This window comes from Felis catus, chromosome D4 (assembly GCF_018350175.1).
Source record: "Felis catus isolate Fca126 chromosome D4, F.catus_Fca126_mat1.0, whole genome shotgun sequence".
NCBI classification, from domain to species: domain Eukaryota; kingdom Metazoa; phylum Chordata; class Mammalia; order Carnivora; family Felidae; genus Felis; species Felis catus.
This window is the reverse complement of record NC_058380.1, coordinates 31381453-31453541: the sequence shown is the minus strand read 5'-3', so window position 1 is coordinate 31453541 and position 72089 is coordinate 31381453. Positions and strand designations below refer to the sequence as shown.

Here is a 72089-nt window from a genome sequence, read left to right as displayed (position 1 = left end):
CTTCTCCTTAAACAAGGTCTTACTTCAAGGAAATTATTCTACCATAACCTAACATAAGAGAATTTTACGAAAGACTGACAAACCTGGCAAAGGAAACTCTCAAGTCCATCTCTCTTTAGATTTTGACAAAGAGGAAGGAAAATGCATAATTTAGGCCCATGAAAAGAATAAAACCTAATTATAGGACTACACCAGTCTTGCTTACTCTCCTCCCATACATTACCACCACATCAGTAGAACTCCTGGGTTATAGCTGAAAGAATTGAAAGCCTCAGACCTTATTATGGGGTCTATGGATAACTAAAGACAATATGGGAGACAAAAACAAGGACAGTAGAGGAAATTTTAGCCTCTAACATCACAGCTAGAGCAAATAGTAAACACAGTCTAACTTTTAGCCAGACAAACATAAAAGCTTACATTAAAGACCAATCTACTTCAGTGCCTTTCAACTAATATTAATATATATATCACACACACACACACACACACACACACACACATATAACTGTTAAAGAAAATTACAATGCACACTAAAAGGCAAAACGGTCTGAAGAAACAAAGTAAGCATTAGAACTAGACTCAGAATTGGCAGAAATTTTGGAATTATCAGACTTTGAGTTTAAAATAACTATGATAAATATGCTGATGTATTTAATGGAAGAAATGGATAACATGAAAGAACAGATGGGTAATGTAAGCAGAGACATGAGAACTCTAAAAAAGAATCAAGAGAAAATGTTAGAAAACAAAAATACTATAATAGAAATGAAGAATGTATTGATGAACTCAACAGACTAGACAGAATCACTAAATTTGAAGATATGTCAATGGAAACTTCCAAAAGTTAAATGCAAAGAATAAAAGAATAAAAACAATGGGATAGAATATCCAAGAACTGTGAAATAATTACAAAAAGGTCTAAGATATACATAATGGGGTATCAGAAGGAAAGGAGAGAGAACATTAGAAATATTTGAAGTAATAGTGGCCGAGAATTCTCTAATTAACAGACACAAAACTACAGATCTGAGAAGCTCAGAAAAAGTCAACTATGAAAAATACCAGAAAATATACACCTTGGAATGTCATATTCAAACTTCAGAAAATCAAAGGCAAAGAAAACATCCTGAAAGAAGCCAGTGGTAGTTGTGGTGGGTGTAAAACCTTAGATATAGAGAAACAGAACAAAAATTACTTTGGAATTCTCTTCAGAAACCATTCAAGCAAGAATAAAGTGGAGTGAATTATTTGATGTTGAAATAAAAACCACACCAATGTAGACTTTGTATATGATATACAACTACAAATTTTATAACCTACAAATTTTATAACCTAGATAAAATGAACCAATTTCTTAAAAAACACATTCATTAAGAAAGAGACCTGGGAATATGGCAGTGTAGGAAGACGCTGAGCTCACCTCGTCCTGCTGATCACTTAGATTCCATCCACATCTGCCTAACTAAGCCAGAAAACCACCAGAAGACTAGCAGAATGGATTCTCTGGAGCCAAGTGTAGACAAGAAGCCCATGGAAGAGGGTAGGAAGGGTGGAGAGGTGGTGTATGCTACATGGACTGGTGGGAGGGAGCTGGGGTGGTGGAGGAGCAGCCCACCCCGGCAAGGCAGAGCCCCTTGCAAAAGCAGAGGGGCTGGACTCCCTGAGTTCTGACAGCCAGTGGGACGTAACGTTTGGAATGTGAAAAGTCAACAGCTCTGCTCTTGGAGAGTGGGGAGGTCAAGAAGATGCTGGGAGGGAGAGTTGTTGAGCCCAGGAAGACAAAACTTAGCTCAGCAGGGAAACAAAGGTGCTGGGAAGCACCATCTCCTTCTCCCATCTCCCAGCCAAACTTCCAAAGGGAACCAGTTCCCATCACCGAACTTGCTTGCACTGAGCAAACGCCAATGCTGTGCTTCTGTGGCTTCTGTGGATCCATCCCTCTGACAGGTCAGCCTCCCTCCTGGTTCTGCAGGGCCCCTCCTGCAGGGAACCATGGAAGGCAAAGGGAGCTCAGCCTTCCCCTCCCACCCCTGTGCATCTTGCAGATCTACCGGCTAATACACCAGATCCCATCAAAGCAGCACCACAAGCCTGGCAAAGTGCAAATATCCCAGACAGGGGCCACACCACTCCACACCCCTGAGAGAGGGGAAGATAAGGTGCACACCAGTCTGACTGTGCCCCGCCCACCAACACAAGTTACTCCAGACAGCACAGGGGAAGTGCCCTGCAGTCTGGAGCCACGGCAAGGACTACCCAAAATGATGAAACGGAAGAATTCTCCTCAAAAGAAACTCCAGGAAGTAGCAACAGCTAACGAATTGATCAAAAACGATTTAAGCAATATATCCGAACAAGAATTTAGAATAATGAAATTAATCTCTGGGCTTGAAAAAAAGCATAGAGGAGAGCAGAGAATCTATTTCTATTGCTACAGAGATCAAGGGACTAAGAAATAGTAATGAAGAGCTAAAAAATGCTATAAATGAGGTGCAAAATAAAATGGAGGTGGCCATAGCACGGATTGAAGAGGCAGAGGAGAGAATAGGTGAATTAGAAGATAAAATTATGGAAAAAGAGGAAATTTAGAAAAAGATAAAAAAATCCAGGAGTATGAGGGGAGAATTAGAGAACCAAGTGATGCAATCAAATGGAACAATATCCGTATCATAGGAATTCCAGAAGAAGAAGAGTGAGAGAAAGGGACTGAAGGTGGACTTGAACAAATCATAGCTGAGAACTTCCCTGATTTGAGGAAGGAAAAAGGCATTGAAATCCAAGAAGCACAGATAACTCCCTTCAGACGTAACTTGAATTGATCTTCTGCACGACATATCATAGTGAAACTGGCAAGATACAAGGATAAAGAGAAAATTCTGAAAGCATCTGGGATAAACAGGCTCTAACTTACAAACAGACACAGAAGAGTAGTGGCAGACCTATCTACTGAAACTTGGCAGGCCAGAAAGGAATGGCAGGAAATCTTCAGTGTGATGAACAGGAAAAATATGCAGCCAAGAATCCTTTATCCAGCAAGTCTGTCATTCAGAATAGAAGGAAAGATAATGGTCTTCCCAAACAAACAAAAACTGAAGGAATTCATCACCACTAAATCAGCCCTACAAGAGACCCTAAGGGATTCTGTGAGTGAAATGTTGCAAGGACCACAAAGTACCAGAGACACCACTACAAGCATGAAACCTATAGACATCACAATGACTCTAAACCCATATCTTTCAACAATAACACTGAATGTAAATGGATTAAAGCCTCCAACCAAAAGACATAGGATAACAGAATGGATAAAAAAACAAGACCCATCTATTTGCTGTCTACAAGAGACTCATTTTAGACCTGAGGACACCTTCAGATTGAAAGTGAGGGGATGGAGAACTATCTATCATGCTACTGGAAGTCAAAAGAAAGCTGGAGTAGCCATACTTACATCAGACAAACTAGAATTTCAATTAAAGGCTGTAACAAGAGATGAAGAAGGGCATTATATAATAATTACAGAGTCTATCCATCCGGAAGAGCTAACAATTATAAATGTCTATGCACCGAATACAAAAGCCCCCAAACATATAAAACAATTAGTCACAAACATAAGGAACCTTTTGATAAGAATGTGGTGATTGCAGGGGACTTTAATACTCCACTTACAACAATGGATAGAGCATCTAGACACAGGATCAATAAAGAAACAAGGGCCCTGAATGATACTCTGGATCAGATGGTCTTGACAGATATATTTAGAACTCTGCATCCCAAAGCAACAGAATATACTTTCTTCTCGAGCTCACATGGAACTTTCTCCAACATAGATCACATACTAGGTCACAAAACAGCCCTTCATAAGTATACAAGAATTGAGATCATACCATGCACACTTTCAGACCACAATGCTATGAAACTTGAAATCAACCACAGTAAAAAGTCTGGAAAACCTCCAAAACCATGGAGGTTAAAGAACACCCTACTAAAGAATAAATGGGTCAACCAGGCAATTAGAGAAGAAATTTAAAAATATATGGAAACAGATGAAAATGAAAATACAACAATCCAAACGCTTTGGGATGCAGCGAAGGCAGTCCTGAGAGGAAAATATATTGCAATCCAGGCCTATCTCAAGAAACAAGAATACAAAATCTAACAGCACACCTAAAGGAAATAGAAGCAGAACAGCAAAGACACCCCAAACCCAGCAGAAGAAGAGAAATAATAGAGATCAGAGCAGAAATAAACAACATAGAATATTAAAAAAAAAAAAAAAACAGTAGAGCAGATCAATGAAACCAAGAGTTGGATTTGTGAAAAAATCAACCAAATTGCTAAACCTCTAGCCAGGCTTCTCAAAAAAGAAAAAGAAGAGGACCCAAATAGGTAAAATCATGAATGAAAATGGAATTATTACAACCAATCCCTCAGAAATATAAGCAATTATCAGGGAATACTATGAAAATTTATATGCCAACCAACTGGACAACCTGGAAGAAATGGACAAATTCCTAAACACCCACACACTTCCAAAACTCAAACAGGAAGAAATAGAAAATTTAAACAGACCCATAACCAGCGAAGAAGTTGAACCAGTTATCAAAAATCTTCCAACAAATAAGAGTCCAGGACCAAGTGGCTTCCCTGGGGAATTCTACCAGACATTTAAAGCAGAGATAATACCTATCCTTCTCAAGCTGGTCCAAAAAATAGAAAGGGAAGGAAAACGTCCAGACTCATTTTATGAAGCCAGCATTTACTTTGATTCCCAAACCAGACAGAGACCCAGCAAAAAAAGAGAACTACAAGCCAATATCCCTGATGAATATGGATGCAAAAATTCTCAAAAAGATACTAGCAAATCGAATTCAACTGCATATAAAAAGAATTATTCACCATGATGAAGTGGGATTCATTACTGGGTTGCAGGGCTCTTTCAACATTCACAAATCAATCAATGTGATACATCACATTAGTAAAAGAAAAGAAAAGAAAAGAAAAGAAAAGAAAAGAAAAGAAAAGAACCATATGATCCTGTCAATCAATGCAGAAAAAGCATTTGACAAAATTCAGCATCCTTTCTTAATAAAAACCCTCGAGAAAGTTGGGATGGAAGGAACATACTTAAACATCATAAAAGCCATTTATGAAAAGCCCACAGCTAATATCATCCTCAATGGGGAAAAACTGAGAGCTTTCTCCCTGAGATCAGGAACATGACAGGGATGTCCACTCTCACCACTGTTGTTTAACATAGTGTTGGAAGTTCTAGCATCAGCAATCAGACAACAAAAGGAAATCAAAGGCATCAAAATAGGCAAAGGCGAAGTCAAGCTTTCAGCTTGCAGATGACATGATATTATACATGGAAAACCCAGTAGACTCCACCAAAAGTCTGCTAGAACTGAAACATGAATTCAGCAAAGTCGCAGGATACAAAATTAATGTACAGAAATCAGTTGTATTCTTATACACTAATAATGAAGCAACAGAAAGATAAATAAAGAAACTGATCCCATTCACAATTGCACCAAGAAGCATAAAATACCTAGGAATAAATCTAACCAAAGATGTAAAAGATCTGTATGCTGAAAACTATAGAAATCTTATGAAGGAAGTTGAAGAAGGTATAAAGAAATGGAAAAACATTCCACGCTCATGGATTGGAAGAACAAATATTGTTAAAATGTCAGTACTACCCAAAGCTACCTACACATTCGATGCAATCCCAATCAAAATTGCACCAGCATTCTTCTCGAAGCTAGAACAAGCAATCCTAAAATTTGTATGTAACCACAAAAGACCCCGAATAGCCAAAGTAATTTTGAAGAAGAAGACCAAAGCGGGAGGCATCACAATCCCAGACTTTAGCCTCTACTACAAAGCTGTAATCATCAAGACAGCATGGTATTGGCACAAAAACAGACACATAGACCAATGGAATAGAATAGAGACTCCAGAATTAGACCCACAAAAGTATGGCCAACTCATCTTTGACATAGCAGGAAAGAATATCCAATGGAAAAAAAGACAGTCTCTTTAACAAATGGTGCTGGGAGAACTGGACAGCAACCTGCAGAAGAATGCGACTAGAGCACTTTCTTAAGAACACCATTCACAAAAATAAACTCAAAATGGATGAAGGACCTGAATGTGAGACAGGAAACCATCAAAACCCTAGAGGAGAAAGCAGGAAAAATATCTCTGTCCTCAGCCACAGCAATTTCTCACTTGACACATCCCCAAAGGCAAGGGAAGGAATTAAAAGCAAAAATGAACTATTGGGACCTCATGAAGATTAAAAGCTTCTGCACTGCAAAGGAAACAACCAACAAAACTAAAAGGCAACCAACAGAATGGGAAAGATATTTGGAAATGACATATGGAAGAAAGGGCTAGTATCCAAAATCTATAAAGAATTCACCAAACTCCACACCCCAAAAAACAAATAATCCAGTGAAGAAATGGGCAGAAAACATGAATAGACACTTCTCTAAAGAAGATACCCAGATAGCCAACAGGCACATGAAAAGATGCTCAACGTCGCTCCTCATCAGGGAAATACAAATCAAAACCACACTCAGATATCACCTCACACCAGTCAGAGTGGCTAAAATGAACAAATCAGGAGACCATAGATGCTGGCGAGGATGTGGAGAAACGGGAACCCTCTTGCACTGTTGTTGGGATCGCAAACTGGTGCAGCTGCCCTGGAAAACGGTGTGGAGGTTTTTAAAAAAATTAAAAATAGATCTACCTTATGACCTAGCAATAGCACTGCTAGGAATTTACCCAAGGGATACAGGAGTGCTGATGCATAGGGGCACTTGTACCCCAATGTTTATAGCAGCACTTGCAACAATAGCAACAATAGCCAAATTATGGAAAGAGCCTACATGTCCATCAACTGATGAATGGGTAAAGAAATTGTGGTTTATATACACAATGGAATACTACGTGGCAATGAGAAAGAATGAAATATGGCCTTTTGTAGCAACTTGGATGGAACTGGAGAGTGTTATTCTAAGTGAAGAAAGTCATACAGAGAAAGACAGATACCATATGGTTTCATTCTTATGTGGATCCTGAGAAACTTAACAGAAGGCCATGGGGGAGGGGAAGGACAAAAAAAAAAAAGAGAGGCAGGGAGCCAAACCATAAGACACTCTTAAAAACTGAGAATAAACTAAGGGTTGATTGGGGGGGGTGGGAGGGACAGGAGGGTGGGTGATGGGCATTGAGGAGGACACCTGTTGGGATGAGCACTGGGTGTTGTATGGAAACTAATTTGACAATAAATTTCATATTAAAAAACACATTCATTAAAACACACCCAAAATAAATATACAATCTTAATAGGCCAATATATATATATTAAATATTTTGATCAGTAGTTAATAGCCTTTCTAAAAAATACTTCAGGTAATATTGTTTCACTGGTGAATTCTACCCAAAAATTAAGGTTAAAATGTTATCAATTCTATACAATCCCTTTCATAAAATAGAGTGGAGAAAACGATTCCTAACTCATTCTCTGAGGCCAGCATTAGCCAGCTAAAACCAGACAAAGATATTACAATTCAGAAAAAAGTACAGAATACGTGAATGTAAATGTATAACCCCTCAACAAAATTTAGCAAAAACTTAATCCAAAAATGTATAAAAGCAATGATGTACCATAACCAAGTGGGATTTATCCCTGGTATGCAAGGCTGTTTTAACATTGAAAATCAGTTAATGCAATCAATGATATCAACAGAATGAAGAAGAAAAACATACAATCATATGAATAGAAACATAAAATGCATTTGACAAAATTCAGCACCCATTCACGTACACACAAATGTCTCTGGAAACAAGGTGCAGAGGAGACTTCTTCAACTTAATAAAGAACACCTGCAGAAACGGGCAGCTAATTTCATAATTAAATGCTGACAAACTAAATGATTTTTTCCAAGATAGAGAACAGAAGAAAGATGTACCCTTTCATTGCTCCTACTCAACACGGTACTGGAAATCCTAGCTAATGTAGCAGAACAAAATAAATAGATGATAGATACATAGATAAAAGGCATACGGATTGGGAAGAAAGAAATAAAATATCTTTGTTCAGAGATGACATTATTTTCTATGTCAAATAATTTACCAGAAAGAAACATACGTAACTAAAAAGTGAATATAGGAAGATTGCAGGATACAATGTCATTATATAAAACTCAATTGCCTTCCTATAAACCAGCAATGGACAACTGGTATTTGAAATGAAAAACACAATACAATTTACCTTAGCACCAAAACATTAAAATGCTTAGAAATAAATTTAACAAAATATGTACATAATCTATATGAGTAAAACTACAACATTCAGATGAAATAAATCAAAGAAGAACTAGATGGAGGTATTCCATGTTAATGAATAGAATTCTCAATATTTTAACATGTCTTTTCCAACTAACTTGATCGATAGATTCACTCAATCTCAATCAAAATCACAGGAAGTTATTCGTACATACCATCAACTGATTCTAAAATTTGTATGGAAATGCAAATTGTCCAGAAAAGTTAAACCGGTATTGAAGAAGTCAGTCAGAAGACTGACACTACTTAATGCCCAAAACTACTATAATGCTACAATGATCAAATCAGTGTGGTGTTGGAGACAGAATTAACCAAAAATTTAAATGAAACAGCATACAGAGCCCAGAAATAGAGTCATACAAATATTGTCAACTGATGTTTGATCATACAGCAAAGACAAATCAACAAACAAAAGACAGTCCTTTAAAACAATGGTGATAGAACATTTGGACATCCATATGCAAAAAGATAACACAGACCTTACACATTAACTCAAACATTAACTCAAAATGGATCAGAATTCTAAAAATAAAATGCAAAACTATAAAACTTCTAGATTATAACATAAAAGAAAATCTAGGTGACCTTGAGTTTGGCGACCAATATTTAGGTAACATCAAGGCTCAATCCATTAATGAACAAATTGGTCAGTTTAACCTCATTAAAATTGAAATTTCTGCTGTGTGAAAGAATGTCAAGAGAATGAAAAGAGAAGCTACAGACTGAGAGAAAATATTTGCAAGAAAATATCTGGTGAAGGAATTTTATCTAAAATATATAAGAACTCTTAAAATCCAACAATAAGACAATGAACAACCCAATAAAAAGTGGATGAAGGAGTTGAACAGATAACTCACAAAATAAGATATACTTATAGCAATACGCATATGAAAAGCCCAGTGTCACCTGGTATTACAGAATTGCAAATTATGAGATACTACTACACACCTATGAGAATGGCCAAAATCCAGTGCAGTGACAACACCTAAAGCTGGTGAAGATATGGAGCAAGGGAAACTCTCATTCACTGCTAGTGAGAATGCGAAATGACACATCCACTTTTGGCAGACAGTTTACCAGTTTCCTGTAAATTTAAACACAGTCTCTGCTACACAATCCAGCATTGTTTTACTTGCTATTTCCTCATTGCTTTGAAAAGTTACGTCCATGCAAAAGCCTACACACACACACACACACACACACACACACACACACACAAGCCCTTTTATTTTGTGATTGCAAACACTTGAAAGCAACCAAGATGCTTTTCAGTAAGAGAGTGTATAAACAAACTATGCACATCCATATAATGGAATTTATTCAGCATTAAAAAATAAATGAGTTATTAAGCCACAAAAAGGGAGAAAGCCTAAATGCATATTCTAACTGAAAAAAAAAAGCCAGTCTAAAATATTTTAACTATATGACATTCTGGAAAAGGCAAAACTATTGAGATAATGAAAAGAAAAATGGCTGCCAGGAGTTCAAGAGGGAAAAGCCAAAGGGGAGAGGTTGAATAGACACAGAACAGGTTTTCCAGGCCAGTGAAACTGTTCTTTATGTTTTAGGGCAGTGAGACTGTTGTTCTCTATGATAATGTAATAATGGGTATTACAGTAGATGAGATTATTCATGTAGCAAAACCCATAGAACCATACAACACAAAGATTGACTGCCAATGTCAACTATGGATTTTAGGTAGTAATAATATATCACTCATTTTTTTTTAATTTTTATTTTTTATTTTTTTTTTCCAACGTTTATTTATTTTTGGGACAGAGAGAGACAGACCATGAATGGGGGAGGGGCAGAGAGAGAGGGAGACACAGAATCGGAAACAGGCTCCAGGCTCTGAGCCATCAGCCCAGAGCCCGACGCGGGGCTCGAACTCACGGACCGCGAGATCGTGACCTGGCTGAAGTCGGACGCTTAACCAACTGCGCCACCCAGGAGCCCCTATCACTCATTAATTGTAGAAAATGTACCACACTAATGTAAGATGTTAATAATAGAGGACACTATGTGTGGGGTATATGGGAACTCTACTTTCTTCTCAATTATTTTGTAAACCTAAAAATACTCTTTAAAAGTCTACAAATAATTTGTTTTTGTGTCCTTAGGTCTCTAATTTGTTAGAGTCTGATGTGTGCATGCATTAATTTTGAAAGAAAGTTTACTCGTGGAAATGCAAAATTGATAAAATTAATTTTCTTACTGTGGGTTATATATATTTTCATGTATTGTGTAATTTTAAACAGCTAGCTTACCCACCTCCACCCCCCAGATAAATCCTGCCAAAATATGACTCTTTTTTTGTTAATGCTTGCCCTGTTTTCTGGTATTTGTTCTATTGCACAGCAGTATTCATAAGAGATACTTGTGTATACCCTTGAAACTTTATTTTAAAAGATATACTTCTTGGGGCACCTGGGTGGCCGAGTCAGTTAAGCATCTGATTTCGGCTAGGTCACAATCTCATTTTTGGTAGGTTCAAGGCCCATGTAGGGCTCTATACTGACAGTGCAGAGCCTGTGTGAGATTCTCTCTCTCTCCCTCCCTCTCTGCCCCTCCCTAACTTGAGCTTTCTCTCTCTTTCAAAATAAATAAATAGACTTAAAAAAAAAAAAAGATATACTTCTGGAGGGGAAGTAAGCTCTCTTTAACCCTCCTCCCACCACCAACTCATCGTCCCTGCTCCCATTTTTACTGTGTATTAAAAATAAATTCAAACATTCTAGATATAGTAAAATGAGCATCGTATGCACATATTACAGATTTAACAATTCTTAACTTTGCCATATTTTCTTTTCTGTTTTGCTGCATTTTAGAAAGTAAATTATAAATATATGATTTAATAATTGAATTTTTTTTTATGTTTCAAGTTTCTATTTAAATTCCAGTTAGTGAACATTTAGTGCAATACTTTCAGGAGTAGAATATAGTGATTCACCACCCACACACAACACCCAGTGCTCACCACAACAGATGCCTTCCGCAACACTCATCACCCATCCTGCCCATCCTCTGCCCACCTCTCCTCCCAGTACTCCCAGCACCCGCCAGTCCCCACAGTCAAGAGTGTCTCAGGGCCCCTGGGTGGCTCAGTCGATTAAGCATCTATTGATTACGCTCAGGTCATGATCCCAGGGTCATGCTCTCTCCTGCTCTGTCTCAAAATAAGTAAGTAAAACTTAAAAAAAAAAAAAAGTCTCCCATGGTGAACCCCATCGCCCTTCTTATCTTTTCTTCCCCTGTGTACATCTGTTCTGCCCCTCAAACTCCACATTTCTTTAAGTATCTTTAAAAATAAGAACAATTTCCTACATTGTACAAATAATCACACTAACCAAAGTAATGGTAATTTTCCTTTATATTTCTAGTATCTAGGCTATATTCATGTTTCTCCAATTGTAGTCTCTTGTAGCTGTTGTTTTTTTCCAACTAGAATCTGAGAACCATGCTTTGCAATATGTTGTCATGTCATAAAGTTAAAGTCTAATTCACGTATCTGGAGACTTAGGAAAAGTCTTCAAGGGTCAAGTCCAGTTGTCATGTCCCAAGGCGCTAATTGCGGGGGGGGGCGGGGAATGGGGGGGAAGGCTTCTAACATTACTTCCTGCATTTTCCAAGTTTTGTGGGAAATGTAGTCTTTTTTTAATGTTTATTTATTTTTGAGAGAGAGGGAGTGTGTGAGCCTGGGAGAGGCAGAGAGAGGGGGAGGGAGACAGAGGATTTGAAGCTGGCTCTGTGCTAACCGCGGGGGGGGGGGGGGGGGCGCGGTGGCGGGAGGCGTACTGGACCGCAGGAAGGGTGAGATCACGACCTGAGTCAAAGTGGGATACTTAACCTACTGCGTCACCCAGGCCCCCTGGGAAATGTAGTTTTAAACGTCACGGGCCTACCGCGCAGCATTCTGGGAATCCAGCTTGGGGGCTCATTCTGCGCAAGTGCACATCCAGCCCTATCTCTTTCCGCGGGCCTTCTCTGCCTGAAGAGGACAGGATCTCGGCTTCCTTGGGTCTGTGGGGGAATAGAGGCTGCGCGCCGGGGGTGAGAGCACTGGGGACACGGCTTCGCGAAGTGTGGGGCTCTGCCAGGTCGGGTAGGTTTGTGTGCGGCGAAAGCCAGGGGGAAGTTCGAGGAAGCTCCCGGAAGATTCTCCCCTCCTCCAGCCTCTGTGCATGTGCGGGGGGGGGGGGGGGGGGGGGGTTGGTTCCCACCTACTTCTGCGGAGCAGGTGGGGCTGAGTCCCCTGTCTGGAGAAGGTACTTCCTGTGGGCTCTGGGTGCTGGGACTGTGGGCAGTGGAAAGGGAATCCGCCTTTATGATGTTTTCGATGAACACGAGGCTACCAACAGTAGCTTGTGCATTAGTCTGAGAATTAAGTGTGTGAGTTGCTGTCACAAGATGCTTTGTTCCCTTTGGTATTTTATTTAAGCCTCACAATTGCCTTTAACATTCCATGTTAAAAAGTGAAAGGAACTTACTGGGGACGGAATGATATACCTGAGGGCACGGCTGGTAGGTGAGAGAGGCTGGAATAAATACAAGTAGATTTTACTCCCTACTTCTTACTCTTTCCAATATCCGTTCTGCCCCAAACCCAGAGGTGAAACCTCTGGAGCTCTTAGCAGAATCCCCAAATTTTCAGAGGAGATATGATTGTGAAGTGAATATGGACAGAACCTCACAATGTGGTAAATATTTCCTGGGATTTGTGGATTCTTTTTAGAGCCGCTCCTTCAGACAGAGACTCTTGAACCTTCCTGCGCTAACCTATCTCCATCCTCAGAGGCACATTCTGATAATCTAACGCAGTGCTGGCCAGTAGAAAGATAACACAAACCAAACATAATTTAAAATTTTTCAGTAGCGACAGTGAAAAGATTAAAGAGGTGAAATTTGTTTTACTGATGTGTTTAACTCAGTATATCCAAATTACTATTTTGATTTGTGAGTAGGCACACTTCAGGTGCAGTAGTTGCATGCAACTAATGACTACATTACTGGATTTGAAGTGAATTCCAAAGTCACGTTTAGAGTGTTAAATGGAGATTTCAAATGCAGTAAATTTGTTTCTCAGACCTGGATCCAAGCCCCTCTGGAGGAAAGTAGGTCTTAAGATAGGAAAATGAGAGCCCTAGAAACCATTGTCAGCTCTTCTGACAGATCCTTCATTGGAGTTTCAGAACAGAGGCAGAAGGTTCAGGAAAGGCACAGGTCCTGATTTTCTATACCAGAAGCAGTTCTTGATCCCTGTACAGCATGAGTGATGTATATTCAGGAGTATTTTCATGAATTGTGTAATTTTAAACAGCTAGCTTACCCCACCTCCACCGCCCCCCCCCCAATAAATCCTGCCAAAATATGACTCTTGGTAATGTCATCACACCCCTGAAGCCATCACAGACTGGACAGTGGCACTGGACCTCCTTGCAGAAGGTGGTAACTTGAGGTTGAGAGGGGTGGGTTACTGTCATGCTGCACAGGAACAGGCACGTCACTGGATGGCTGGTGAGGACATGATGCCCAGGGACGATATAACCAGTCAGAACTGGTGAAATCTTAAACAGCACCCAGTTTCCTTCATTCTCCCTTCTTTCCAGATTCTGAGCTGCCCTCACTCTATGTCCATCAGCACATATGGCATCTAGTTATGCGATGCTCCCTCTTTCCTGAATGTAGGTAATAATAAAAGGAGAGTAGAAGAAAGGCTTTCTATATTGGACACTTTGGAAGCCCAAAATATTGGGCCTGAAAGAATGATTTTTGTAAAGACACCCAAGGCAGAATCAAGAACTAAGCACAGTACTGTTTACTTAAATAGATAAGTACTATAGGCATCTTATTAAAAAATATGTCTTATAAGTTGCAACCAAGTTAGAACAAAAAGTTAGAAAATATATTTCTTGCATAAAGCATCCCATCTTTATTTTGGAGTTTTCTGGGGAAGTTCTAACTCAAGGTATAAAGACAACACAAACTTGATTAACAATCACATCTAAGTAATTTTTTTAACAGTTTAAATGAAGGTAGAAGGTTTTACCTTTGTATGCCTGAATTTGTTTAACCAATCTCCTTTTGTTTTATTTTGTGTTTTTTGTTGTTGTTCTTAATTAGAAGGGGACATAAATTGTTAATTCATCGACTTTTGAGTTACACAGCAGTGAAAAGACAAGTTTAAGCCGACATAATCATATTGGAGATGCACTTGTTCAGGTACTGCCTCTGTGTGGTCCCTCCTGTTCCTTCTCAAGAATGTCAAAGGGACATTCTTCTATAGGGAAACCTTTTTTTCTAGCTGGTGTTATGGAAATTTTTAGGCAAATGAAAATAGTTGTAAGGCAGACCAGGTGTCTCATAACTCTATTTTTCTTTCCTCTTCCTCAGGAGAACCTTTTCATTTCTTTACATTCTTCATGGAGCAGCAGAAAATGAACATAGCTCAGGTGAGTTCTGTTTTAATAATCTGTTTGTTTTATAGTAGATTTTATAAGGGCTTAGGTATCTATTCACATGGAAAAGTAAAAATAGAAATGGATCAGATGCCTTCATAGGTGGAAATACAGATGAAGAGCAGAGCAAAGGTAGCCTGTGGATATATGTAGATGCTCTTGTATTACAATTTTATCAAATTGGAGCTCTAAATCTATTTTTGAATTTTTGGTAGCCATGTCAGAGTGTTAGACAAACAATGCTTTTAAAGGTCAACACTGATGAGATGATTACGCAAACTGATACCTCATAGAATGTTAAGACATTTGAAGTTCAAAAAAAATCTGTTTTTCTTTTGTTTTTTTTTAATTTTTTTTTAACATTTATTTATTTTTGAGACAGAGAGAGAGCATGAACAGGGGAGGGTCAGAGAAAGAGGGAGACAGAATCTGAAACAGGCTCCAGGCTCTGAGCTGTCAGCATAGAGCCCAACGTGGGGCTCGAACCCACAGACCGCGAGATCATGACCTGAGCCGAAGTCGGACACTTAACCGACTGAGCTACCCAGGCACCTCCCCAAAAATCTGTTTTTCGAGTAGGTGATTTAGTTAACAATTTGTCAGTAATAACTCTAAAATAATATAGAACATTGTCTCTACTTGTTCTTCAGTAAAAGTAGAAGACATAATGCTAAATGTGAACTTGGTCAATTCTGTTTTCCAGAAATTCAAACATAAGAGTTGAATAAGACATTTTTTCTGATGAATCAACTGAATATCCTTAAAATTACTGTCCATAAATATTTTGAGTACCCTTGGTATTTGGATTGCTCAGCAGACAGTTTAAAATTGTGTTCTGTTTCAAATGTTTAAATACTTTCTATTCACACTTGGTTTCTCTCCCACTTGCCTATCATATCCAGTGACCAGAGACTTGACTGTAATCACATCCTTGAGTCTTGTCAAGTCCTTTCTTTACCTGACTTTTCTGAGCACTTGTCTCTGCTTCTCACTCTGCCCTTCTGGAAAATTTCTTTGTTAGTGTCTGTGACACCCTCCGCTGGCTTTTTCCTTCCCCTGCTGCTATCTTTGTGGAGTCATCTACTTTCCCTTGTACTTTCATGTGGCTCATCCCCCATTTTTGTCCTTGGCCTTTAATTTGCTCTATTATCTTGGTATGGTTTTATTCTCTTTATTTTTTTCTGAACTTTATTGAGATTCAGTTCATATACCATGCCATTCACCCATTTTAAGTGTAGAATTCAATGATGTTTTAGTGTAAATGTGCAGATATCACCACACTCAATTTGAAAATACTTTCATCACCTTAAAAAGCACCTCTACATTTTATCCCTTCTCATCTGCTCATTTGCCTCTAAGCCCCAAGCAACCACTAATCTATTTTCTGTCTGTATAGATTTGCTGACTGTATTATTTCTTGTAGGAGGGTTCTGCCTATGACAAATTTTGTTTTTGTTTATCTAGGAGGGTTTTAATTTTTCTATTTTTACTAGTTATATAATTCTTGGTTGACAACTTTTTTTCTTTCAGTATTTGTCATACATCATTTCATTACCTTCTGTCCTCCATGGTTTCTGATTAGTAATCTGTTTTTAATACTGTTGTACATGATGAGTCACTTCTTTCTTGCTACTTTCAGTATTGTCTCTTTGTCTTTGTATTTGACAGTTTGATTTCCATGTGTTTAGGTGTGGATCTCGCACTCTAAATTTATCCTACTTGAAGTTTGTTGAGCTTCTTGGATTTGTAGATTAATGTTTATCATGAAATTTGGAGACTTCTTGGCCATTGTTTCTTCAAATATTCTTTCAGACTTTCTGTTTGGGACTCATGCATATGTTGGTAAGCTTAATGCTATCCCATATTTCATTTTCTGTCATTATTTTTTCTTTGTTTCTCACACTACATAATTTCAGTGGGCATATTGTCCACTTTTTTCTTTCTTTCACCTGCTCAAATCTGCTGTTGAACCCCTCCGGTGAAATTTTGATTTAGTTCTTATATTTTTCAACTCTTGAGTTTCTATATAATTTGTATTTGTTATATTTCTATCTCTTTATTGATATTCTTTATTTAGTGAAATTTTTTTTATATTGTCCTTTAGTCCTTGGACATTGTTTTCTCTAGGTATTTGACCATATTTAAAATAGCTGATGTAAAGTTATTGCCTAGTAAGTCTAATGTCTGCTTCCTTAGGAGTAGTTTCTATTAATTATACCTTTTCTGCATATATGTCTTTCTTTCTTTTCTTGTTTACTAATATTTTTGTTGCAAATTGGACATTTTAAATAAAATAATGTGACAACTCTAGAATTTCTCCTCTCCATAGGGGTCATTGTCAAAATTTATTTTGTTCAGTGACTTTTTAAAAAATTCTGTAGAGCCTGTGTTTCTTGTCATCTGAGGCAGCTAAAGTTGTCTACAGAAATTTCTTTAAATGCCTAGAACCAGTAAATTTTCCAGTCTTTGCTAAGGAGATCTGTGCATGTTTGGGAATTCCTTCTACAGTCAGACAGGCAGTTAATAACTTTGCATTAGCCTACACTTCCTTCTAATGCCAAACTCAGAGTCACCTAGAATTGACAGCTTAGACCCTTCTCACATCTTTCCTGAGCATACTCACAGCCTTGGGTGTATGCACAGCTCTGTGCAAGTATATGACCTCCTAGATTTCAGGAATATATCAGAGCTTTTCAAAACATTTATGGACATCTCATTATCCAGCTTTTCCTTTCAAGCTTCTTAGTTAAGCCATTAATTGCCCCAGCTGTTATCTACCACCTCAGATAGCCATTAAGTTAAACAAATGCCTTTAGTTGTTGTTGTATTTAATGTTTATTTATCTTGAGAGAGAGAAAGCATGTGCATGTGGGAGGAGCAGGGAGAGAGGTAAAGAGAGAATTCCAAGCAGGCACCATGCTGTTCGCACAGAGCCATTACAGAGCTCAATCCCACAAACTGTGAGATCATGACCTGAGCCAATACCAAGAGTCGGACACTTAACCGACTGAGCCACCCAGGTGCCCTGCCTTTAGTTGTTTTTGACAAATGCCTGTGAAAATAAGGCTTTTCATGCTCTGAGCTAGCTCAAATAAAGGCATCCTGATAACCAGGGTCTTTTAGGAAACCACCAAACAGGTCAAATAATGACAGTTTTCTGTGAATGAGGCTTTGATGGATCTCCAACCCAGTTCTGCTGTTGTTGTGGTTGCCAGGCTTCTGGTTGCAGACCATTGGTTCTCAAACTACTGCAGAGTTGGGAGAGAGAGGGATGGGAACAGGGTAAGTTAAAAGGATATGGATCACCATCCTTACTATGATTCCGCTGGTTTTTTTTAATGTTTTGAAGATAGCCTTTGTTAATTTCTATAATTTTGCCAGTTTTTTCATTGTTATTTATGGGCAAGAGAAATTTCTTAGATCCTTACTTCAACATTTATATTTACGTCACTTGTCAGCTTATTTTTTTTTAATCCAAGGGATTTCATTAAGTCAGATAGTAAAGAGATTGGCAAAATGAAAGCAATGCCACTTTTCTCACTAATTTTTTTAGTTTTGGAGGATATAATTAAAAATTTTTTTAGATTAAATTTTATGAGGGGTATTCCTGTTCTTTTGTTTGTTTTAGTTACCAGCTACTGAGTTTCACACACAGGAGGTACTCACTTAGTAATACCGAAGACATGAATGAACAAATAATTGGATACATAACACTGGGGGGAAAAACTTGCTTCTATCCTATTATTTCTTAGTCTTTTTCTTTTTCTTTCCTATTTATAATTGTGATAAGAACACTTACATGAGATCTACTCTCTTAGCACATTTTTTATGTGTATAGTACAATACTGTTAATATAGGTGAGCTACACAGCAGATCTCTAGAACTTAATGATTTTGCATAACTGAAACTTTTTACCAGTTGAACAGCAACTCCCCAATTTCCCCTCCTCCCAGCCCCTTTGAAGTGCTTTGTTGTGGAAATTTTCCCTTTTCTCATTTTCTAAGATTCTACCCTTTCCTGACTCTTACTACTTTTCAGAAAACTTTTTATTTAGCTTTGTGGCCTATACTTTATTTGCCACCCTCTTTAATATTCAGGCTTCCTCAAATACTGTTTGGTATTTTTCTTTCCTCGGTCCCATATGGGATACATAGCAAGCATATAGCTCAAATTGTTGTCTGTTTGCCTCTTAAAATTTTAGGTACAACCCAAATTGCTAATAATTCCTAACTTCTTGCCGTCATTTTAGACCTCGCTTCTGTGTTCTAAAACCATGTGTATACTAGTTTAAGAGATAGGTCCAGTTTTATGTTCACAGACCCTTCAAGAACATGAACAGATCTGTTCACTAAAACTTCTAACATTTATTTTCCTTTTGTTTTCTAAATGTCAGTGTTTAGCATCAACATTCCAGAAGCTGCTCGTACAGTTAGACTAGGTGTTTGCACAAGAAGGTAGTTATCAAATTGGTTGTTGCTGCTGCCCTGTGATTATATCCCTATCATTATATTCATTGTTGTTACTTCAGTTAAAATAATGTTCTCTTATATTGCTCTCTATGGTTCCAACTCCCTGGTAAGTTGTTCTTTGCTCTTCATGAGCTCTAGATTTATGTTATCTTTATGTATTTATTTATACCTAAGTTTGATTGTGTAAAATATTTTCACAGCTTACATGTTATCTCTTCTTTGTCTCTCATTATTTACAATGATCATGCCTGAAGAGGGAATGAACATCTTAGAATTCTCTAAATACCCACGGTAATCACTTGGGATGTAGGGGAAGAATTGTAGGAAGCCTCTATACATTGAATTTTTTTGTCTTAAAAAAATCTATGGTTTATAAACAGATATAAATGAATTATAGTAAGTTAAAAATCTTGATAACTGAATAACTCCACAAAGACAAAATTAGGTCAGAAATAGATGCCTTTTAAACCATTTGTTTTAAAGCTTAAAAGTAAACAGGAAAAATAGTAATTCTCAAAGATACTTTCTTTTCACTTAATTCTGAATCCATGAATAAAATGTATTGTCACAGGGGTCTGTGTCATTCGAAGACGTGGTGGTCGAATTTACCCAGGACGAATGGCAGTACATGAGCCCTGCTCAGAGGACACTGTACAGAGATGTGATGCTGGAGAACTATAGCCACCTCATCTCAGTGGGTAAGCATACCTTAGTATGTGACTTCCTCTAGGTTACATTTACTTTTTTTAAAAGTTAACAAAACACATGGACTCTTTGTAGAGATTAATGTTGTACAGGCTTTTGAGTAAGAGGTCCAAGATAACTGAAGCCTTTAAGGAAACAGAAACAATGTTTATGTTACTACTTTCCATGGAAAACTTCAATTGAGCACATTATTTTGCTTCTCTTGCTGCTGTTAACTTTCTACACCTTTGGAAACCAAAAAGCCAATGGATCTGGTCTATATATACCCTCAATTGTCATGTTTACAGGGTATTGCTTGACCAAACCCAAGATGATCTTCAGGTTGGAGCAAGAAGAAGAGCCCTGGTCCTTAGAGGAAGAATTCCTAAACCAGAGGTACCCAGGTGGGTGAGCACTGACAAAAGGAAACACTTGGGGTAGTTCAACTTAGGGGAATACCTTGGAAAGTTTGTTTTATCCTTGTAAACAGCTCTATTGAGATAGTTTACATATTGGACAATCCACCCATTTAAAGAGTACAATTCGGTGGCTGTTCATATATTCACAGATATGTGTAAACATAACCACATTCCCATTTTCATCACCTCAAAAAGAAACCTTATACCCTTTAGCTATTGTCTCCCTTCCTCCTGTCCCCTACAGCCTTAGCAATCACTGATCTACTTTCTGTCTCTATAGATATGCCTATTACATTTCATGTAAATGGAATCACACATTATGTGGTCTTTTATGATTGGTTTCTTTCACATAGGATTACAAGATTCATGTGTATCAATATTTCATCCTTTGATTGACAAAATAAGGTCTCATTGTTTGTTCATTCTTCAGTCATTAGATGTTTGGGATTCTACCTTTTGGCTATTATTGAATAATGCTAATAGAAACATTCATTTACAAGTTTTTGCATGGATTTATGCTTTTTTTTTGACATGTGTTTTTATTTATTGAGTTATACTTAAGAATGGAATCACTGGGTTTTATGGTAACTATTTCAGGAACCTCCAGACTATTTTTCACAGTGCCTGCACCATTTTTCATTCCTAATGACAGCATATGAGGGTTCTGATTTTTCCACATCTTCACCAATAATTGTTATTATCTGACTTGTAGCCATCCTAGTAAAAGAGAAGTGATGTATTAGTGAAGTTTTGATTTGCATTTCTATATTAGTCATCTGGCCTGGCATAATAAAATACCATAGTCTGGGTGGTTTAAACAACAGAAATTTTTCATAGTTCTGGAGGCTGGAAGTCCAACATCAAGGTGCCAGCATAGTTAATTTCAGTGAGGCATCTTCCTGGCTTGCAGATGACTGACTTTTGACTATGCCTTCATATGGCCTTTCCCGTGTACTTGCATGGAGAGAAAGAGAGCTGTGATGTCTCTTCCTATTCTTCTAAGGACACCAACCCTATAAGAGTTGGAGCTCTACAATTATGACTTCATTTAGCCTTAATTATTTCTCCAAAGGCCTTATCACCAAATTACATTGAGGGTGAGGGCTTCAACATATGAATTGCAATTCAGTCTATGACAATTTACCTGTTCACTAGTGATGTCAAGCATTTTTTCATGTGCTTGTTAGTATTTGTGCAAACTAATAAACAATTTCAAGAATTTCAAAAATTATAGTTTCAATATAACTCTTAGAGCAAAAAGGTAAAATCATCCTGAGCGTGTTTACTGAAAGTTTTTGTTGTGAAACTATTAAAACAGATTGTGTAACATAAAAATTGACATAAATTTTGGACCATGCATGTTTCCCAGTCACTAAATATAAATGATTTGATCATATTAGTTAGCTAAAAAAGATATTCCTAAATAAGTATCTTTGAAAGATTGTAATAAAAGGATAGTAAAGTTATTAAGTCAAAAATAAAATAGTATAGGGTTTCATGTTCTCATTCAGGTTTGAATTTAGGCAATAAATGCATAACTTAAAAAAAAACGCCCTCTAGTCAAGAGCACAAGTTATGCATTTGAATGACTACACCAAACAATATCATACCAATTATCATAAAACACAAAATAATGAAGTACTAAGAATTTAAAATTCACCAGGATTAGGAGGTAATAATGTACTTTATCTGATTATATTAGACATGCTATGAACATTAAATAAGTATGCCTATATAAACGTAGATGATATTTATATTAAAGGGAACCATATATTTGTACATGTATCCTAAAATCAAAGAACAAGCCTTTCAAGTTCCCATGGATTTATTATAAGATAGTGAAATGCAATATTAGTCTAAAAAAGAAAACCTCAATAAATCCAAATTAGAATCCCATAAATAGTAATCTGAACATATTTTGATAAATCTAGAAATTAATGATAACATGAGTAAAAAAAATCTATTGATATGGATATTTCAAAGATTACCTCTTTTAAACAACATATAAATACAAAAGGATATCAAATCCAAAATTGTATGACATTTATAAAAATAAATATGCATATTATTAACATTAGGATATGTGTAAGTTAATGAACAGAGGTAAATTGGTAGTCTCCTAGTAATAAATTAAGCAAGAACAATAACAAAAATGTACTAATACAAGCAGAATTTAAAAGTGAAATTAAAAATTAATAAACTGGAGGATTGAGAAATTGTTGTATGTTTCTTAGAATAAAAAACAGTAAAATGAATGAAATTTGAGCTAACCCTAACAAAAACAAAAGAAAAGAAGCACTTATGTGATAAATTCAAGATTGTAAAATTTAATGCAATATCAAAGCAAATCTTATTCATAGAAGTGATGTGATAGGATTTGCTCTGTTAGATATGTAAAGCTGTGAGAGTTAAGTAGTATGAAACTGGAGGTGGGATAGTTTAATATAATAGTGAAACAGAAAAGAAAGGTCAAGAAAAACACATATGCTTTATAGATAATTGGTCTTTGACAGGTGGTTCTATTCCCACAGATCAGTGGAGAAAGAATGTTGAGGTAATCTTTTGGATCTACATGAAAAATGGGATTCAGGTGGCTTAAAGTCCTGATTTTCAAAGCAAAACTAGAAATATTCTATATGATAATGAGAATGTGTTCATGACTCTGCTTAGGGAAGAAATTAATAGGATATAAAAAGTATTAACTGGGGGAAAGATGGAGTAATGTATTTTGTTTTACTCTGCCCACTAAGTACAGCAAAATGTATACGTGTGTGTGTATGTGTGTGTGTGTGTGTGTACAGACATAAACATAGACCTATATATGTATATGTATATGCATATTATATATAAAAGTATATATATATATATATATATATATATTTGTGTGTTTAGAGAGAGAGAGGGAGAAAGACAGAGACAGAGAGAGAGGGAGAGAGGGGAAATGTAACATTCTGATAGATAACAAAACAATGAAGGTGAACTAGGGGCCTTGGCACTTGATAAAATACAGGGTGGTTAGTGTTAGGAAAATGCTGGTAGGGACCCTGATCTCTTACCCTTCTCCATTGTTAATAGACCAGCCCACTCCTCCAACTCCCAAAGGTGTCTGTGGAAGTTTAGTCCACACTTGGCAGTAGTGAAGCTGCAATCCACTTCTTTTGTTGGCATGATTTCAGAAGAGGTTGGCTAATACTGAACATTAATTTTGATAAGTCCTATTTATTAATTTTTTCTTAAGGATCATGCATTTATTGTGCTGTCTAGAAGTATCAAAACTCAAAGTAACACAGATTTATTCATGTTTTCTTCTAGAAATTTTTAAATTTCACATTTTATATTTTATGATCCACTTGGTAGTTTTCATAGACAGGATGAGTTATGTGTTAAGATTAAATTTTTGAAAAGGGGAGTCTAGTTATTCTAGCACCATTTTATTGAAAAAATTATCATTTCCTATTGAATAGCATTTCCATTGTTCTTAGAAAATGGATGAACATATATTTTGTATATGGTACATAAGTATAAATATATGTGTATATTTGTACTTTTATTCTGTACATTTAAGACTATATATTTCTGTGGTATCTCTATTCTTTTTTATTTATCTACATATTTATTCTTCCCCAGTACCACATTAATTTTATTACTCTAGATTCTTAATTAGACCTTGAAGTCAGGTAATGTGAGTCCACCAATTTTCTTCTGTATAAATTTTAAAATGATCTTCTTGATATTTACAAAAAGCATGCCAGCTATTCAACTGGGATTGTATTGAATTTATAGATCAAAAGAGGATTGATATCTTAACAATATAGATTCTTCCAATCAATAAAGAACATATACATATCCTTTTATTTATGGTTTCTTTGATTCTTTTTATCAGTAGTTTTCAGCAGATACCAAGTATTTTGTTCTTTGTTTTTTCAGCACTATGGTAAATCATATTCCTTGTCAGATTTAAAATTCCAGTGATAATTGCTTGTATATAATTGGCTTTTGTATATTGGCTTTGCATTTTGCCTTGCTGAAAACAGTTATTAGTTAAGGAGCTCTTTTGAAGATCTTCTTGGGGCTCTCTGGGTAGACTTACTGTGTATCGTTTATTTCTATTCTTGCTTTATTGCATTGGTTGGAACTTCCACAGTCTGGAATAGAAGTGCTGAGGGTAGACAGCCCTGTCTTTTTCCAATCTTAGTATTCAGTCTCTTATTCTTAAGTAAGTCTCTTATTTTTTTTTTTTTAATTTTTTTTAACGTTTATTTATTTTTGAGACAGAGAGAGACAGAGCATGAATGGGGGAGGGTCAGAGAGAGAGAGGGAGACACAGAATCTGAAACAGGCTCCAGGCTCCGAGCTGTCAGCACAGAGCCCGACACGGGGCTCGAACTCACAGACCGCGAGATCATGACCTGAGCCGAAGTCGGCCGCTTAACCGACTGGGCCACCCAGGCGCCCCAGTAAATCTCTTATTCTTAAGTATGATATTAGCTACAGGCTTTCTGTATATTCCCTTTATAATAGGTTAATGGATGGAATTTGAATTTTGTAAAATATTTTTTCCCTTAAATGATGTGATTTGTCTTCATTCTTTAGATGATTAAGATGATGGATTACATTGATTGACTTTTAAATATTGCAATAGTTTGTATTCTTGGGATGAACCCCCACTTGATCCTGATAAATCATTTCTTTTCATATATAGTTCTTTTTGATGCTTTTTTTTGAGGATTTTTACATTTATGTCATGAGGGATATTGGTCTGTCGGTTTCTTTTCTTGTGTTTTCTAGAAGAAATTATGTAAAATTGGTATATTATTATTATTATTATTATTATTATTATTATTACTTTTAATGTTTGGCAGAGTTCACTAGTTACTACCATCTGATCCTGGAGCAGTTTCTTGGAACTACATCTTTGTCGATCACATATTCAGTTTCTCAGATGCTGACCTATTGTGTTACCTCTTCCTTCATGAATTAATTTGGTAGTTTTTTCAAATGAAATTTGTCCATTTCACTTAAATTGTCAAACTTATGGGCATAGAGCTTCCCCTAATATTCTTTTACTGTCTTTTTAGTATCGTATCAGTATTTATGTCCCCTCTTGCATTTTTTTCTGTTATTAATACTGTGTGTCTTCTCTTTTTTCTTCTTGGTTTTAGCACTTAAAAAAAATCTTCAATGAACTAAGCTTTGGTTTCATTTTTTTCTCTGCTTTCCATTTTCATTTTCATTGTCATCTTTAGTCTTTATTATTTTCTTTTTTTCTTTCTTTAGATTTAATTTGTTCTCTTTGTCAAGTTTGTTAAAGTAGAAGCTTAGGTGACTGATTAGAGGTCTTTCTTTTCTAATATAAAAGATTGTAAGCTATGAATTTATCTCTGAGAACTACTTTAGCTGCATCCCACATATTTGTATATGTTCTAAACAGTTTTTGTTTTCATTCAATTCTAAATATCTTAATTTCTTGGGAGATTTTCTCTTTGACTAATGGATTAATTGGAAGTATATTAACTTACAAATATTTTGTGTCTCTCCAGGTAACTTTGTGTTAATCATTTCTAGTATAATTTCTCTGTGGCTTGAGATTATACTTTATACAATTTCTGTTCTTTTATATTTGTAAAGATTTTTCTTGTAGTCCATGATGTGGTCTGCCTTGATGAATATTTTATGTATATTTAAGAATAATATGAATTCAGCTATTTTTAAAATGTTCTTGGGTTTTGAGAGTATAGTTATTCCAAATGCTGCTGCATCCCTTCTAGCTATAAAATTGTATTCCTGCCTCTTTTCCTTCCCCTACCTGCTGTGTTGCCACAAGTACCCTAAAACAGATTTATTTCTTTTGCAGATTCCATAGAGTAGATAGGAATGTGGTTTTAGGAATAGTTGCAGTAGTGATTGTTGTTACCATCCCTGAATGTCCTATGAATAGAACTTGCTTAGGATTCTTCATGATCTTTCCACTTAGCTCTTGGTTTGGCTCATGGAAAGAAATTTTGCAAGTGTCCAGTCCTTTATACCTGTGGCAATGGAACTTTCATTTCCTGTTAAACCTATCTAGAACCACAGGGAAATATTCCATTTTTGTTAGGCTTGAGCAGGGTGCATATTGTCAAAAAGATTTTCTGTTCTGTTAGACTATCTTTATTTCAGACCTTTGGCCAGAAGGAATAGGGTTTTCTTGTAGCTCTTTTTGTCTGTGTGTTGTTGACTTTGGATTACAGGCTTCTCCAACACTCCAGTACCCCATATAAGAATTATGGGAAACAGAAAAGCCTTGAAATCCTCTGCCATGTCATTTCTTGAGTCCCAAAGTTCCACATTCCATTTTGTAGCATCTTACTTACTTTTTTATTTATTACTGATTGATTTATTGATTTTCCAGGGATATTTTAATTGTAAGAGAGAGGACTTAGGAAGATAGATACTCCATCTTGGCCAGCTCTGGAAATAATACCTGTTTTCTTTAAATAACATGGATGAAGGGAGAGACAGTATATTTCTTTTTCTCTGTGTGTATGAATTACTAATCTCTGGGAATGTGACCTGTAACAGTAGATTACAATACATAACAAACATATAGCTATAAATTCCTTTCCATAAGAAATGTAAGATACAGAGATGTTTTCGATTTTTCTCATTTTAGGATATCTCAGCATTGATATTCACATTGAGGGGAACCAGGAAAAACAAGAGAAACCTCTGTGGCAAGTAATATTCACTAATAACAAAACATTGAGTAACGAAGAGCAGAAAGTCTTAGAAAAACCGTTTAATCTGGATATAACTCCAAATTCTTCAGGAAATATGCCTTGTAAATATGACTCATGTAGAATGAATTTGCCAGTTGTTTCTGAATTAATTATTTGTGATAGAAACTATTCAAGAAAGAAGGCTGATTACATGGATGTATGCAAAAAATTGAAGCTTGATACTAAGCATGAGAAAACTCACACTGGAGAGAAGTCTTACAGATATAATAAAAATGTAAAACCTCTCAGTTATTGGAAAAATCATCAGAAACTTCAAACCCTGGAACAATCTTTTGAATGTAATGAATTTGGGAAAATTTTACATGATAAGACTGTTTGTGTTATAGGAGAGGAATCCTATAAGGGTGATGAATTTAGGAAAAACTGTGATAACTACATGAGAACTGGCACAAAAGAGAAATGCTTTCATCTTAATGAATGTAGGAAATCCAAAACCACTATTGAGAATTACAATAAAGTTCACATGGCTGTGGCACACTATGAATGTAATGAAAGTGGGAATAACTTCAGCAGTATCTCATCTCTCACTCAATCTCAGAGAACTGCTACAGAACAGACTAGTTTTGCAAGCAATAAGTGTGATGAAAACTTGAGCCAGAGCTCAGCCCATATAGTACAAAAAAAGACACAAACTAGAGATGAATTTTGTGTGTATAATGGATGTATAAATACCTTCTACCAGAAATTAGACCTTATAGTATGTCAGGGAACTCACACAGAAGAGGAATTGTACCAGCGTGGTAAATACAGGAGGTCCTTCCATCAGAACTTAGCCCTTAGTGTACATCAGCAAAGTGAAACTGGAGAGAAGTCATTTGAATGTAATAAATGCAAGAAATCCTTTTACCAGAAAGTACAACTCATTCATCATCAGAGGACCCATCCAGGGGAGAGACCTGAGGAATGTGGGGAATCTTTTTGTTCAAATTCATACCCTGTTCATTATCCTGGAACTGATATAGGGGTCAGTCTCTATGAATGTAGTAAATGTGAGAAAACTTTCTGTCAGAAGTTAAACCTCAGTGAAAATCGGACAGTTCACACAAAGGAGAAACCTTATGATAATAGTGGATGTGGGAAATCTTACAAGAAGTCTGCTCTCGTAGTATGCCAAAGAACACACACAGGGATGAAACTCTGTCAAAGTAATGTATATGGAAAAACATTCTCCAAGATGTCACATATCAGAGAACATCAGAGAATTCACACAAGGGAGAAATCCTACAAATGTATTGAATGTGGGAAAGCTTTCTCTAAGACATCACATCTCAGAGCACATCAGAGAATTCACACAGGTGAAAAACCCTACAAATGTGTTGAATGTGGGAAAACTTTCTCTAATAAGACACACCTTAGTGCACATCAGAGAATTCATACCGGGGAGAAACCCTATGAATGTAATGGATGTGGGAAAACTTTTGCTGATAATTCAACCCTCAGAGCACATCAAAGAATTCACACAGGGGAGAAACCCTATGAGTGTAATGAATGTGGGAGGCCTTTTACCCATATATCTGTTCTCAGAGCACATCAGAGAATTCATACCGGTGAGAAACCCTATGAATGTAATGACTGTGGGAGATCTTTTGCCCATAATTCAGCCCTTAGAGCACATCAGAGAATTCACACAGGAGAAAAACCCTATGAGTGTAGTGACTGTGAAAAAACTTTTGCCCATAATTCAGCTCTCAAAGTACATCAGAGAATTCACACAGGAGAGAAACCATATGAATGTAATGAATGTGCAAAAACTTTTGCCCATAATTCAGCCCTCAGAGCACATCAGAAAATGCACACAGGGGAGAAACTCTATGAATGTAATGAATGTGGGAAAACTTTTTCACAGAAGACACACCTCAGTACACATCAGAGAATTCACACAGGTGAGAAACCTTATGAATGTAGTGAATGTGGGAAAACCTTCTCTCAGAAATCATACCTCAGTGGACATGAAAGAATTCACAAAGGGGAAAAACCTTATAAATGTAATGAATGTGGGAAAACATTTGTTTATAAGGCAGCTCTCATTGTCCATCAAAGAATTCACACAGGAGAGAAACCCTATGAATGTAATGAATGTGGGAAAACTTTCTCCCAAAGGACACACCTCTGTGCACATCAGAGAATCCACACAGGGGAGAAACCTTATGAATGCAATGAATGTGGGAAAACTTTTGCTGATAATTCAGCCCTCAGGACACATCAGAGAATTCACACAGGGGAGAAACCCTATGAGTGTAGTGAATGTGGGAAAACTTTCTCCAAGACATCACACCTCAGAGCACATTTGAGGACTCAAACAGGGGAGAAACCCTATGAATGTAATGAATGTGGGAAAACTTTTTCCCAGAAGTCATATGTTATTGCACATCAGAGAACTCATACAGGTGAGAAACCCTTTGAATGTAATATATGTGGGAAACCTTTTGCCCATAATTCAACTCTCAGAGTACATCAGAGAATTCACACAGGTGTAAAATCCTATGAATGTAATGAATGTGGGAAGACTTTCTCCCAGAAGTCACACCTAAGTGCACACCAGAGAATTCACACAGGGGAGAAACCCTATGAGTGTAATGAATGTGGGAAAGCTTTTGCACAAAATTCAACTCTCCGAGTACACCAGAGAATTCACACAGGAGAGAAACCCTATGAATGCAATGAATGCAGAAAAACTTTTGTCCGTAAGGCAGCTCTTAGAGTACATCACACCAGAATGCACACCAGAGAGGAAACCCTTACATGTAGTGAATTTGGGAAGTCCTAGTGGGACTCAGATCTTATTGGATAACATATATTAAAGAAGCTTATGTCACATAGACTGGCAATCTGTTTCCTTTTCCACTAGGCACATACATAGCTTGTCTAATTTAACAATCTGTCCTTCATTCAAGTGATGCTGGTCATGGAATATGACACTATTACATTTAATCTAAGTCTAACCTTCAAAAGTCACCTTACATTCTTTCTGTCCTATATTATACTGTATAGAGATATTTCCAGGGCAGACTTCAGTGCCATGTATTAAATATGGTAGAACATAAGGTGAAAGAAGCCAAATCTGAATAACTGGGTGAAACAACATCTCCACTAACATCTTCACAAGTTGGCTTAAAAGAAAAACATCAAATTGTACTCTGTTGAGCTTTTACAGATTTTGTTCTATTGGTTAAACACACATAGCTTAGATAATTCTGTTATGGTCGGACAAAACCCTATGAATATAAATGTCAGGAAGACCTATAAAATTCAGCCTGTCACTATGTATCAGATTTCATATGAGGAGAAAAGCTGTCAACATCTTGAGTGATCAGAAGCCTTCATTAAAAATTAGAGAAATCTCAGGGAAAAACACAAAAGCCTTTACTAGATGTTAAACATAAAATAATTAAGATTTGACCAAAATCTTATAATTTGATAATTTATATTTTAATGAATATTGAACAGTTGTTTCAGATTTTTTTCCTGAGGAAATGTATCAGTTTCAGAATTGAAGATAAAATCTTCACCTAGAACTGTTGTACCTAAATTTGTGATTTATATATAACTTCAAGTTTTATAGAAACATATAATAAAATATTCACCTGTACAGAAACTCACTGTGGAATGTGAAGTTTTAAAGATGGAGGAATAACTTAAATTCTGTGTACAACCCCAATAAATGTTTGTAGCTAGTCTCTGAGCTATGTGGTACATCTGTATTAGTTTGTGTAATAATTCATTATTGGTTATGAGTTCTAGTAGAAGACAGCAACCAAACCTCCTCTGGACCTAATCCATTTTCCTTTTTGATTTATAATTTATGTTCTTCTGTTGGCTTCCTTCAGCTTGATGCTGTTGATGCTATGAGATTTTGGCCTGCCTGCTAGTGTGGACCTGTTTTTCTAGGATATTGGAGATCCATAAGATTTCCTAAGTATCCTCGGGTATCTGGATGGGTGAGTGGGCTGAATGTTGATTCTTACATGGTTTTTTGGCCTTCATTATATCGCACAAGTGGCTTATTTTGCACTGTGTAATTATAAAGGAAATCATCTCCTCATCCCTCTTGTATGCATGTAGCCTGGGTATCTCATGTAGGCTCGTTTTCCAACCTCATAATGTATGCTCACACTGCAGCGTTGCAAACCAGTGTTATTTCTATCCTGCTTGGACAGTAGGTTTTGGAATTGGAATGAAAAAGGCTACTTTCATGTCATAAGTACCACACTGATATTGAAAAACAGACTAACTTGAGAACAGGTATTTTTTTGACAGTGGGTGGTTACCACCCAGCAGCATCACTACCAAAGAAAGCCATTGGATGAAGGCTGTATCATCATAGTACCAGGGCTACTACACCAGCCACTGAATCAGCACTCCTTGTGACAAGGAAGTTCCAGCAGCTAAGAAAATGTTTGCTCTTCCTCAGTCTCTGCTCTTCCTCAGTCTCTGACACCTTGATGCAACTTGAGCTTATTGCACAATGTTCAAAGGGAAATGAAAGAAAAAAACATCTCTTTCCACATGTCTGATTTTTTCAGAAAACTGTATGAAAAGGAAATTATCAAATCTTGAATACATTAAAAAAATTAACTTCAGTTTAGAATAGTGTTAGATTTAAATAATTACCAATACTAGGTCCTATATACTCACCCAGTTCCTCTTATTAACATCTTTTATTACTCTGGTATATTTGTCTTAACTAAATAATGACACTGATACATTATTAACTAAACATCATTTTTCAGATTGCACTGTTTTTTCCAGTTTTTTTTTTTATATTTCAAGATGCCATTCAGGATACCACATTACATTTAATAGTCATGTCTCCTTATCTTTCACTAGTCTGTGACAATTTTTTAGACCTTCCATGTGTCAGTTACCTTGACAGTTTTGAGAAGGACTTGTCAAGTATTTTATAGAATACCTCTCGATTTTGATTTCTTATATCTTTTTTTTTTTTAATGATTGCACTGGCACTACAGATTTGTTTTGTGTATTCATTTTATTTTGTAGGAAGATCACAGATGCTATTCTTACCATATTAACAGTATATGGTATCAACATGAATAATCACTGACAATGCTAAGCTTGATCACCTGGTTTAGGTTGTATCCCTCAAAATTGTGTAGGTGAGCACTATGCTACTTGGTAAAAAATTATTTTATCTTATTTAGTTTATATTGTACACAAACTAATATCAGAATCCTTTTTATATATTTCTGATTTTAATGTTGGAAACTATAAATACAGATAGGTAAAAATTATAACACCAAGAATTTAAAAACTTCACACTGATCCAGTATATAGTCCAAAATTTGTGTTTTTAGTGTTTATTGGAATATGAATCATTGCCCTTTGACCCCAAGGATTTAATTTCAGAATTTTATTTCCATACATCATCATCAGAGTAGTGCCCAATTCTTCTAAACTAATTGCTAAAGCTTGGACTTTGAGTAATGAAAAGACTGAAAGAAAGTTTGTGTTTCATGAGCTTATCAACCCAGATCATTGCATTAACCCAGATAACAATAGGAGATATGAACAATGACCAGCCATCATAACTAAGAAATCTGATAATAGGAGAAATAAGTAAAACTTAGAAAGGTGGAGTATTAAAAGCTTTTAGCTTGTATAGGGTCTTTCAAAAGCATTGATAAATTGGATGGTACTAGTCAGAAGATTTAAAAGGAATGGGTGTGTTATCATTAGAAAGCTAAGTTTAGAAATATATGCTAAAGCCATAGGTAGATGACATAGATATATAAAGATGAAGGAGCAGGTTACACCCAGATAATAACTAAACAATGGAAGGATCATAGAGAAGCAAGAGCTACTAGTGAAGCAAGAACACATGGGCATATGTTACTGCACACATATAATGCATATTGTCCAACATAAGTGTGAATGAAAATCTAATAGGAATTCTTATAAAAGCAACACTTCTGGGAGAAAACTATGCTGAATGGAGTACATGTGGAAAACAGTTTTGTTGATAAACACGTTCTCAAAACAGGCATATGCCTCTGATAGAAGATAGTAATGCAATAGCACAGGTAGAATGTAATTATGTCCCTATTGAGATAAACAAGAATATGACACTTACTACACTACTCTGGAATCCAGAAAAGATTGTTGATGGCCAGAGTGCAGTAAATCCAAGAGAAATAGATCAGAAACCAGCAAGAACAGTGAGAAAGTTGTTAGCATAGAAAATAAGGCAACAAAACACTAAATAAACAACATAAAAAAAATTATACATGACTTGTGACCAGACAAGAGAAAGAAAAAGTTACACATTGAAAAATGAACACAAAGTCTAAAATGACAATACTGCCACATTGCCAGAAAATGTGGTGCACTAACAATGACAGTTAAACAGGATTAAAGTGCTGAAGAAGACTCATAGGACCCAAAATGACAATGCTGACAAGTGTGCAATTTATTAAGGGAAAGGGACGCAATATAGGATGTCATTATTTGCATCACAGCCAAAGGCTGCTTCATACCACAAGGTTTGGATAATGGCCAGGCATCAGCTCCCATTTTCCTCCATTGTATGAACACAATTTCACTGCCAGAAAAGAGCCATGTGCACAGAATCACTCTGAAACTCAAAATGGGTTTACTGCTGAGGTTTCTTTCCCCTGCCAGATATGTAGGCATATTCTTGCTATGTAATCAGCCCCAAAAGCAGAGGACTTTGAAGGTCTCAGTGAAATCATCAATCACACTGTTATTAATAAACACTGTTGATAAGTTGTTAAAATCTGCCTCCAAACATTTTGGACTGCTGGTTACAAAGAAACATTGTTAATATATTTCATTCCTTAAACAACAGATAATGATGTGCAGATACCTTAGCTCAGGACTATTCTGGGTCTGCAGGACTTAACCCTCACAGCAAAGTCCACCATCCTGATTTTGGGTCAAAGCCTTTTATAACAAGAGTAAAAACAACAACAACAAAATTCATTCTTAGTTTGATAGCAATCATGTAGATGTGTCTTTCAATAGCATATAATCAAATAGATAATCAAAACACATATACATATTTCCAAGAGTTGTAATAATCAGGGAGGGTTTGTATCATTTAAACCATCCTATAATGCAGCACAAATTGTCTTATATTTTTATATTTTTCCCTTTTATTTGCCTCCCTGATCTATAGCTATCTGTACTTTTTGGTATATATCTATTGAATAATTAAGAACCCTAGTCAATCTATCATCACTTAAGTCTAAATCTGTAGGCCAATTCTGTTTCATAGAATAGTATTCTGTGAAATGAAAACCATAAGAGACAGACACATTAGTATTATTCCACATAGTCATTGTCTGAGCTCTGGTCTATTTGTTGATTAGGAGTACATAAAACCATCCTGGAAGTATGTTTATTAAATTAGCCATTGTACAGCTCCCTCGTTTTTTTTTTATTAAAAAAAATTTTTAATGTTTATTTTTGAGAGACAGCATGAGCAGGAGAGGGCACAGAGAGAGAGGGAGACCTAGAATCCGAAGCAGGCTCCAGGCTCTGAGCTGTCAGCACAGAGCCCAACGCACTCAAACCCACGAACCGTGAGATCATGACCTGAGCCAAAGTCGGAAGCTCAACTGACTGAGCCACCCAGGCGCCCCAGCTCCTTCGTTTTTTAGAAGAAGAATTTTGGTAGTCTTTGTCCCAAGGGACATCTAAATCTAAGCTAAAAGAGCATATCATTCACTTGTTCTGAACTTTTCAAAAGGCACCAGAGTGATCTTAGATTTTCCTCCCTTGTAACACCCAAAGGTTGGCTACTTTCCACTAAGCAACAATCTCACATTGTACTCATTTACCATTAATTGAAAAATAAACCTTTCTCCTTGAAGTCAGTGATGGTAATGGTAACAAGATGAGATGACCAGGCCTTATTCTTTGGGCCATTCCCAATCATATAGAGTTGGATTGGATAAATACAGAGAAATATATCTATTCAACCCACTAGGCAACAAAATATTTGCATAGTCAAGCCCAACTAGGTGAAATATAAAGAGAATTTTGTCCATCCCATCAGTATCTTGGGAATTCTTGTTATTAGTCAAATTAATACACATAGTTTCTGGTTTTGGAATGTTTCTTGCACCTTAATTTTAGCCCAGTTAGGGCCTTACAGATATGGCATTTAAAAAAGAAAATTGTAAAGTATAGATGAGTTGTATGTAAACTTATTTTTCATCCCCTATGATATGGACTGAATGTTTGTGTCCCTACCCACCCTCACCCCACCCCTGAATCCATACTTTGAAGGCTTAATTCCCCAGTGTGGTAGTATTTGAGATGTCGAGCATTTAGGAGGTAATTAGGTTTAGTTGAGTCATGAGGATGCAGCCCCCATGTTGGCTTAATGTCCTTATAAGGGGAAGAGACCAGAGCCCTCGCACTTTGCTCCATGTCAAGATATAGCATGCAAGGAAGCTATCTGTAAACCAGGAAGAGGACCTTTACCAAGAACCCCCACCATGCTACCAATCTGATCTCAGACTTCCAGCCTCCAAAACTGTGAGAAATAGATATTTGTTATTCAAGGCACCATATGTGTGGTGTTTTGTTATAGCAGTCTGAATTAAGACATCGTATTCTATCTTCCCAGTACTACCAATAAAACAGTGATTTAACTAATCAAGACTCAACTTTAAGTCCCTCATGTTAAATTGCAAAACAATGCTGAAGGTTTGTAGATTAGTGCTTCTATCTTTTGTTACCCCTGTGTATTGAAGCAGATATTTAAATTGCTAATTCTGATAGTTTATTAAATGGTCACTAAATTAACCACACTTAATCCAGTAGTCCAGTTAGTATATCCTTTTAGTTTGGTATATCTTTTAGTTTCACAGGAACTTTCAACCACCATCTTATACACTTCCTCCCAATTTTCACTGTTATTTTCTGTTTCCAGTTTTGGATTCAGTTCCTGGAGAGAAATGTCTGCCACATTCACTCCACTCCACACAGTCACACTTGGGACACCATGTTCTTCCCAAATCCATCCATGGCAGCTGCTGGGTTGAATGCCAAGTTTTTTCAGCCATAAAATAGCTAAATCTAACAGAATCCAGATTACACCCACTTCCTCTAGGTGACATATGTGGGAATATCTGCTGGGTTGGAAACCATAATTATGAATCAATAAGGGCTGTATGTGACTATCTGAGGAATAATGAATTTGAAGACATTAACATTCCTCTGCACCGGATTGAGATGGCTCTTTCTCTACTGCTGGCGGACTCCTGTAGTTATCACCACAATCTTAGAACTGGCAGTCACAGGTAATCCTTATCTGTCATGTCACAACTTCAGGTGTCTGAAGAAATAATGTCTCATGTTGCAGATCCATCATTTCTCCTTTGAGTTTATCTTCCAAAATGCCCACAGGGCAAGCTCATCATCCTGAGGCTTTCCCAAAATACTGATGGCACACACTGTACCAACATCCACTACAGTGATCTTATTGTTTGAGACGGTTGCCTCTTCTACAACTGGTGTAATCAGTTTTTCCTTAAGAGTTGCCATTGTATCCAGGAAAGAAATGTCTGTAAAAGTCATGTGAAGGAGACAATGTCTCATAGCCTTAAGAACTATGAAGAATAAATGTTTTTTTAAGCCATCTAATCTATAATTTATTATAGCAGCCTGAACTAAGGGCCCATCCATATAACCTCATTTTCCTTAATTACCTCTTTTAAGGCCATGTTTCTAAATACAGTGGCATTCTGAAATACTGAGAGCTAGGATTTCAACATATGAATTTAGAGGGGCTACACTTCCCTCCGTAATATAGATGAATCTTAAAGACACACTTAGTGAGATAAGCCAGAGACAAAATAATAAAAATTGTATGATTTCACCTATATAAGGTACCTACAATAGTCAAATTTATAGAGACAGAAAGTAGAATATTGGTTACCAGAAGGTGGAGAAAGAGAGGAATGGAGAGTCATTTTTTAATGCGTACAAAATTTCAATTTGGGATGATGACAAAGTTCTGAAGATTGGATGTTGTGGCAGTTGCACACCAATGTGAATGTACATAATGCCATTGAGTTTCATATTTTAAATTATTGAAATGGTAAATTTTATGCTGTGTATTTTACCACAATAAAAAATGGTAGAAATAAAACATACAGTAATTGAAATAAGGGATGCCTTTAATGTGCTCATTAGTGTACTCATGATAGCCAAGAAAAGAACAAAAAGAATCAGTGAACTTCAAGGTATGTCAATACTTCAAAGAAGGAAAGTGTGAAATTAAAATTAAACCTTTAATGTTTTTACTTTTAATTGATCTAAAACATGTTTTTAAAAGCAATAACTATCACAATGTGTTGGGTGATTATAGGATATAGGTAAGTAAAATGAATGACAGGAATGTCACAGGGACATAGGGAGAACTAGGGAATACTCTTATAAGGTATCTATGATACATGTGAAATCATATAGTGATATTTAAAAGTAGACTTAGAATACATTTTAAGCTGTAGGGCAACCATTAAGAAACTATAAGATAAATATAATTTTTCTTCATATATTTTCCCTCTGCTATAGTGGGTTGTAATTGACAAAATTGTATACATTTAAAGGGTACAATGTGATGATTTGATATATGTATACCTTGTGAAATGATTATCACAATCACAATAACTCATCTATCACTTCACATAGTTTTGTGTGTGTGTGTGTGTGTGTGTGTGTGTGTGTGAGAGAGAGAGAGAGAACTCCTAAGATTTACTCTCTTAGCAAATTTTAAGTATACAATACAGTATCAACTATAGTCCACATGCTTTACATTAAACCCTCAGAACTTATTTATCCTATAACAATATTTGTATCCTTTTACTAACATTTCCCCATTTCCTCCATCATCCTGGCAACCACCATTTTATTAGTTCAAAAAAAAAATTTTTTTTTAGATTTCACATCTACATGATACTATACATTAATTGTCTTTGTCTGGCTTCATTACTTAGCATAATGCCCTCCAGTTTCATCCATGATGTTGCAAATGGCAGGATTTTCTTTTCTTAAGGTTGAATACTATTCCATTGTATATATACATATACTACATTATCTTTACACATTCATCCATCAGTGTACACTTAGGTTGTTTCCATACCTTGGATATGAACATAGGAGTACAGATATCTCTTTGGGGTAATGATTTTGTCTCCTTCAGATATACACCCAGAACTGGAATTGCTGGATCATATGGTAGTTGTATTTATTTTTTATTTTTTTAAATGTTTATTTATTTTTGACAGAGAGATAGAGCATGAGTGGGGGTGGGGGGGCAGAGAGAGAGGGAGACACAGAATCTGAAGCAGGATCCAGGCTCAGAGCTGTCAGCACAGAGCCCCACGTGAGGCTAGAACTCACAGACTGCGAGATCATGACCTTAGTGGAAGTCGGACGCTCAACCAACTGAGCCACCCAGGCGCCCCTATGTTTTTTCTTTTTAGGAACCTCCATACTGTTTTCTATTGTGGCTAGATAGTTCACATTGCCACCAAAAGTGTACACAAGTTTCCTTTTCTCTACATTCGCACTAGTGTTTATTATTTCTTATCTTTTTGATAGTAGACATCCTAACTGTGAAGTAATATCTCATTGTGATTTTGATTTAGATTTCCCTGATGATTAATAATTTTGAACATCAGTTCATGTCTTGTTAGCTTTGTATGTATTCTTTGGAAAATGCCAGTCAGGTCCTTTGCTCATTTTTTAGGCAGAATTTTATTTATTTGTTTATTTATTTAGCTATTGAGTCATAGAAGTTTTGTATATATTTTAAATATTAACTCCTTATCAGATGTATGGTTTGCAAATATAATTTTCCAGTTCATAGGTTACATTTTTCTTTTGTTGATTTTTTTCCCTTTGCAATGTAGAAGCCTTTTAGTTTTATGTAGTCCCACTTTTTTGTCATTGTTTTTGTTTTGTCATTGTTGGCTTGTTTCATTTTTGCTTTAGTTTCCTGTAATTTTGATGTCATACCCAAAAAATTATTGCCAACAACTATAGCAAGGAGATTTTTTCCTATGCTTTCTTCCAGGAGAGTTACAGTTTCAGATCTTTTATTTAAATCTTTAATTCATTTAGGGTTAATTTCTGTGAGTGGTGTAAGATAGGGGTTCAGTTTCATTCTTTTGCATGTGAATATCCACTTTTTCCAGTAACATTTATTGAAGTGACTTTTCTTCTCCATTGTGTTTTGGTGCCCTTTTCAAATATTAGTTCATCATATATGTGTGGGTTTATTTCTGGGCTTTGTATTCTATTCCATTAGTCTATATGTCTGTTTTTATGTCAATACCGTACTGTTTTGATTAGTATAGATTTGTAATATAATTTGAGGTCATGAAGTATGATACCTCTACCCTCATTCTTCTTGCTCAAGATTGATTTGGATGTTTGGGACTTTGGGGTTCCATATAAATCTTAGGAATTTTTTTTCTAGTTCTGTGAAAAATGCCAGTGGAATTTGATGTGTATTATATTGAATATGTATATCACTTTGGATAGTAAGGATATTTTAACAATATTAATTCTCCTAATTATGCACATGGAATATCTTTTCCTTTATTAATGTCTTCTTCAATTTCTTTCATTAGTACCTTAAATTTTCCATGTACAAATCTCTCACCTCCTTGGTTAAGTTTTTTCCAAGGCATTTTGTTGTTTTTGATTCTATTGTAAATAGTATTGCATTCTTAATTTATCTTTCAGATAGTTTATTTCAGATAGCTATTGATGTGTAGAAACAACTGATTTTTGTATGTTGATTTTGTATCCTGCAAGTTTATGGAATTTATTTATTAGTGTTATAGTTTTCTAGTGGAGTCTTTAGATTTTTTTATATATAACACCATCATCTGCACATAGAGGCGATTTTACTTCTTCCTTTTTAATTTAAGTGTTTTTTTTTCTTTTTTTCTTTTTCTTGCCTGGTTTTCTGGCTAGGACTTCCAATACCATGTTTAATAGAAGTGGCAAATGTGGTATCCTTGTTCTTGATTTTAGAGGAAAAGCTTTTAGTCTTTAATTAAGTACGTTGTTTGCTATGGATTTATCATATATGGTCTTTATTATGTTGAGGTACATATCTTTTATACTTAATTTGTTGAGTTAGGTGGGGAATGGGCTAGATGGGTGATGGATATTAAAGAGGACCGTTGTTATGATGAGCACCAGGTGTTCTATGTAATTGATGAAATCACTGAATTCTACTAAAACCAATATTGCACGGTATGTTAAGTAAAATTTAAATAAAATTTTGGAAAAGGATGTTGAATGCTGTCAAGTGTTTATTTCTCCATCTTAAGGTTATTACATAATATCTATTCTTCCTTCTGTTAATGTGATATATCATATTTATTGAATTGTGTACATTGAACCATCCATGCATTTCAGGGATAAATTCCACCTCATTATAGGTTATTCTTTTAATGTGCTGTCGATTTGGTTTGCTAGTATTTTGTTGAGGATTTTTTCATGTGTTTATTAGGGATATTGGCCTATACTTTTCTTTCCTTTCAGTCCTTGTCTGGCCTTGGTATCGGGGTAATGATACTTTGTAAAATGAGATTGAAAGTGTTCCCTCCTTTTTAATTTTTTTGGGAGACATTGAAAGGACTTGGTGTTAATTCTTCTTTAAGCGTTTGGTAGAATTCACTAGTGAAGACATCTGGAACAGGCTTTTTTGTTGGGGATTTTGTTACCACCTTAATATTCTTACTTGTTATTGGCCCATTCAGATTTTAAATTTCTTCATGGTTAATTTGGGGTATATTATATATTTCTAGGAATTTATCCATTTAACCTAGGTTATTCAATATTATTGACCTACAGTTGTTCATAGCAGACTGATTATCCTTTGTAGTTCTGTGATATCAGTTGCAATGTCTTATTTTTCATTTCTGATTTCATTTATTTGAATCCATTTTTCCCTTAATCTGCTAAATGTCAATTTTGATTATTTTTTTAAAAAACAAACAAACAGATGTTATTCCAATAGGAAAGATCTTCTATTTTTTTTTTCTAGTCTCTATTTCATTTATTTCCTCTCATCTTCATTATTTATTTATTTATTTATTTTTTGCCTTCTGCTAACTTTGGGCTTTGTTTATTTTGTAGTTCCTTAAAGAACTTCATGAGCAAATTATTTTCCTATTATTTTTCTTTAAAGATAATTGAGTGCTTAAACATAACAATATCACATTATTATAATACATGTATAAGTAAAATATATAGTGAACAAAACCATATGGATTGAAAGGAGAGAAGTGAGGTGCACTATTGTAGTGTTCTGATGCTATATGTAAAGTGGTATATTAGTTGAAGTTAGATTGCAATGAATTTAAGATGTATATCATTACATCTTGGGTAATGAGCTTATAAAATGAGATAAAATGTAACAATAAAAATATCTAATCAAAAGGAAATCAGAAAAGAGGAAAATAAAATAGGTCAGCAACAAAAAGCAAAATGAGCCATATAAATATTGACATTAAAAATGTAAGTGGTTTCAACACCACAGTTAAAGTGGTCAGATTGTCAGATTAATAAAAAGAAAGAAATAGAGAAGGAAAGAGAGAAAGAGAGAAAGGAAAGAAGAAAAGAAATAAAAGAAAAAAGAAAAGGAAAAGAAAAGAAAGAATCAAACTCGACTGTTGGGTGCTTACAAGAAACACATTTTTTTAAATAAAGAAATAAATATTCTTTGGATAAATACCTACTAGTGCAATTGCTGCATCATAGAGTCGTTCTACTTTTTAAATTTTTGAGGAACCTCCATACTTTTTCCCACAGTGGCTGCACCAGTTTCCATTCCCACAAACAGTCCAAAAGGAGTCCCTTTCTCCACATCCCCACTAAAATCTATTATTTCCTGTGTGGTTGATGTTATCCATGCTGACAGCTGTGAAGTGATATCTCATTGTAGTTTTGATTTGTATTTTTCTGATGATCAGTGATGTTGAGCATCTTTTCATTTGTCTGTTGGCAATCTGGATATCTTATTGTGATAAGCACCAGGTGTTGTAAGAAAGCCTTGAATCACTATATTGTACATCTGAAACTAATATTACACTGTATTTCAACTAACTGGAATTTGAATAAAAACTTAGGGAATATCACATGAGGCATGGGGTGAAATAAACTGGACACCTCCCCCAAAAAAGAAAGGAATAAGCTAAAAGTAAAGGGATGCAAAATACATATCATGTTAACAGAAATCAATAGAGAGCTGAAGTGTAAATATTAATATTAGACAAAGTAGGTTTCAGAGCAAAGACTATAACTAGGGGAAAACATTATGTACTATGTGATGGACCATAAAATAAACCACAACCAATGGGTTATTTAATTAAATCAATTAAACAAAAAGATTAAATAAGTTGAAAAATTAATTATGTATTTAATTCATTTCAAAATGTAATTAAGTAAGTAATTAAAATCACTTATGTCATATAAAGTATGTTTTCTGATTACAATTAAAATCAATAACAAAAAGTTAACAGGATTTTCTTTTTTTAACTTTCTTATTTTACTTATTTTTTTTAATATAATTTATTGTTCAAATTGGCTAACATACAGGGTATACAGTGTGCTCTTGGTTTTGGGAGTAGATACCTGTGATTCATCGCTTACATAAAATACCCAGTGCTCATCCCAACAAGTTCCCTCCTCAATACCCATCACCCATTTTCTGCTCTCCCCCGCCTCATTCACCCTCAGTTTGTTCTCTGTATTTAAGAGTCTCTTATGGTTTGCCTCCCTCATTTCTGTTTGTAACTTTTCCCCCTTCCCTTCCCCCAGTCTTAACAGAAGGCTGTTAAGTTTCTCATGGTCGACATATGACTGAAAACATATGATATCTGTCTTTCTCTGACTGACTTATGTCACTTAGTATAATACCCTCCAGTGCCATCCACATTGCCGCAAATGACAGGATTTCACTCTTTCTCATTGCCTAGTAGTATCCCATTGTATGTATAAGCCACATCTTCGTTATCCATTCATCAGTTGATGAACATTTTGGCTCTTTCCATAATTTGGCTATTGTTGAAAGGGTTTCTATAAGCATTGGGGTGCATGTGCCCTATGAATCAGCCCTCTTGTAACTTTGGATAAATTTCTAGTAGTGCTATTGCTGGTTCATAGGGTAGTTCTATTTTTAATTTTTTGAGGAACCTCCACACTGTTTTCCAGAGAAGCTGCACCAGTTTGCATTCCCACCAACAGTGCAAGAGAGTTCCCATTTCTCCACATCCTCACCAGCATCTATAGTCTCCTGATCTGTTCATTTTGGCTACTCTCAGTGTGGTTTTGATTTGTATTTCCCTGATGAGGAGTGACATTGAGCAGAATTCATGTATTGGGTTTAGCAGACTTTTGGTGGACTCTTTTGGGTTTTACATAGAGTATCATGTTGTCTGCCAAAAGTGAAAGTTTGATTCTTCTTTGACAATTTTGATGCCTTTGACTTCCTTTTGTTATCTGATTGCTGATGCTAGGACTTCAACACTATGTTAAACAACAGTGGTGAGAGTGGACATCCGTGTCATATTCCTGATCTCAGGGGGAAAGCTCTCAGTTTTTCCCCATTGAGGATGATATTAGCTGTGGGCTTTTCATAAATGGCTTTTATGATGTTTAAGTATGTTCTTTCTATCCCAACTTTCTCGAGGGTTTTTATTAAGGATGCTGTATTTTGTCCAATATTTTTTCAGCATGTATTGACAGGATCGTATGGTTCTTATCCTTTCTTTTATTAATGTGATGTATCACACTGATTGATTTGCGAATATTGAACCAGCCCTGCAGCCCAGGAATGAATCCCACCTGATCATGGTGAATAATTCTTTTTATATGCTGTTGAATTTGATTTGCTAGTATCTCATTGAGAATTTTTGCATTCTGTTCATCAGGGATATTGGCCTATAATTCTCCTTTTTTGTGGGGTCTCTGTCTGGTTTGGGAATCAAGGTAATGCTGGCTTCATAGAATGAGTCCAGAAGTTTTCTGTCTGTTTCGTTTTTTGGAACAGCTTGAGAAGGATAGGTATTAACTCTGCTTCAAATGTTAATTCCCCTGGGAAGCCATCTGGCCCAGGACTCTTATTTGTTGGGAGATTTTTGATAACTGATTCGATTTCTTCAACAGTTATGGGTCTGTTCAAATTTTCTATTTCTTCCCATTTGAGTTTTGGTAGTGTGTGGGTGTCTAGGAATCTGTCCATTTCTTTCAGGTTTGTTGGGATTTAGTTTTTCATAGTATTCTGTGATAATTGCTCATATTTCTGAGGGATTGGTTATGGTAAATCCATTCTCATTTGTGATTTTATCTATTTGGGTCCTCTCTAATTTATTTTTGAGAGTCTGGCTAGAGATTTATCAATTTTACTTTTTCAAAAAACCTGCTCTTAGTTTCATTGATCTGTTCTACTGTTGTTGTTATTTTTTATTTTTTGGATCCTATATAGTTTATTTCTTCTCTGATCTTTGTTATATCTTTTCTTTTGCTGGCCTTGGGGTTTCTTTGCTGTTCTGCTTCTAGTCCCTTTAGGTGTGCTGTTAGATTTTATATTTTGGATTTTTCTTGTTTCTTGAGATAGGCCTGGATTGCAATGCATTTTCCTCTTAGGAATGCCTTTGCTGCAGCCCAAAGGGTTTGGATTGTTGTGTTTTCATTTTCATTTGTTTCCATATATTTTTAAATTTCTTCTTTAATTGCCTGGTTGACCCATTCATTCTTTAGTAGGATGTTCTTTAACCTCCATGCATTTGAAGGTTTTCCAGACTTTTTCTGTGGTTGATTTCAAGTTTCCTAACATTGTGATCTGAAAATGTGTGTGGTATGATCTCAATTCTTTTATATTTATTGAGGAGTGTTTTGTGACCCAGTATGTGATCTATCTTGGATAATGTTCCATATGCACTGAATATATCTGTCAAGTCTATCTGGTCCAGTGTTTCATTCAGGGCCACTGTTTCTTTATTGATTTTCTGCCTAGATGATCTGTCCATTGTTGTAAGTGCAGTATTGAAGTCACTGCAATTACTGCATTCTTATCAATAAGGTTGCTTATGTTTGTAATTGTTTTATGTATTTGGGTGCTCCAAATTGGGTGCATGAATATTTATAATTGTTATCTCTTCTTGATTGATAGACCCCTTACTTGTGATATAATGCACTTCTTCTCTTGTTACAGACTTTAGGTTAAATCTAGTTTGTCTGATATAAGTATGGCTATTCCAATTTTCTTTTGACTTCTAGTAGCATGATAGATGGTTCTCCATCCCCTCACTTTCAAGGTGAGGGGTCCTGAAGGTGTCCTCAGGTCTTAAATGGGTCTCTTGTAGACAGCAAATAAATGGGTCTTGTTTTTTTATCCATTCTGGTACTCTATGTGTTTTGATTGGAGCATTTAGTCCATTTACATTCAGCGTTACTATTGAAAGATTTGGATTTAGTGTCATTGTGTTATCTGTAGGTTTCATGCTTGTGCTGATGTCTCTGGTCCTTTGTAGTCTTTGCAGCATTCTACTCACAGAGTTCCCCTTAGGATCTCTTGTAGGAGTAGTTTAGTGGTGATGAACTCCTTCGGTTTTTGTTTGGGAAAACTTTGATCTCTCCTTCTATTCTGAATGACAGCCCTGCTGGATAAAGGATTCTTGGATGCATATTCCTCCTATTCAGCACATTGAGTATTTCCTGCCACTCCCTCTGGCCTGCCAAGTTTCAGTAGATAGGTCTACTACTACCCTTATGTGTCTACCTTTGTAGGTTAAGGCCCATTTGTCCCTAGCTGCCTTCAGAATTCTCTCTTTATCTTTGTATTTTGTCAGTTTCACTATGATATGTCATGCAGAAGATCAATTCCTGTTACATCTGAAGGGAGTGCTTTGTACCTCCTGGATTTCAATGTCTGTTTCCTTGCCCAGACTGGAGAAGTTCTCAGCTATTATTTGTTCAAGTACATGTTCCTCCCCTTTCTCTCTCTCTTCTTCTTCTGAAACTCCTATGATACAGATACTATTATGTTTTATTGAATAACTTAGTTCTCTAATTCTCCCATCATGGTTTAGAATTTTTTATCTCTCTTTTTCTCAGCTTCATCTTTTCCCATAATTTTATCTTCTATTTCTCTTTCATCTCCCCTCTGCCTCTTCAATCTTCACTGTCACTGCATCTAGTTTTTTTTTGCACCTCATTTACAGCATTTCTTAATTTGTCATGACTATTTTTTAGTTACTTGATCTCTGTAGCAATAGATTCTCTGCTGTCTTCTATGATTTTTTCAAGCCCAGAGATTAATCTCATGACTATTATTCTAAATTCTTGATCATATATACTGTTTATATCTGTTTTGATCAATTCTTTAGCTGTCATTTCTTCCTGGAATTTCTTTTAAGGAGAATTCTTCCATTTTGTCATTTTAGCTAGTTTTCTGTCCCTAATGTGTTTTGAAAGCTTGTTATATGTCCTGTACCTGCGAGTGCTACTATATTAAAGGGGGGTCATACACTCACTGTCCAGGGCCTGGCCCTTCAAGAGGTGTTTTTAGGAGTATGTTACATGTTGTCTGTTGTTCTGACTCTGGTTGCTTTATCTCCCTACTTGTTGTGATGTTTTGGACCTTCCACCAGGTGTGCTTTGATTTGTTCATTTGATACAGCACTGGAAAAAAAAAAATTAAAGGCAGGGAGGCGGGATGATGGTGGTGGAAGAGGCCTTATCCCATACAAAGAGAGAAATGACAGGGTCAGGGAAAAATAAAATTAAAAAAAAAATGACCAGAAACTATACTATTTAGCCCAGAGAGACAGAGAGGAGAATAAAGGAGATATAGAACAGGTATAAAGAGAATATATTAAATATGTCTGTTAATAAAACCAACAACAAGAATAACCAGACTAGAGGAGGAAAGAAATAAAAAGGAGAAAAGGAATAAAATATATATACATATATATACATATATGTGTGTATATATATATTTTGTCCAAGAATTGTCCAAGAATTAAGTCAGAAAATGCAAAACTGCTGGGTGTTTTGGAACCAGTGGCAGTGCTGGTCTGGAGGAGGGGCTGTCTGTTTGGTCAATTACAATCTTACTCCAGTAAATACCCAGTTACTAGGCATGGAGCGGCATGGTCTGATGTAGGTGGGTTCCCTCCTCCATTGTGGGCCCACTGTCCAAAGCCCCACCTTGTTGGTGATGGGGGAAAAATGGTGACACCCCAGTCTCTCCTCCCCAGTCCGGGTATCCCAAACCACTCTGTTCAGGCAGTCCTCACAGTGCTGTGTGGGCACAAGCAGGCCATTTTTTGGTTTTTGGTTTTTGTTTTTACACTCCACAGTCTCCGGTGCCTCCCTGGGGCTCAACTGGGAATCAAACCCAGATGTCTTAAAGGGTCCCACTCTGCATGCCCTGGTTCCAGGGAAGTGCCATTCCACCCCACCAATGAAGAGCCTCCTCACAGTGCCGCACAGGTGCAAACAAGGCAGTTTATCCCATTCCACCAACTCCTGTACTTCCCTGGCGCTCAACTGGGATTCAAACCCTGGTGTTTTAAAGGGCCCTGCTCTGTCCACCCCCATTGCAGGGAAATGCACTCTGCCCCACTGATAAATGGCCTCTGGCTGGTGGGCGCAGGCAGGGTCCTTTGTCCTTTAAACAACTATATACCTTCTTCCCACGGCAATAGAAGGAGAGGATTGCTTTCTCCCACTGCAGACTATGCCTCTGAACTAATTACTGAGCCAAGGGCTGGCTTCCCTGCTCCCCAGATGTGCAAACAGGGCACCCAGCACCAGTCCAGAGAAAGCCTGGAAGTTAGAGATTGGATCTTTCGCCAATTTTTTTCTGATCCCTGGTCTGTGGTTTTTCTCTTTTCCAAATACAGTCCTACACTTCCACAACCTCTCTTTCTCTTCTCTTTGTCTCTCTGAAGAAGGGGATCCCTCCCCTCTGTGCCTATGCTGCCCATTTTTATCTCTCCCGGTTCGCAGTCACAATCCTGTGGCCTGCCAGTTTGTCCCTTTGGGCCCCTGGAGATGTCTCTGTCACTCTGCAGACCAGACTTGTAATTCAAAGTCCTCTGGCCTCAAAACTGCTGTGTTTGAAGGACAAGGGAACTTTGGGTCCCCCTACTTCTCAGCCATGTTGGATCTCCTCTTAACAGGATTTTCAAGATGGCATTGGAGTGTGAAGACCCTAGGCTCATCTTCTCCCATGAACACAACTAGATAACAATCACATCATCCTAAATACCCCAGATATAGACCTGCAGACTGACAGAACATACTCCACAGCTAAAGGGAGAAAAGGTGCAACAGCAAAGAAATTTTATTTTTATTTTATTTTGTTTATTTATTTTGATGGTGGGGGGCACAAGAAGAGGAGGGGCAGAGAGAGAGGAGGAGAAAGAGAGAGAATCCCAAGCAAGCTCCATACTGTCAGTGCAGAGTCCAATGCAGGGCTCAAATTCATGAACTGTGAGATCATGACCTGAGCTGAAATCCAGAGTTGGACACTTAACTAACTGAGCTACTCAGGTGCCTCCAAACCCTGGGATTTTTTTTTTAATGTTTATTTATTTTTTGAGAGAGAGGCAGAGCACAAGCAGGGGAAGGGCAGAGATAGAGGGAGACACAGAATCCAAAGCAGGCTCTAAGCTCTGAGCTGTCAGCACAGAACCCAACAGGGGGGCTTGAACCCATGAACTGGAGATCATGACCTGAACCGAAGTTAGACGCTTAACCAACTGAGCTACCTAGGTGCCCCCAAACCCTGGGTTAGGTGCCCCCAAACCCTGGGCTTTTAAAGGTTAGCAGGTTTGGTGGGGTTAGAAACCAGTGAGCATTGCCCTGCTCCTGGTGAAAAGGCAGACAAATGACCCAAGGGTAGACAGTGTGGAAATAATGATCTAAAGAATGCCTGGGGCACACAGTGGGCAGATTATTTGCACTTATTAGAGTGCATCCCTGAGAGGCAGAGTTCATGGAGACACCTCTTCAGGAAGAAAGGAGCTGGCTGCAGCCATTTCACTCCCCCACCCCTCAGCATAAACCCAGAGACGCTTGTGGGAAGCAACACAGCACCAAAATTGCCCACCTAACCTGCATATGCCAAGCCCCATGCTCTGAATTCTGGTGGGAAAGCCTTTCTTAATTAAGCTTACTTCAGTCGCAGCATGGCAGGCCCCTTCCCCAGAAGACCAGCACAAAGGCCTGTCCAGACCGTGTCACCAGGTCAGAGTTCTGCAGGGCTAAGTTCCAGTGTAGGTAGTGGTAAGTCTTATTTCACAAGCATACCAGAGCATGCCTAGTTAAAACTTGCCATATTCGGCCCAGGAACCAAACACTGCCCACAGAAGTCAAGGAGAGCCTCTACAAATGACTGGCCTGAAGGATAGAGAAGCCAAAACACAATAGCAGACCACATGAAGCACACACTGGAGACACTTCCTGAAGTGCCAGGCCCTGGCACATGACCTCTTCTTCATAAGGCTATTATTTTCAGGAGCAGAAGACATAGCTGGCTTTTCTAATACACAAAAGAAGGCAGAGACATAGATTAAATGCCAAGATGGATGATTTTATCCCAAATAAAGAACAAGATAGAGCCACATCCAGATTACTAAGTGAAACTGATACAGGTAACATGCCTGATGGAGAATTCAAAGCAATAGTCCTAAGGATACTCACTGGGCTAGAGAAAAGAATAGAAGACATCAGGGAGACTTATCACAGAGATAAAAGACTAAAGAAGAATTAATCAGAGATGAAGAATGCAATAAATGAGATGGGAAACAGATTTGATGCAATGAATAGCATACTGGAAGAAGCAGAGGAACAAATTAATGAAGGCAAAATAATGGAAAGTAATGAAGCTGAACAAAAGATAGAAGAATTATGCAACATGAGAATATACTTATGGAAGCTAGTGACTCAATCAAATGTAATAACATTGATATTATAGGAGTCCCAGAAGAAGAGAGAGACAAGGGGGCAAAATATTTATTTCAGGAACTAATAGCAGAAACTTTCCTAATCTGGGGAAGGAAAGACATGCAGATCCAGGAGGCACAAGCAGCTCCCATCAAAATCAACAAAAGCAGGCCAACACTAAGACTATGGTAATTAAACTTGCAAAATATAGCAATAAAAAAATCTTAGAAGAAGTTAAGATGGTGTAGTAAGGGGACCCTGGGCTTGTCCCATCCCTTGAACACAGCTAGATCAACATCAAATCATTTTGAACACCTAGCAAATCAAAGGATTAACAGAACAATCTGCATAACGTGAGGGAATGAATGCAGGTGGTACACAGTGAGGAGAGGTGAATTGGGGGAGAGAAGAGCCGTGGTGCTGTGGAGGGCTAGGAGCCCCTTTCACAGAGAGGAGAAAGAGACAGGGGAAGATTGAGCAGTACATTGGGTTCACACAAGAAAAGCACTCCCCCTGAAAGTAGCTAGAGAGAAAGAGAGAAGTGAAAACATACACAGATGATTGCACAAAAAAACTGTTCCCCAAAACCATTGATGGGGGAACAGGAGAGGGTTTCAATACCACAAGGTTTTATAAAGTGAAGGACAGAGTCTGAAGTTTCAGAGTTCAGTGCCTGGCAGAGCTCTGGCAAGGAAGCAGGGTGGAGCCCTAGGAGTGAACAGCATGGTCTGAGGATCCTCTGGGTTGCATGGGTAAAAGCAGTTCTCCTGTTTGGAATGCACTTGGTAGAGGCAATATGGCCTTTCTGAGGCCAAAGACATGGTAAGCACCGTAGAGCTGCCCCAACCACCAGTATAGGAACAAAGAAGCTGGGAAGGGGCAGCAAACCCTGGTGCCGGCTATGCATTGTGATTTGCCGTAAACTCTGAGCTGCTGCTGCTGTGTGGTCACTTGAATATTTTCTGGGACAAACCAGTACCAGACACAGTGCAGTGAGAACCTCCCTCAGAGGAAAAGTGCAAGTCCAAGCTGTGGAGGTCTCTGAAATGTGGGATTTAGAAAGACAGTCAAGTCTGAAATGAAACACAGGAGAGAAGTGCCACCTGGCAGGCAGAAAGCTCAGACACAGGGGGAAGATAGGGAGCTGATGGAAGTGTGAGACACAGGAAAGGTGATTGATTATGTGTCTGTGAGGCTTGAACTTCCTGTGCTCCAGAGATTAGAGAGTGGGGTGAAGACATTTTCACCATTAGCCCAATACTGATTTTCCCCAGTGAGCTAAACAGTGCCACCAAGTGTAGAATGGAGCCATTGCACCAAGCCCTACTCCCCTGCACCCTCCAAGTACATCTCCACTAAGGCAAGTTAGCCTGAGAATCAAAGCAGCAGGCCCCTTACCCCAAAGACCAGGACAAATCTCTTCCACGCATTTAGTCTACTGATCATAGAGTGCTCCAAAGTTTCAGCTCTGGGGGATTTTGATCTACCTTCATTGAGCTTTTGTTTGTTCATTTGTTTGGGGTTTTTTTTTGCTTCTATTTTTGTTTTTGTTGTTATTTTTTCTTCTTTTTTTTTCTTGACTACAGAAAAAGCAAATTTTTTATTTTATCTTATGATTATTTTTTAACCTTTTTCTTTTTTCTTTTCTTTAATCAAGCTTCTCTTAACAAGCAGGCCAAAACACAACTAGGATCTAACTTCCTTAATTTTTTTTTAATTTTTACGTTTTTATTTCATTTTCTTTTCTTTTTTCTTCCTCCAAAATGACAAGATAGAATAATTCACCTCAAAAGAAAGAACAGGAAGAAATGATGGCCATGAATTTAATCAATAAAAATATAAGTAAGATGTCTACACTAGAGTTTAAAACAACAATTATAAGGATACAAGCTGGCTTTGAAAAAAGCATAGAAGACACAAGAGAATCTCTTTATGCAGAGATAAAAGAACTAAAATCTAGTCAAAAAGTAAAAATGCTATAACCAAGATGAAAACTCAAATAGAGGGCATAAAAAATGAGGATGGACAAGGCAGAGGAGCAAATAAGTGATATAGAAGATCAATTTCTGGAAAATAATGAAGTTGAAAGGAAGAGGGAAGCAAAGGTCATGGATGACAAAGGCAGACAAAGGGAACTCAGTGACTTACTAAAACATGTAACATTCATATCCTAGAAGATCCTAGAAGATGAAAGAGAGAGAAAAAGGAGCAGGTTTATGTGAGCAAATTATTGCCAAAAACTTCTCTAGTCTGGAGAAGGACACAGACATCAAAATCCAAGAAGCACAGAGACCCCCCATTAAATTCATCAAAAGCCAATCATTGCCAAAATATATCATAGTCAAATTCACAAGGACCCTCAGGGCTCTATCCCAGCCATTCCCACTGACAGTTAAATTTCCAGGCTTTTGGCACCACTCGTTGTGAGAACTCAAAACAATTAGCCCCTCTCATTTTCCCAGCCACTGGCTCTGGGGAAATACTCTCCTTGTGTGTTCCTTGTGTGCTCTACTCTCTCTCACCCTTCTCTGTGACCATGGCTCCCTCCCTTCCTCAGTACCCACAATTCATTTCTCCCCTAAACCACATCTCCACACCGCTACCTTCTTCAATGTGGCTTCTTCTCTCTCTTTAGTTGTGGAGTTTGTTCTATCAGTCTTTAGGTTGATTCTGGTGGATTTAGAATGATTTTATAGTTATTTAGTTGTATTCATGGGATGAGATGAGGCAAGGGTCTTCCTATTTTGCCACCATCTTCTCTTCTTCACATTTCCTTATTTTTTTATTTTTTAGGGCTAAAAAATATTCCAATGTGTGTGTATATATCACATTTTATTTATTCTTCCATTCATCAATGGACACCAGTTGTTTCCATACCCTGGCTAGTAAGAATAATACCATAATGAACATAGGAGTACGGATATCTCTTCAGGATAATGATTCCCTTTCCTTTGGATCTCCACAAGTGAGATTGTGGGATCATATGATATTATTCTATTATTAATTTTTTTCATTTATTTCATTTCATTTTATTATTCTATTATTAATTTTTTGAGGAACCTCCATACAGTTTCTTTTAAATTTTTTTTTTTCAACGTTTATTTATTTTTGGGACAGAGAGAGACAGAGCATGAACGGGGGAGGGGCAGAGAGAGAGGGAGACACAGAATCGGAAACAGGCTCCAGGCTCTGAGCCATCAGCCCAGAGCCCGACGCGGGGCTTGAACTCACGGACCGCGAGATCGCGACCTGGCTGAAGTCGGACGCTTAACCGACTGCGCCACCCAGGCGCCCCTCCATACAGTTTCTTATAGTGGCTGCACCAATTTACATTCCCACCAACAGTGTAGGAGAATTCCCTTTTCTCTACATCCTTTCCAGAATATGTTACCTTTGCTTTTTTGATAATAGACATCCTGATAGATGTGCTATTATACCTCACTGTGGTTTTAATGTGAATTTCCCTGGTGATTACTGATATTGTGTAGTTTTTCCTGTACTTGGTCACTTGTTTATCTTCTTTGGAAAATGTCTTTTCATGTCCTTTGTCTAAATTTTAAGTGAACTGTTTGTTTTGTTGTTATTGAGTTGTATGAGTTCCATGTATATTTTGGATATTAACCCCTTAGTGGATATGTGATTTGCAAATATTTTCTCCCTATCTATAGGTTGCCTTTTCATTTTGTTGATGGGTTTCTTTCTTGAAAAGAAGCATTTCAATTTGATATAGTCCCACTTTACTTTTTATTTTGTTGTGCCATTGTATATTTTTGGCTTCTTTCTCAAAAATTACCTGACCATATATGCATGGATATATTTCTGGGCTATCTATTCTGTTACATTGACCTCTGCATCTGTTTTTATGCTAATACAGTACAGCTTTGTAGTGTAGTTTAAACTAGGAAGTATGATGCCTCCAGCTTTGTTTTTCTTTCTCAAGATTGCTTTGGCCAATTGGGGTCTTTGTGTTTCTATACAAGTTTTAGGATTATTTGTTCTCTTTGTCTCAAAGACACCATTAGAATTTTGATAGTGATTATGTTGAGTCTGTAGATCACTTTGGATACTATAGACATTTTAACAATATTAATTCTTACAATCCATGGGCATGGATATATTTCCATTTATTTTTGTCTTCTTTATTTTATTAGTGTGCAATAGTTTTCAGTGTACAGATATTTCACATCCTTGGTTAAATTTATTCCCAAGTATTTTTTGATGTTATTGTAAATGAGAATGTATTCTTACTTTGTCTTTATGATAGTTTGTTTTTAATTTATAGACATAGAACTAATTTTCACATATTGATTTTGCATCCTGAAACTTTACTGAGTTTATTAGTTCTACCAGTGTTTTGGTGGCATCTGTAGAATTATTTATATATAATCTGATTTCATCTACAAATAGAAATAGTTTTATTTCTTCCTTTCTGATTTTGATGCCTTTTATTTCTTTTTCTTTTCTTTTTTTTTTAACAATGTGGTTTATTTTTTTTAAATCTTTTTAAATTTATTTATTTTTGAGAGAGATAGAGCACAAGCAGGGGAGGAGCAGAGAGAGAGGGAGACACAGAATCCAAAGCAGGCTCTAGGTTCTGAGCTGTCAGCACAGAGCCCAATGCAGGGCTCAAACCCACAAACCACGAGTTCATGACCCTAGCTAAAGTTGTATGCTTAACTGACTGAGCCACCCAGGAGTCCCTTATTTCTTTTTCTTGCCAAACTGACTTGACTAGGACTTCCAGTACTATGTTGAATAAAAGTGGTCAGAGTGGGCATCTTTGCCTTGTTCTTGGCCTTAGAACAAAAGGTTTCAGCTTCTGAACATTAAGTATGATTTTTCTATGGGGTTGTAATATATGGATGTATTGTGTCGGGGTACTTTTGCTCTATACCCAGTTTTTTTTGGGGGGGAGTGGGGTTGTTTCTTTTAGTAACTACAATCATGCTGTGTATATTGTTCTTTGATGTTCTTATTGGAGATGTTCCCAGCCCAGCATACTCCTTTCACCCATTACATATTTCACAGAATTAGTGTCATCGTTTGTGTTGCTTCATTTTGCTATTATAATTATGCCCACCTTTGTGTGCAAATTTGAGTACAAGGGATGGAATTTGAGGAGAGTCTCAATTCAGAGTCCTGTTGATCTGAGGTGAAAGCTTGTGGGCTTGGCACTGAACAGGCAGCTGACAGTGCACACTGACCTGGGTAGGAGGGCAGTTGAGCTGTGGATTTGGAACTGACAGACTAATGGCACAGTGTGTGATGGAGAAATGGCTGGTTTCACTCCTGGTTTTGTGCTCATAAATTCCTTCAACTTTTGTTTGTCTTAGAAAAAATATCTCTCCTTCTATTATGAATGATAGCCATACTGGATAAAATATTCTTGGCTGAATTTTTTTTTCTTTAAGCACTCTGAATGTATCATGCTGCCCCTTTCTGACCTATAAAGTTTCTGCTGAAAAATCAGCTGATAGCCCTATGGGGTTTCCCCTGTATGTAACTGCTTTATTTTCTCTTGCTGCTTTTAAAATTCTCTCTATATCACTACTTTTTGCCATTTTAATTACTATGGGTCTTGGTCTGGACCTCCTTGGGTTGATTTTGTTAGGGTAATCTCTGTGTCTTCTGGATCTGGATTTTTTTCCTTCCCCAAATTCAGAAAGTTGTTAGCTATTATTTATTCAAATAAATTTTCTGCCCTCTCTTCTCTCTTTTCTCCTCCTGGGATCCCTATAATGTGACTGTTATGTTTGATGATGTTGCTGAATTCCCTAGGTCTGTTCTCATTTTTCATAATTTTTTTCTCTCAACTGCTCACCAGCTTGATTACTTTCCATTGCTCTGTTCTCCAGGTTGCTGATTCATTCTTCTGATTCTTCTTATCTACTATTTATTCCATGTAGTGTGTTTTTCATTTCATTTACTGTGGTGTTCACTTCTGATAGGTTCTTTTTTATCTCTTCATTAAGGGTCTCACTGATGTTCTCCAATATTGTCTCAAGTTCAGTTACTATCTTTATGACCATTATTTTAAATTTTCTATCAGACATATTACGTATCTCCATTTTGGTTAGGTCTCTTGCTATGATTTTGTTGTGTTATTTCACTTGGGACATATTCCTTTCTCTCCTCACTTTGTCACATGTTACGAAAGTCAGCTATGTCTTCTGCTTTTGAAAGTAATGACCTTATGAAGAAGAGGTCCTGTACTGCCCCGCAGTGCAATGTTTCCTTTTCACCAGAAAATGGCACTTAAGGGGTGTCTCCTATGTGTGTTGCCATAGGAGTGTCCTACTATTGTGGCTGAGATGCATTTGCCTTCAGTCCAGTTATCTGAAATGGCTCTCTTTGCCTGTGTTGGGCAGTGTCTTGTCCCTGTGTTGTTGGGGGGTCAGTCTGGGGCTGACTTGGGCTTTAGTTGAATCAGACCAGGCATTTGCTAGAAATGAAGTAGCACTGCACTGCAGGGTGCTTTTCCTGCATTGTGCCCTGAGAAGCATTTGTTGGTGGGTAGGGCCTGCAACAAGCTATCTGTACCCAGGCCACTGCTGGGGCTACAGTCAGACTGGTGTGCACTATACCCATGGTTTTAAAGATTTTTTATTATAAAAGAATGTTTAATGCTGTGAAATACTTTCTCTGCATCTATTGGATAATCACGATTTTTATTTTTTATTTTGTTAATGTGGTATATTGTGTTGATTGATTTAAAGGTTGAACCATCCCTGTATCCCTGGTATAAATCCTACTTGATCATGGTGTATGATCTTTTTAAAAAATGTATTTATTTAAATTCAAATTAGCTAATATACAGTGTAGTACTGGTTTCAGAGTAGAACCCAGTGACTCATCACTTACATATAACACCCAATGCTCATCCCAACAAGTGCACCCCTTAAAACCCATCACCCATTTAGCCCGTCCCCCTCCAACAACCCTCAGTTTGTTCTCTATTTAAGAGTCTCTTATGGTTGGACTCCCTCTCTATTTTTATTGTATTTTTCCTTCCTTTCCCCTATGTTCATCTATTTTGTTTCTTAAATTCCACATGAGTAAAATAATATATTTGTCTTTCTCTGACGTATTTTGCTTAGCGTAATACACTCTAGTTCCATCTAGGTTATTGCAAATGGCAAGATTTCATTCTTTATGATTGCCACATAGTATTCCATTGTGTGCATGTATATATACATACCACATCCATTCATCAGTCTATGGACATTTGGACTCTTTCCATAATTGGGCCATTGTTGATAGTGCTGCTATAAACATCGGGGTGCATGTGCCCTTTCAAATAAGCATTTTTGTGTCCTTTAGATAAATACCTAGTATGCAATTACTGTGTTATAGTTCTAATTTTTAATTTTTTGAGGAACCTCCATACTGTTTTCCAGAGTGGCTGCACCAGTTTGTATTCTCACCAACAGTGCAAAAGTGTTCTCCTTTCTTCACATCCTCACCAACACCTGTTGGTGTCTGAGTTAATTTTAGCCATGCTGACAGGGGTGAGGTGGTGTCTCATCATGGTTTTGACTTGCATTTCTCTGATGATGAGTCATGTTGAACATCTTTTCATATGTCTGTTTGCCATCTGGGTGTCTTCTTTGGAAAAGTGTCTATTCATGTCTTCTGCTCACGTCTTCAATGGATTATTTGGTTTTGGGGTGTGGAGTTTGATAAGTTCTTTATACATTTTGGATACTAACCCTTTATCTGTTATGTCATTTGCAAATATCTTCTCCCTTTCTGATGGTTGCCTTTTAGTTTTGCTGATTGGTTCCTTCATTATGCAGAAGCTTTGTATCTTGATGAGGTCCTAATAGTTAATTTTTGCTTTTGTTTCCCTTACCTCCAGAAACATGTCTAGTAAAAAGTTCCTGGCTAATTGTTAACAAAGCAGGAAAGAATCTCCAATGGAAAAAAGACAGTCTCTTCAACAAATGGTGCTGGGAAAACTGGACAGCAACATGCAGAAGAGTGTAAATGGACCCCTTTCTTACACCATACACAAAAAAATAAGTTCAAAATGGATGAAAGATTTAAATGTAAGACAGGAAACCATCAAAAATATATGGGAAGAAACAGGGAGCAACCTCTTTGACCTGGGCTACAGCAATTTCTTGGTGTATAATCTTTTTAGTGTACTGTTGAATTCAGTTTGCTGACATTGTTTTTTTGTTACATCTATGTTTATGAGAGATATTGGCCTTTTGTTTTGTTTTCTTTTAGTGTCCTTGTGTCTTTGGTGTCATTTTTGCTTTTGTTTCCCTTGCCTCCAGACACATGTCTATAAGGGTAATTCTGGCCTTACAAAATGAGTTTGGAAGTGTTCCCTCATCTCATATTTTTTTCAAAAAGCTTGAGAAGGATTGGTATTAATTGTTCTTAAATGTTATAATTTGCCAGTGAAACCATCTGTTCCTGGTTTTTTGTTAATGGGAAGTTTTTAATTACTGATTCAATCTCCCTACTAATAGTTTGTTCATGTTTTCTAATCTTCATGACTTAGTCTTGTAGGTTGTATATTTCTAGGAATTAATCCATTTCATCTAGTTGTTCAATTGTTTTATATAATTATCTATAGTAGACTCTTGTGGTCCTTGTATTTCTGTGGTATGAGCTCTGGTATCTCCTCTATCATTTATAACTTTATGGATTTGTATTTGTATTTATTTATTCATTTACCTACTTACTTATATAAAAGTCTAGCTGAAGTTTTATCTCTTTTGTCTATATTTTCAAAAACCAACTCTTAGTTACATGATCTTTCCTATTTTTTAGTCTCTATTCCATTTATTTCCAATTTGATCATTACTATTCCTTTCTCCTACTAACTTTCAGCATAGTTTTTTCTTTTTCTAGTTCCTTAACATGTAAAGCCAGATTGTTTATTTGAGATATTTCTCTTTTTATTAATGTGTTTACCACTGCAAACTTCCTTTTTGGAATTGCTTTTGCTGCATTTCATAAGTTTTGCCATGTTGTGTTTTCATTTTCTTTTACCTCAAGATATTTTTTTATTCTTTTTTCATTTCTTTTTTGGCCCATTGGTTATTCATGAGCATATTGTTTGTTTGTTTAATTTTTTTTAACGTTTATTTGTTTTTGAGACAGAGAGAGACAGAGCATGAACGGGGGAGAGTCAGAGAGAGGGAGACACAGAATCTGAAACAGGCTCCAGGCTCTGAGATGTCAGCACAGAGCCCGACGCGGGGCTCAAACTCACGGACCGTGAGATCATGACCTGAGCCCAAGTCGGCTGCTCAACCAACTGAGCCACCCAGGCGCCCCAAAATATTGTTTAATCTCCACATACTAGTGAATTTTCCAGATTTCTTCTCATAATTGATTTCTAATTTCATACCAATCTTGTTGCAGAGACTTTTGGTTGGTTCTTTTAAAGAGCTCTAACAGCTTGGGATTCCCGACTTAATATTCTTTTTGTAATATTAATTTATAAAGTATTATGTACATTAGAGTATTGTTAGAGTTGTTAGGTTATCATTCATTTATTTTACTAGGTTAGTAAACATTTACTAAAGTGTGTCACAAGCCAGAAATTGAGCCAGTTGTTGAAAATTCATAAATGAAGACAGAGCTCTTGGTCTCATGTAGTTCTAACCTAGTGTGGAGATTACATAAAGATGATTACTAACAGTGCTCCATTCCCCTCTGTCTAGTATCCTTGCTGGATACTGGTGATTGTGTTCTTTTACAGTGAACTACACAGGATCCCTGTGATAACATTATTCATCAACAATGAATAATGAATTTTCTATTCACAATTCTGTAAAGCAGAATTTACTATTAACAGAGTTGATGCCTGCTAAAGGGAAATCAGTTATTAGAGTGTCAAAAGAATTCATCAATCAAGATTCCCCTTAATAAGGTGATACAATGCCATATGTAATGAAAAATATATTATGATGAGTCTATAATATGGCTTTTTATTATTCTTAACACTATTTAAAAACATGATAAAACAAAGTATTATTGTCTACTTTTCTGGCTTCTCCTTGCAGTTTCCTGATTGATTTACCCCCTCTGGTCCCTTTAAACTGTGGGTGATCCACTTATATTCTCTTTCCCCTCTCTGTCCTTGTTATATATCTACTGTCATGTAAAATACTCATTCCCCACTTTTCTCAGTTACTAGCTATTTTTTATTTTGTACTTTTACTTTTTAATAGTAATTATCTTTATCTGAATTTATCTTGTTTGTGCATTTAATTTATTTTCTGTCTGTCTTCTATACTAGAATTTAAGTTCCATTAGAACAGTATACTTGTCTGTCTCATTCCTTGCTATATCTCCAACATGATACTGTCTTCTATATTAGAATTTAAGTTCCATTAGAACAGTATACTTGTCTGTCTCATTCCTTGCTATATCTCCAACATGATAGGTACTTATAAATTATTGGTTGAATGAATTGAGGAATGAATGAGTCAAGAGAGATTTACTCTGAAGGATGCAGATAGAAAATAGATTATGATTTCAGGATACCAACTATTCAATTGAGGAGACAAGATATCTACATATGAACATGTACAGCCAGGGTGTGGTCTATAGAATGACTGACAGGTGACTGCTGTAGATGATCAGGGGAGGAAGCTAGCATTGAGGATAGGTCCAATCAAGTCTTCATAGGGTACATGTAATTTGCCTTTCAAGGGGACTTATCCCACAAATCTTCTAACCTGGGATCTAAAAATGAATGATTATCACTGCTTGTGAGACCAGGTATGGCTATAAAGAGGAAATGTCCTCCATGACTGTGCCCTACCAACCTCATATGTTACAGTTTTTTACGACTAATTCTTGTTTAAGGGCTTTTGCATTTGTTGCCTCATTGATCTGTTCCCCCAGATGAAAGAGTTCACTTCTGTATTTTCCAAATTTTACTCTAAATTACAATCTCTCAGAGTACATGCGATCCAAAAATTTCTTGTCCATGTTTTTTTTTTAATTTTGTAACTATCTTCTGTGTCTTATGCTTTACATTATTCCCAACAGCTAAATGATGCTAGGAACTGTGTTAAGTTTTGATAAATGAACTAATGAATAACTTTGAAGGATGGGCTTTGAAGAAAATTGTGCAGCAGGAGGAGATTAAGGGGGAAAAAATGAGGACATACCAGGAGATGAGAGGGCAGAAGTTAAAGTTTAGAGATAAGAAATAGCTGTGGTAGGCTAGAGTACCAGGAGCAAGCATAGGAAGGGTGCAGAGGTGAACAGGGATTGGATTTTTGATAGCTTGAGCTCTATACTTTTGACAGGGGTTGGGGGCCATAAGAAGACTTCAAGCAGAAGAAATACGCAGTCAGATTTAGGCTTTCAAAAAGTCTTATCCACATATCAATTTAACCCAGTTCAGAAAAATACTAATAAGTGACAATCGTAATATCACTGTTTTTACTGCTGGCTATGTTAAAGAGCTAAAGTTGAGACTAATGAAGCAAGCAACATTGATGGGACTCTTTCCATTGGCATAAAAGAATCTAAAACCATTTTATGCTTAATATTATAAGACTTAACATGCTTATTATAAAAATTTTTAATGATAGAAAAGCATTTCTCCTTATAACATTCCATTTGTTCAAACATTAAGAAGGAACTAAGATATCCTTCAATAAGTTAATGAATAAATAAATCATGATGAGATGTTTACAGCAGAGTATTAATTATAAATAAAAATAAATGAACTATAAAGTCATAAAATAGATGGAAGAAACTTAAATACATATTGCTAAATGAAAAAAAAAACAGTCTGGAAAAGTCACATACCATATAATTCCAACTATATGACATTCTTAAAATGGCAAAACTATGGAGACAGTAAAATCATTAGTGGTTGCCAGGCGGTTGGGGTAAAGGAAGGGAGGAAGTAATTGATGGAACACAGGGAATTTTCGGGGCTATGAAACTAGTTGTAAAGATTAATAGAAAGTACAACACAATAGGGTGCCTGGGTGGCTCAGTTGGTTAAGCATCCAACTTCAGCTCAGGTCATGATCTCATAGTTCATGAGCCTGAGCCCCACTTTGTGCACTGTGCTGACAGCTCAGAGCCTGGAGCCTGCTTTGGATTCTGTGTCTCCCTGTCTCTTTGCCCCTCCCCTGCTCGTGTTCTCTCTCTCTCTCTCTCTCTCTCTCTCTGTCTCTCTCAAAAATAAGTAAACATTAAGAAAAAGAAAGTACAACACAAAAAAAATAAACCTCAATGTAAATTATGGAATTTAGTTAGTGTATCAATATCGACTCATCATTGTTATAGATTACCACACCAATACAGAGCATCAATAATAGAGAATACTGTGTGTGGCGACAAAAAAGGGTATTTGGAAACTCTGTATTTTCCCACAAATCTATCTGTGAACCTAAAGCTGTTCTAACAAATTAAGGTCTATTAGTTAGTTAAAATACTGTTTTGGTTATTTTAAAAATAACATGAAAAGGACGTGAGTGGAAATGGGACTACTAACTGGGAAGGTATCATCAGTTAGATAAGGAGTCCTGGAGGAAGTTGGTGGTCAAGAATTGGAATAGGGGCCTCTTGTTAGCACGAATAACTCATGTTGATGACTATGACAAATTACACCACCAAATTTAATACAGGTAAAATTTTAATAAAATGAATAAGTTTGGATGAGAAAAAAATGGAAGTCTGTGTATACAGAAGTGGAAGAGACCTATATTACCAGACAAACATTTCCAATAACTCAGCAAAGGATTGGCCAAATACTCATGAGCCTCAGGTCTACTGTGTCAGCTAGTGGTGCCCCCAACTCTTCAGTGTCCTCATTCAACCACACAATTATTGCAGCAGGATCATGGAGGTACCTTCAGAAATCTCTCAAATGTAACAGCCTGGAGGATAGTATTTAAGATCCCCAAGCAAAGAGACTGCCTTCCTAGTCCAGTAAGAAAAACAAACTGCTTATTATTTGAATCTCACTATACCAAGGTCTCTTTGGAGGATTGGTTCTCACATATATCCACATAGGCAACACTTGCATATGGCATATTTTTAGGACCATCTCTATGCTGGGACTGGGAGCTTCTCCATATGTGCAAATCACCAAGTAAGATACGGCAAATCTATTGGAATACTATTTCAACTTTAATCCTGACTTGTGACAAAGACACACAGGAGATGTTAACAAGGCTTTGATATGCTATGGTAATGGCAGTCTACTTTATGATTAGGCGTGAGTAGTTATTAATTGGTTTCTTTCCTCTGGTATTTATTGTACAGTTGTCCCTGTCTTTATTTCCTAACTACATTTCAGATTATTAAGAATATTTGGTACTTGTATATTGTATTGTAATTATTAGTATATTGCAATAGCATCCCCTTTTGTCAGCATTTGGCAGATCTGATCGTGATGTTCAGCTACAGGCCTGTATGGACATGAACTGAATAGAAATGTTTGGAGGATAATTGTCATACTGTATAAAGAGTGGTTGAAACACTTCAGATCTACTTCTATTCAATAGTAAAGATGGCCAGGTTCAATCATAATAAGTAGATTTTGGGTGCTTTTAATGAACTCTTGTGGTAGATGAGCCATGTCATGGTTTGATGGTAACTTTAGCACATGCCAGGGCATCATTGCTATTCTTTATTGCATTCTGTAGCTGCATTCATGGGAACTGCTTTGCAGGTGTTCCTAAATCTTTCCTGTCATAGTGTGGTTTCAAATTCAGCAAGGCCATGGATTATTTCATTATTTATTATCATTGTTTTGTTTTGTTTTGTTTTGTTTTGTTTTTAATGGTCCAATCACTTCACTGAAGAAATATTCTTGAATGACCACCAAGATAAGTTTCCTTATCCTCATTTTACAAACAAAGATACCAGAGCTCTGTAGAGAAGACTTTGCTCATCCAGGGTTTCCAAGCTGGCTGTGAATAGCAATGTATTGTCTTCATAGAGGCATAGATTGTCTACTAGAAAGCATTGAATTTGTCAATGTCTCTAACCCTCTTTCAGTATGAGTTTCTTTTTCATATCCTTGTGTCCTTTACTAAACATATTAATTCTAATATAATGTCAATATTAACATGTATTAAAGAGTAAACAAAGAACAATTTTCATACTGGAAAGATGGCTCTGTTCCTTGGATTGAAACACAAAGTTCTTACTGCAAGTTTTTTACACACATAAAATCCATGAGTCTTCTAAATCCATGAGTCTTCTATGCCCTTCTGCATAGATTCAAGAAAAATGTTAAGTATAATTCAGATGGACAAATGCAATGAGAATACCAATAATGTTTGTAAACAATTACTTTAAGGAATTTTGATCTAATTTTAGAATAATATACTTTCTTTTTCAGATTATTTGAGGCACATGAATGATGCTTTTTATTTAAATGATAGTAGTCTACATCTTCTGATTATAAAAGTAATCCATGCATGTGATTGATATTTAAAATTCAAAATAAAATAAATAATTTTCTATGCAGATGTGTATTTTGTACACTCGTTATATGTTGGTTGTTTTATGTATCATTAAACATACTTCAAAACGTTTTTAATGGCATCGTAGCATTTCATTGTATGGATGTATGAACTTTTAGGTTACTTATGCTATTTATACTTATATTATTATAACTATGAATGTGTAAAAGATTCATGCTTTTTGTAGTAACAAGTTTCTTTCCTCAGCAATAAATCATCAACTAAAAATTTTTAAATCATGTGCACATTTTAAAGATTTTGATAATATTGTCAAATTGACTTCCTAAAAGTTGTCACATTACCTCTGAAAGGGTGGACACTACCTCAAGCTTTCTCTAACAGTAGGCATTTATTTCATTTATTCATTTGTTTACATGTTAATTCATTTTATGGAAAAATAGTATCCTTGTCTTATTTTACTTTACATGTTGGATTATTAATTTGGCTGAACTTACTTATGTTATATGTGCTAACTCTATGTCTTCTTTCAATAAGATTTAATACCAAGGTTACATTCATTTGATTGGCTTTTCACTTAAAAATAAATATTATTCCTTTATGGTAGCTTATCCTTACCAATAAAAGAAGCCATTTATACATATTTGCATTTTAGCAGATATGTTTTGGATTTTGTCCCATCCTTGGAGAGTTGACAAAATAATTACCAGAAAGGTTTTGCTATAATCCTGTTACAGAATTAACCGTGATGTAATAACAGAGCAGTATCAATATCGATATAGTCTAGCTCTACAATACCAAATTTGGCAAGTGTATTAGGTATCTTTTTTGTGTGTTTGTGAATAAGTATCAGTAATGGATTAATGATAGCAGGGTTTGTGGGAGGACCATCAGATGCAATTACAAAATATTTATGGTATAGTTTTCAGGAGACTTTTCAGCAAAATTAGAATATATACTATATATTTTAAGTGTAAACCACATAATGTATATATAATTCATTTCAGTAGACAATTAAACAGTGGGACCTATTAAACATCAAATGGAAGATAAAGTTAGTCTTTTGATATTGCCATTAATATAATTGTTTTGCATTATGCACCAACATATTTGCTTGAAAAGTTCTTTAAATAAGCAATGAAAATGTAAATATATTAGAGTTCCTTGGGCTGTATTGCCTAACTTATAGGCAAATGCTAATTTCATACATATTAAACGCTTTTATTATATATTACAAAATTATTACAAAATGTGGAAAAGCAATGTTAAAAAATTACAAATTAGGAATCAGTCATACATATTCTAAGTGAAATTGCAAGTTAATTATTAAATCACTTAATCTTAAGCCTCTAAAATGTAGACTTGTCTAGTGGATGAAAATGACACCAGTTATTTCCAATAACAAAAATATTGTGTGCTTTTAATATCAAATTTCAACTCTTACAGATGTGAAAAATTATGGTCTAGGAAAAGTTGAGGCAGTAGTAGCATTTGTAACAGCACTCCAAGGGGTAACACACTCCTTACTTGTTGACCTAAGGCCCTTGATCCATAACAGAACTAATTTACTTTCTTTGATATTTACAGACCAGTAGCCTTGAAAATGAAGAACAAGAATTCTCCTAAGCCACAGAGGCCAGCAAGGCTGCTTGAAGCCACCTCGGCTTTCCAATTAACTCAGCAAATTTTTAGCAACAATGTTTTTTGTTGTTTTTGTTTTGTTTTGTTTTGTTTTTTAGGTCACACAAGTGATTTTACTAACCTCCCTACATGCATCTGTAGACTTTGCCCTCCTTTGGAGAAAGAACAGAAAGTGCTGCATATCACAAAAGGGAAACTGGATCCCCCTCCCAGCACAACTCACACCCACATAGCAGGGAGATAATGTTTGTATGAAATCAAGTCTGGCATCGAGTCTGCATGAAATCAAGAAATGTTGCAGACTGTGGTACTCCTTTTGCTAATTAACTCTCTCTCTCTCCTTCCCTCTGTCAAAAATAAATAAACATTAAAAAAAAAAAAAAAAAAAAAGAGAGAGGGGCGCCTGGGTGGCGCAGTCGGTTGAGCGTCCGATTTCAGCCAGGTCACGATCTCGCGGTCCGTGAGTTCGAGCCCCGCGTCAGGCTCTGGGCTGATGGCTCAGAGCCTGGAGCCTGTTTCCAATTCTGTGTCTCCCTCTCTCTCTGCCCCTCCCCCGTTCATGCTCTGTCTCTCTCTGTCCCAAAAATAAAATAAACGTAAAAAAAAAAAAAAAAGTTAAAAAAAAAAAAAAAAGAGAAACAAAGCTCACCTTATCCCATAGATTGTATTTTTTCTGGCACCTTGCAGTGTAAAATATACTCTACACTATAATATAATGCTATAGTCATAAAAGTCCAAGTGACACTTTGGTAAAAATTAAACTTTGGTATAGTAAGTGATTTAAAAGAGTAATATTTGTGAAAAAAAGATTTAAAATAAAAAGTTGTTTTAATAATAAATTGACATATACATTATTTGGTCAACAAGAATATCCATTCAATTTCTTCCTCATTATACAGGCAAATCCTATGGAATTATGTATTATAACCTCATAATGATAGATAAATGATCCAATCAATATTTTACTAAAACTAAACTTCTTTTTATTTCCATGAAGCTTCATGATAATTAGGAACTTGAGTGGTGGAGAATTAGAGATGCTAACAGAGAAGTTGCAGATTATAGAGGAAATTCATCTAAACAAAGGACATATAAACCTGGCTAACATGGCTATTTGGCTTTCAAATTTACTGTTCAATCCTGATGGGATTTTTGAGAAGTCATAATGTTTAGAAGATTGAAACTGGTTTTTATTCAGCATTAAAGAAATGTGAGAATGTTAAAATACAGATTTATAGTATAAAGTAACAATTATTAGTATACTCAGGCACTTTTATAAATTTTCTTCTTATATATTTTTATACAGAAAAAATATATATTTCAAAAAGAAAAAATTTACATGCAGAATTATTCACCACAACACTATTACAAATACTGATAACATTTTATCATAATAAATTTTAAATAGAAAAATTGATTGTTACTCTTTTATTCTCCTTATGTTTAGAATCCTCAATTTGCAATTTATATAGCTCTCACAGTCCACAATTTAAAAAAAAAATTTTGGGGATTACCTTCTTTTGTTCTACTTCTTTGGCACTTTGAATTTGTAGCACAATAGAACTAGTATTTTGAAATCAGAGTTCTTTTACCTTATTATTTTATAAACAGCTAACACTTTCAATTAAATTTTTCTAAAGCTGTAAGGATATTCATATTTGACTCATAAAATAAAGGGCTTGGATTTAAAGATTTAGAAATTTCTTTACTTCACTTACTTTTGATTACTTTTTTAAATTTTACTTTAACAGATTGTTCTCATTGCATTGCTTGAAAGTGTTAAAATCTCTCTTTTATGTGATTATAATTTAGGCATAAGGTAGATTAGAGAACATTTATTCATTTATTTATTTGTGAATGTTTATAATAATAAGCATTTATTAACTATGTATATAACCAACATTATGAAAAATACTCAGAATCTGTTCTGCCTACATGTTGCTAATAACTCACCCGGAAAAACAGTATCAACATATATGCTGGATGTCACAGTGAAAGAGATACTACTCTCAAATGTAATAGAATTTGTTATATTTAATATTATAAAATAAATAAAATAACCAAAATATTGTGTTAGAACTAGGGCAACTGCACACGTCCTTTGATTTTATGTGCACAGCAAGATGGACTTTCTTGCCCTCACCCAAATACTTTTCCTTCTTTCTTTTAAGATTATAATTTCTTTCTTTCCTTTTCTTTCTTTTTTTTTTCATCTTTAATTTATTTAATTTCAACTTAGCATACATTGTAGTATTGGTTTCTGGAAAAAAAGAAAAAAACAAGATTATAACTTTAATCAATACTGGGAGTTCTATTCAAGATTTCTATTCATATTGGTTAAGTAGGTTGATTCACCTCCCCACTCTCACCATTTCACAGAATCCTACTGAAAAAGCAGTAACTAAAAACAAAGGGAAATAGTCATAAAAACAAAGTGGCTTGAATAGCATTCAGGATATTAACAAGCAGTTTTGGAAGAAAAATGGCAGATGAATTCATTTTGATTTTAAAAACTACAGCTCAGAGCCCCTCAGGAAATTGCTGCAGTGTCAAGTTGCAAGAATTTCAAACTTTACTGAATATTCTACTGACCTTAGCTTAATATTGCAAGCATACTGGAGTGCCACAATGTGTTAATAATAAGGAATGTGTCAAATAATAATGTCTCTACTTCAGGAAATTATTTGTTAATGTAGACAGTGTACACTGGGTCAACCATTAGCTGTGCCTAATGTCATACCCAAAGTGACTGATTTGGGATCAGAAGTGAAGTATTCTTCCTGTACACTGAAAACTATAGAAAGCTTATGAAAGAAATTGAAGAAGACAAAAAGAAATGGAAAAACATTCTATGCTTATGGATTGGAAGAAAAATTTTGTTAAAATATCAATACTACCCAAAGTAATCTATACATTCAATGCAACCCCTATCAAAATAACACCAGAATTATTCACAGAGCTAGAACAAACAATTCTAAAATTTGTATTGAACCAAAAAAGACCCTGAATAGACAAAGTAATGTTGAAAAAGAAAACCAAAGCTGGAGGCATCACAATTCCAGACTTTAAACTGTGTTACAAAGCTGTAATCATCAACAGTACAGCACTGGCACAAAAACAGACACATAGATCAATGGAACAGAAAGAGAACCTAGAAATGGATCCCCAAATGGATGGCCAACTAACCTCTGGCAAAGCAGGAAAGACTACCAAATGGAAAAAGGGTAGTCCTTCAGCAAATGGTGCTAGGAAAACTAGACAGTGACACGCTGAAGAATGAATCTAGACCACTTGCTTACACCATATGCAAAAATAAACTCAAAATGATGAAAGACTTAAATGTAAGACAGGAAATCAAAATCCTAGAGGAGAAAACAGGCAACAACTTCTTTGGCCTCAGTGGCAGTGATTTCTTACTTGACATATTTCTGGAGGTAAGGGAAACAAAAGCAAAATGAATGACTGGGACCTCATCAAGATATAAAACCTCTGCACAGTGAAGGAAACAATCACCAAAATGAAAAGGCAACCATCAGAATGGGAGAAGATATTTGCAAATAATATGTCAGATAAAGAGTTAGTATCCAAAGTCTATAAAGAATTTATCAAACTCAACACTCAAAAACCAACTAATCTAGTGAAGAAATGGGCAAAAGACATGAACAGATGCTTTTCCAAAGAAGAAATCCGGATGGCTAACAGACACATGAAAAGATGCTCAACATCACTCATCATCAGAGAAATACAAATCAAAACCACTGTGAGATACCATCTGACACCTGTCAGAATGGCTATAACTAACAATTCGGGAGACAACAGACGTTGGCAAGGATGCAGAGAAAGGGAAACCTTTGCACTGCTGGTGGGAATGCAAACTGGTGAGCCACTCTGGAGAACAGTATGAAGGTTCCTCAAAAAGTTAAAAATAGAACTACCCTATCACCCAGCAATTGCACTACTAGGTATTTATCCAAAGGATATGAAAATGTTGATTCAAAGGGGCACATGTTTATAGCAGCACTATCAACAATAGCCAATGTATGGAAAGAGCCCAAATGTCCATCGACTGATGAATGGATAAAGAAGATGTTGTATAAATATACAATAGGATATTAGCAATCAAAAAGAATGAAATCTAGCCATTTGCAACAATGTGGATGGAACTGGAGTGTATTATGCTATAGAAATGCTATAAATGAGATGCAAAATTAACTAGATACAGTGGCAGCAAGAATGGAAGAAGAAGGAGAGGATAGAATAGGCTAAATAGAGATAAAATTATGGAAAATGATGAAGCTGAAAGAAAAGAGGGAAAAGAAATTACTAGATCATGAGGGGAAAAATGGGGAGCTAAGTGAGTCCATGAAATGAAACACTATCCATAGCATAGGAGTTCAAGAAAAAGAGGAGTGAGATAAAGGGGCAGAAGGTTTATTTGAACAACTTATAGCTAAGAACTTCCTTAATCTGGGGAGGAAACAGTCTTCCAAGTCCAAGAGGTACAGAGAAATCCCTTCAAAATCAACAAAAACAGGTCAACACCATGACATATCAGAGTGAAACTAGCAAAATATAAAAATAGAGAATTCTGGAAGGAGCTAGGGACAAATGGTACTTAACCTACAAGTGTAGACACATAAGGGTAGTAGCAGACCTGTCCACTGAAACTTGAAGGAGTGGCAGGACATATTCAGTGTGCTGAATAGGAAGAATATGCAGTGAAGAATCCTTTATCCAGCAAGGCTGTTATTAGAAGGAGAGATTAAGGTTTTCCCAGACTAAACAAATGAACTAACTAACTAAAGGACTTCAAGACCACTAAATCAGCCCTGCAAGAGATCCTAAGGGAGACTCTGTGATGGAAAGCAGCAAAGACTACAAGGGACTGGAGACATCACCACAAACACAAAACCTACAGATAACACAATGACACTAAATCCATATCTTTCAATAATCACTCTGAATGTAAATGGACTAACTGCCCCAATTAAAGACATAGGTTATCAGAATGGATAAAAAATAAGATCTATCTATATGCTGTCTAAAAGAAACTCATTTTAGACCTGAGGACACCTGCAGATTGAAAGTGAGGGGATGGAGAACCATCTATCATGCTAATGGAACATGAAAAAGAAAGACAGAGTTGCCATACTTATATCATACAAGCTAGATTTTATTTTACTTTATTTTTTTCTTTCATAATTGAGTTTTTATTTGTTGTTCTGAGGATCAGTACAGGCAATTCAATTTGTACATAATTCTTAACGTATGTACCGAAAACCTAAAAAAACCCATGTAGCTGTGGTTTTTTTCTCAAAGTTATTCCAGTGACCTTCCAGCTTAAAATTTGGAGGCAAATTTCCCTTAACAGTATATCAAGTACCCGTATCTTCAAATGTTGATACGCTGTTACACTGTTGAGTCCCATTAATTCACAATTTAATATCATATACACTACATACTCAAATTTTCAATCTCGCACAACAGATTAACAAAGTTACTAGGAAACTGGACTACCACGACCAAGATGTTACAGAATGCACAAAATTCTGACAGGGAGAGCCAAGATCAAGGAGTGGTTTTCTTTAGGAAACAATTCTACCAAAAACAACATGGGAATAGAAGTAATTTAAAATGTTCAAGACATTAAATGCACGACTGACTCCAAATTGCCATTTAGTATGCTTGGTATTATACGATATAAAAACTACCCCATCTATGGAATGTTAAACTGACACCCAAGACGATCAAAGCCTCCCATATTCAATATCCCATATTCTGGTTGTACCAAAAAATAAACAACCAGCAAATTATTTCACCTCTTAAAAAAAAGCATTTACACTTAAAAAATGGGATGCGGTGAGATTGCCTCCTTCTTAAAAATGTTTCT

At 36.3% G+C, this 72089-nt stretch overlaps 1 protein-coding gene and 2 pseudogenes across 6 annotated transcripts; 1 reads left to right on the top strand and 2 right to left on the bottom strand.

The window, feature by feature from the left end:
- Positions 1-12242: 12242 nt before the first annotated feature.
- Positions 12243-30846, top strand: ZNF658 (zinc finger protein 658). 6 transcript variants are annotated; one of them, XM_045042788.1, is made up of 7 exons: positions 12276-12460; positions 14479-14577; positions 14749-14807; positions 16502-16655; positions 19854-19980; positions 20275-20370; positions 27038-30846. In XM_045042788.1, the coding sequence occupies exons 4-7, from the start codon at positions 16644-16646 to the stop codon at positions 29929-29931; spliced, it is 3129 nt and encodes a 1042-aa protein (XP_044898723.1). In that variant the 5' UTR covers positions 12276-12460; positions 14479-14577; positions 14749-14807; positions 16502-16643; the 3' UTR covers positions 29932-30846. The 6 variants fall into 6 exon arrangements, with proteins under 6 accessions (XP_006939201.3, XP_044898721.1, XP_044898722.1 ...); XM_045042786.1 differs by lacking the exon at positions 16502-16655 and having other exon boundaries at positions 12263-12408; XM_045042789.1 differs by lacking the exon at positions 14479-14577.
- Positions 30847-35446: 4600 nt separating this feature from the next.
- On the bottom strand, positions 35447-38031 carry LOC101091660 (annotated as a pseudogene).
- Positions 38032-71632: 33601 nt separating this feature from the next.
- LOC101087108 overlaps positions 71633-72089 on the bottom strand; it is a 1019-nt pseudogene continuing 562 nt past the window's right edge.

Coding starts and splice junctions, on each gene's coding strand:
- ZNF658 (XM_006939139.5), top strand. CDS start 14,778: ATGGAGCAGCAGAAAATGAACATAGCTCAG. Junction 14,808..19,853: donor AGAAAATGAACATAGCTCAG/GTGAGTTCTGTT, acceptor GTATTGTCACAG/GGGTCTGTGTCATTCGAAGA. Junction 19,981..20,274: donor TAGCCACCTCATCTCAGTGG/GTAAGCATACCT, acceptor TCATGTTTACAG/GGTATTGCTTGACCAAACCC.